Below are 72,089 nucleotides of genomic sequence, written 5' to 3' on the forward strand. Positions count from 1 at the left end.
ATGAAGGATTGAGACGTGGGTTATTGAATCGCGTAGACAATGTGGACTCGTTATAGGAGGGGAAGGAGGTAGAATTTGTTGCACCTATGGTTCCCTGACCGGTGCAGTCCCTAGTTCCTCTCACAAGAGGGGTGTGGGGCCCACCCATCTTCAATTATCAATTTAGGCAGTTGACCATTAATTGATTCCATTTGTTTGGGTTTGAAGTTGGAACATTCCTGTGCCAACTTGGATATATTTTCCCGCCAAATTAACATATTTTCCCCACATTACTTTAGTGTCTCTCTTTCTTACAAGCTCTCATACACAGTGACATGGTAGTTTCTCTCTCTCATTCCTATTTCTTTTGTTGATTTGAATCGAGCCTTCTGCAACTGCCTCCCATTCGAGATTTCTTTCAAAGTTAACCTACTGCAACCACCGTCAATCCTAATTTTTTGGGTAGTGCCTACTATCCTATTGTCGTACTGGATGTTGTTGCCTGCTAAGATCTTCTTATTACACCACTCCATCTCCCTCTACCTCTCTTATTCTGTCTCTATTTATCTGTGAAGTTAAATTTGTCTATTCGAGCCTTTTCCTTCCAACAGAGCGCTGCAACGAGGAGCTTCACAGTCGCTGGTTCACCTTCTTCCTCTCCAGCAACGGCATTAGCGAGAAAAATGGAAAACCCTTTTTTGAATCGTTCAATAATGGTATAGTAAACCAGGCTGAAGGTAGGGGTATGGTTTGGTTAATCAGGGTCGGATATAGGTTTAGATAAGCAAGGTTAGTCAATAATTAAAAACTTATTTTACAATGAGACCGTTTGACCACCTGCTACGTGTCGATTGTAAGGGGGCACATATAGGAACCTACACATTCGGGAACCTGGGAGGGGTAAAATCCCCATTGAACCTACCAACCTAGGATGCTGGTATGGGGTGCTTACTTTTTTTGTTTTTTTTTTTTTTTTTTTTTTTGATGAGAAAAAAGGAAGTTTATTATGAAAAAAGAAGAAAAGTATGTATGTTTGAGTTAAAATAAAATCGCAAGCGTACGGGTCAATCGTAGCTACGGGTCGAACACGAGGAGATATACGCCACTCTATTTAACTAACTTAAAAGTAATGCAAAATGAACCAAATTAAAGTGTTAAATTAAACTAATTAAACTAACGAAAATCAATGCATCCTAACTCATAAGCATCTAACAAAATTAAGGGATTAAATCGCGTCTAACACATGAGCATCTAACCTATCGAACTAAAGCGAATTGAAAGGAATAAAAATGCAGCCACACATACTAACCACGTAAAAGAAATAAGGGAATAAAAATGCATCCATAAACCACAACCATATAAAATTAAAATAAAAGAAATAGAGGGGGAAGAAGAAGAAGATAGAGAGAGATAGAGGAGATGGAGAATGAGATTGAGAGTTTAGATAGTAAAACCTGGATGTGCTTGCATGAATGTAAATGAAAAGCTTGAATACTTGCATAAACTTACCATGGCCTCCTCTTCTAAATCTTCAAGTCTTGTCATCAACTTAAGAACTTAGACTAGAAGGCTTAAAACCTAAACTAGAATTAAGAAATTACAACCCAATTGAAGACTTAAATTGAAATTAAAGCATAAACTAAACCTATTATAAGCATTAACTAAAAATTATAAAAGCAAACTAGAACTTAGAAAAGCCAAAAATCACAAATTAGAAGGAGAAGAAGAGAAGAAATTTCACTAAGTGAATGAGCAAATTTTACAAGAGAGGTAGGGTATTTATAGGTGAAAGAGAGAGAGAGAGAAGATGGAAGTGTAGGAGAAATATTCCTAAGAAAGAGAATATTCTCTTCTCTTTCCTCTTTACAATGCCTTGAATCCTAAGAAAAAGAAAAAAATAGAAAGAAGAAGAAGAGAAGATTGTTTACATGTAGAGCTTATTTCTGAAAAATAAACTTTCAATTTTAACAAGTCTTCCTTTTCTTTGTAGATATCTTCTCCAAGCAATAAAATCAAAGCATCTTTGATTTTTCAATCTTCCATAGATGAGAAAATATAAATCTATCCCAAGTAGAATTTGAAGTGCCCTTGAGAAGTTGGAGGAGAGAGAGAGTAAGGGTGATGACTAGATTCCTTCAAGAATAAATAAAATATCCATTCTGTCCTTCAAAAAACGTGGAGCATGGGGTGCTTATCTAGGTCTCACCATTGTGTTCCTTACGAAAAATCACACAAAATAGACCCAAATTTCATCCAATTCGGAGTTGGGGAGCCCAAGATATCTCAAGTTGAAGTTGGACTGTCAGAGCCTTCCAAATGGAATCTTTCTGGTACAGTAAAGTAACTTCTGATAATTTCATTAAGGCCCCTAAAATCCGAACTTCCGTTTCACTTTGTTCCCATCCGACTATCAATAATTATAAATAAACCCTGCAGACCATTTTCACGCATAGTTACTAAACGGCCATAACTTCTTCGTTTCAACTAGGAATTAAGCGCCGTTTGAACCATTACGAGGCTGACTCGTTGGGCTATGCATCCATTTACACTTCTAAAAAGCTTAAAAACATCTCCTTAGCATCATCTCCTTCATTTTCACAAGAATTCACCTAAACCCTGAAAAGCACAAGAAAGCACCGAGTAACTCTGTCCAATGTGGTAAAATGTATAATTTATGCCCTAAAAGTTCACACATAAATGTGCTCATCAATGTACATCATAGATAAAATAGTTGGAGGCATCCTTAGTTGGGAGGGTATGGACATCATAGACAAAACACTTGGAGGCGTCCTTAGTTCGAAGGATAGCCAAAATATGGGATCGGAGAGGAGCCGTCCATTGATTATGTTTTAGAGATATGGGGATAGTAGTAAAGTTATAGGTGAGGTCTGCTACTTCTTAAAATGAAAAAAAGAGCATATGTGAGAGTCAGGTCGCAAAAATGAACTAAGACCATGGTTAGATATCCATATCTCCTTTGGATTGAATCCGTTCCAGAGCGCATGTTTCCACCCCTGCAAGAATCCTGTTAGCTCAGCCTCCCTTGGGTTAGTTGAACGCGAAATTCCTGAAGACACAAAAACACTTTCGCCATCTAATAAAAAGCAATACCCCCGGCCAGTTAGGCCCATGGACGATTCAGAGAGGCTTGTGCAGCACAGAATAGGGAATGGGATATCGTTATTAGGCAGGGTACTACAATTAGTGGTGCATGTTATATTCTGGGGGTAGGGGATGTGAGTGCATTAATAGGAGGGGTTAAAAATTCAAATAGCACATCCAACGATTGACATTAGATAAAACCAAGTACGGGTCGGCCCGAGACAACCCTCTAGAGACATTGTTTCTTACAAAGCACAGAAAATAACAAAAAATAAAAATGGAAAAAAATGTGGAAGGAGAAGTCAAATCCAGAGCTTTGAGAAGGGAGGCACAAAGATGTGCAATATTGGGACTACTAAGGTGCTCTGTTCTCAGGCCGAGGGGCCCAGACATGCTTAGTCCATTCACAAGATATAAAAAGATGCCATTGGGTTTCATCACGAGCACCACAACGAAAACATGTAGGCTCGACCGGTAGCCGATGAGAGATAATATCCTTGACAGGTAAACCTACATGTAAGACACGCCAAAAAAACATTTTAAATTTCAGATGAAGTTCAAGTTTTCAGAAAAAACGCCACCAAGTGGACAGATGCTTGTTATGGTGATTAGTGGTTTGTAGATAAGAGGCAGCCTGTCGAGTGGAGAAAGTCCCAATTTTTGTCAAGGAGCATTTCCACTGATCCTCAGAGTCTGAAATAGGGAGTCTTGAAATTTCAGAAAAAAAACGAGGGAATAAATTGTTAAGTAAAGAAGAATTCCAACCAGAGTTAGAACTGAGATCACTTACCAATTGCACCAACGTGTGTAAGAAGGTTGGTGGAAAACAATGGGTTGGTATTGTAGGCACCCAGGGATGATGCGAATAGTAGGATGTTTTGGCATTCCCAATATCCTTGCAGACAATTTGATCCCTTGTATGTAGGGGTGTCAATGAATAGCCGAAATCTATTTTCGTATCTATGTCCGTATCCGTTTAGCAGTATTCGAATCCGTTTGAAAGCTAAATGGATGGGGATATGGCTGGGCTATAGCTATCCGAAAAGCTATATTTACATGTAAACGGATAAAACATCCGATCCGTATCTGTGTCCGTATCGGTCTAGCACTATCCAAATCCGTCCGATAAGGATTTCGGATGCGGATGCGGATATAGCACTATCCGAGGCAAATCCAATCCGTTTACAGCCCTACATGTATGTAGTGTGGTACCGAAAAGGTATCGGCACAGTGGTGGTATCTTTGACTAGCAAAATAGGTACACATTGCCCGATACGATACCGATACTTAGAACCATGATCTTTTCGAAGAAGAACAATGATAATGAAATGTTGAATAAAAAATGAATAAAATAGAAAATTGAAGAAAAAATAAAAAACACCGAATGTAGTAAAAAGTAGGAGAGAAAAGAAGTGGGTGAGTGGTTTCATTTTGTACTATTTTAATGACACAAAAAAAGGTAAAAAATAGAAGATGAATGGTAGATTAAATAGATTAGCAGGTTACTAGGTGAAAAGGAAGGGCAATCTGGGTATTTAAGTACATAAGGGTAGAAGGAGATGTCAAATTAAGTTTAAAAGTAGGGTAGTATTAGAAAAAAAGTTTAAGGTAGGGTTGTTTTAATAAATATAGGCTAAGTGTAGGGTAGTGATAGTAATTGTCCCTTATAAGAAACATTGTAGAGATAGTTTTTCTAACTTAGTGAAAAAAACTCTGATTCTCTTGGTTGGATATAGACATTCTTGCTGAACTACGTTAAATTCCTCGAGTTGTATGTGATTTGTTTAAAAAAAATTTGTGGTTGCGTATTCGTCCCCAATAATAAATCACTATACATTTTGCTATATATATATATATATATATATATATATATATATATATATATATTTTTTTTTTTTTTTTTTTTTTTTTTTTTTTTTTTTTTTTTTTTTTGGGGGGGTTGGGGGGAGAGGGTAATTTGCTATATTTCTTCTAAAGCATGAAATTTTGATATCATGATATGTCAGAAAAAACAATTCTCACCTCATTATAATTGAAAATAGTGGGGGTGGGGAGTAGGGGGAGAGGAGTGTTTGTTTGCATACGTAGGAGTTTATCTGCCCACCAACTTTTGTTTTGAACAATAGGCCAAAAAAACTTTTGTTTAGGACCACGTGAATCCTCTCATATAGAATAAGGCCAACAAATTTCCTTAAAAGACCAAAAGTTTGGGACCATATAGGTCACATCTTATGCAATAAAAGGATAGTGTCACTTTCCCGAGGCCATAGGGTTGTATGTGTTTCTCTTTTACAAACACCATCTAATGCAGTATTGGTCTCCTCATGTCCACATGCATTTGGAAAAAACACTGGTTGGCAAGTAGTGTACACAAGGACCATTTGTTTGCCTAGCTCACCTCCATATCGACAAAATTTATAGAATAATTATCACCTTTAATTTGCGAGCATGTTCAATTCCTTCTATTCCTTTAATAGGGGGAGTGGACCCTACTTTGGGCAGTGTTTTCAGGCAGGGGGTAGGGTGGTTATTTTCGCCCCAATATAAGGAATTGGAGGGACTGGAGGGGGCAGCAAATTGGAGGGATAACAATTCAAACTTATATAATCCATGAAGGACATTAAGAATTTTTTTTTGGTAAACAATGACTTTGGTATACATCATTTTGCTTTGTTCTTGGATTTCTTAATGGGATTGCTTATGATGAATTAACTAGGTTTAATCCTAGTTTTACTCCAATAATTTGGATGTAAAACTTTCTAACTACCAAACAAAGATGTCTTAACCAACACAGATAGAGAGTAGGAATCTTTTTCTTTTTTTTTTTCGCAGAAAGAGAGTGAGAATCTTCATTGCAAGTAAAAATGCAAATGGAAGAGCCACATTCATAGGAGATATTATTACTTGATTAAGAACACACCCACACAATCACTATATATATATATTCACAAACACATACACAAGAGAAAGAGAGAGAGACGTTTTGGATTGAGTGGTTAACCTTTCAACAAAGTGGGACTCAATGCAATAGTAGCCTCTTTGAACTTGTGAAACTCTGATTGATTTCATTCATATATGATAGAGTATATATACAAGGGTGTTCAGTATATGTACAAAAGTAATAATCAATAATAGATAGTCAAATTTGGATTGCATGTTGGTACCAACTGTATATACTAACACTCCACCTTAAACTCAAGATGGTAAATGAGATCTTATTAAAAAAAAATGGTAGTTAAATGAGAAACCATTTGAAGTTTGGATGTAAGAAATCGAAGACGCACAGAAGTGTGAGTTTTGGTAAGAACATCAGCCAGTTGATATGTAGAGGAGACGTGTGGCAAATGGAGTATGCGTTGACGAATATGATGACGCACAAAATGATAATCAATTTCTATATACTTTGTTCTTTTATGAAAGACTTCATTGTAACTTATCTGGATAGCACACCTATTGTCAAAAAAATTTGGGGTTGGAGCAGTGGAGGGAATACCCATGTCACAAAAAAGTTTTCGTAGTTAGATAAACAGCAAGTGCACGATACTCAGCTTCACTACTAGAGCGTGACACAATCGATTGTTTTTTACTACGCCATAATACAGTGCAAATAGTAAAATTTGGACTGCATGTCGGTACCAACTATATACACTAACACCCTCCACACAATGTTCAGCTTCCCTAATTGACAAAGAGTAGGAGACAGAGGACTATAACGGTTTCGATCATCAGCCACAACCACACTCACTAAAGATGATTCAATGGAGAAGGTACAAACCCAATTGTGAAAAAAGCCCTTATTGAAGTAGCCAAGAAAATAAGGTTGATAGCAAATAACTTATTTTGTTGTAACTATACGTAAACCAATTATAATGTATGGACAACTAGCTAGATCTGCTATGGTTGTTTCCATTCTCAACTTGTCATTGTTACTGTTATCGTCCTCAAAAACCCATTTCAATCAATTAGGATCGACAAGAAAAAAATCTTGATTTTGGCCATTTTCATTCTCTCTGACATTTGTTCTTTAACATGAAAATGATGTGTACAATGATTCACAACTTTTTCTAATTCTTCTGTCTTTAATTTCTTTGCCTAGGCAGATCTTTTAATTTCTACAAGGTTTACGGATACAGTTTACAACTAAAGACTTGCAAGTTGGTGATTGAGCTCCCACACTCTATACATTGTCCTTAATTTGCAAATTATACGATGATATGATCTTACATATATGGATCAAGTTTGGAAAAATCATGTTCTAACCAAAGCTGGTAAAAAAAAAAATTGTAACCATTAACCGAACCTGGGCTTGATCCGGTTCGAGTTTGGCCCCCACCCATGAGGCAGCCTATTAGACCAGTTGAGTTGGCCACTTAAGGATGTGGCCTTTACCCTTTAGGGCTCTTTCCTCTCTGTGATTCCTATTTAGAGTGGGACATTATGAGGAAGTGGGGACTGATTATATATAAATATAATCAAGTCACCCCAAAACCTAATTGCATTCTTGCACCATTAAGATCTCTCTCACTCTCAATCTTGTTTACCAAGTTATTACTGTGTACTCTGTGGGATTCCATCTTTTTCCGTGGAACTGTGATGTGGAGTTCTTCTTCGTGAAAAAACCTGACAAGATATTCGAAAATCTTGAAGGAGATTGTTCGAGTTCGTGAAGCTTGTAACTAAACCCGTACGAAATCCTCTTCCATTGCGTTCCCATCTTCGTTCAAGTAATAACCTAACGGGTGATGATTTATTTACAATAACGTTACTTTTTTGCTTTTTTAGTATAATACTTCTTCTTTTAATGATGATTAAGTTGCGCCATTTCATATGTATACTCGAAAAACAATGACAGCGCTTGAGAATGATATAATTTTTAATCACTTTCAAATTATTTTGAAAATATTGTTATCCTTAACCTAATGAACTTTTAAAACTAAAAAGTAGATAATTACCAAAAAAAATTACCACTTCTCATTTGTCACAATTAAGGTTTTGTTTTTATTTTCTTGTTTTTCATTAGAAATAAGAATTTTGATGGAGATTTCGGTTGCGTAATGATAATGATTAAACCTTATGGGGGGAAAAAAAGTGGTGGTATGGTCTATTGGGTGTTAAAAGAGGAAAATAATAGCACCAAGAAACAAAGTGAATCAGAATCTTCACTTCTCTTTGTTTTGGAATCAGAAAAAATGCCAAACAAGTAAGATCAAATTGATAACACCATTTTTCCTCCATCTTCCTTTCTTTCTTTTTATTTTTTTTTTTTTCTTTTTTTCTTTTTTTCTTTTTTTCTTTTTTTGGGTAGAAACTCCATCTTTCATGTGGGTTATGTTTCAGCCCTAATAGCCCAATAGGAACTTGTTGATCAAATGATAACAATTACAAGGACATGACAACCAACTTGAAATAATGGAAGAATCAACAATTCTATATCCCTTATCTGTATGTACCAATCCATTTCCTCCAATGGCTAGTTAGGTGATGGAATTGAAGACTGATAATTTTGGTTTAGAGAATCCAATTTCTCTTCGTCGATGATGAAGATAGAATCTCTTCAACCATGGAATCTAACCTTCTAATTGAACTGAGAAAGAGTATTTTCGGCCTCATAAATAGGGTGTAGGAGTTAACGATAATAGTCACCATTCATAGAATCCAATCATTGGATCAAATTACCCAATGTTGAACTTAATCCTTTGGTTTAATGTTCTATTGTATCACAGTAAATAGGACCCAATTTTTCTTCGTCGATGGTGAGGAATTGTTTTGGTTACAATAGTCTAGACATATGTATATTAAGGATGGTGATAGAAACACGAAGTATTTATATGCTTTGACTCAACAAAATCTTAGAAGGAATATGATTGAGTTTAGATTAGAATCTTCTCTAGAAAGTTCTTAGGAATTTTCTAACCATCTAATATCTGTTTTTACTTCTTCAAACCCTTTAAGTATGTGCTGATCTACTTCCGTTTCAAAACAGTAAAAACATTTTTTTTTTAAATCTGCATTTCTTGCTCTAAGATAAATATTTGGATCAGTTTGATCTGGGAGAGCATAAGATTAAACCGGAGTTGCCAAATACAATTCTACTCCCAAACTGATCCCAAAGAGCAAAAATCAACAGAATCACTTAAGCAGAATGTTTTTTTTTTTTGCTAAATGGTCAGCAAGTATATATTAATTGAAAGAAAGAATGTACAAGGAGCTAAACGTCTGAAATAGTCCCATGGCTCAACCAAACAAAGAAACAAAACACAAAAAATACATCAGCCTCACAACACATTAGCAGAAGTGATAGTATGGTCTGCCCGATGCTTCCCAACTAATCGAATGAGCTATGAAATTTGGGGAAGCATTCCACTTCTCCGTGGCTTTAGAGTTTGCTGCCCGATTGGCAAGAGCATCCACTGGAACATTCCCTTCTCTGTAACAGTGAGTGATGCGCCACTGTATGGAATTAAGGTAAACTTCAGTAGTCCACCAGTGTTGGAGGAACTCCCAAGGAATATTAGACGCGCGTGAATACCATTGACCACCGTGGCTGAGTCGCATTCCACCCAAACTCGCTCCATCTCTAGCTCTTTCGCTTCTTTTATGCCTAAGAAGAAGGCTGCCATCTCAGCTTGGTAGTTCGTTCCAATGCCTTGAAAAATGGAGAAACACCTTCTAGTTATCCCCAAATGGTTCCTAAAAATCCCCCCTGCACCTGCATAACCGGGGTTCCCAATTGAGGAGCCGTCGATGTTCAGGTTCCACCACCCCATTGGTGGAGGTTTCCAACGAACCTCAATCACCCTCTTCAGTTTTGGCGCAGCCGTTGTTACCTTAAAAATTTTTGCAAGCATGAGATCATTTACTGATTTAATTGGAACCCCTTTGATGGTAGAGCAGCTTGAAATCTCATTGATGCATCTTTGCACAACTTGCCTTGTAGAGCTACGCTAGTTATCATACCTCCTTTTATTTCTTTCTAACCAGATCTGTTGACAGACAATAATAAGTAGAGCCTTCCAGATGTCAGCCACCAAGATTACCTTTGCTTTCCTTCGCCACCACGAGAACAAGAGCTCAATAGATGGGAAGCCATTCCAAACTTTGTTGAATAGGCTTAGCACCTCGACCCAAACTTGGTTCGCAAAATTGCAGTTGAGGATAATATGATTTCTGGAGTCTTCTTCAGCCCAACAAAGCTCACATCTAGACACCTTAGGGACCCCTCTTCGATGAACATTCTCATTTGTGGGCAGGGCCTTATGGACTAATCTCCATCCAAACAAGGAGTTGCGGGGGTGAAGATTTTTTAGCCAAACTGCCCAAATCCATTCCGGCCTAGCTGCTTTCAGTCTCAACTCTTCCCATGCAGAGCGAACCGAAAAAGATCCTGATTTTGTGTGTGCCCAAATCCGTGAATCCTCCCTTCCTGATGGGATCATTTTCAGGCTTTGTATCTTATTGAAGACGCCTTGAAGCACTTGATCTTCCACTTGCGGGAACACCCAGGCACCCTCCTCAATGAAATCTGACACCGTGGCTGTTAGGTTGCTAGGAATCTGGGCTGGAAGAAGCTGGTCTTCGATGCTTTGGCTACCCATCCACCTATCATACCAAAATCTAATGGACTCACCATTACCAACCACCTAGCGTTCTTCAGATTGAACAAACCTCCATACTTTCTTTAAACCTATTAGCAAAGTAGAAGAGCTCACATGATTCTTCAAAGAACCATCTAGATTTACCAATCTACCTCGCAAGAAGGCTGTTAAGCTTGATTTTCCACTTCTAATGGACCAGGCGAATTTGGCTAGAAGGGCCAAGTTGACCTCCCTGAGGCGCCTTATACCTAACCCCCCTTCATGCTTCAGTTTACAAAGGGCATCCCATCTCACAGTGATAGCTTTGGCTTTATCAGATTCCCCTGACCAAATGAAATTACGAATCCATCTCTCCATGCTAGCAATTGCAGTCGAAGGCCACTAGTAAACAGAGAGATTGTGGATAGGGATGCTTCCCATCACTGATTACCAATTCAACTCGCCCTGCCAAAGAGAGGAGGCGACCCTTCCAAGAGGAGAGCTTTTTCTTGAAGTGATCAAGAAGGGGTAAAACATTTGCTTTAGTGACATGCCCCTTGACCAGCTCCACTCCCAAGTATCTAGTAGGAAAATTGCAGGTTGGGAACTTCAGCAGAATGTAACCAAATGTAGCCATAATCAAAGTTAAGCTTAGTTTGGGGTAGGAGGGGGAATAGCAGTGTCTAAATTTTACTTGGGGAAGTGGAAATTCGAATAAAACCGAATCAATTCAGTTCGGTTTTAGTTTGAGGTGTAAAAATATTTTGTTTCGGTTTTGTTTTGAACATATTGTATTTTAAACATTGAAAAGGAACTCTAACCGGTGTTGTGTGTGAGTGTGTGTACTTATGCCCAGAGAGAGTCCGGCGTAAAAGACCATCGCACTTCTAGACTTTTGCACCTTTCCAAGGGATGTGGCGGTCTTTTCGAACCAAGATGTGTCCAGGCGCAAGTACACGCCCACACAGTTAACCTTGTTTTTCTCTCTTTAAACATAAGTGAAATTGAACAAAAAATCTGGAACCAAACCGAATGACACCCTTTCGGTTCACAATCTCAGATCAGATTGGTATCGGCCGAGGCCAATCCCAACATTAGAGTGATCTTGACCAAGTTTGGTGAATTGGTAACTGGATCGGATAACCTATTCGAATCAGGCGATCCAATCCGATACGCATGATTTGCAGAGAAGGGGGATCTTACCCTTTTTAATGGGGAATTGAGTAAGGGAATATTTCATTCTATATAAACATAGATCCGCTTAAGATGGTTAGGGTTTTAAAACCTAAATTTTTTAATTCTTGGTCTTAGCCCTTTTTTTGTTAAGAATTAAACCTGAAGTATTTTTAGATAATGACAATAGTGGGTGAGGTAGAGGAGGTGGAAAGATAAGCTCAACATAAAATTAGGAATTAGGAAAGGCATAAAACAGTGATTTCCGTTTTTATTTTAAATTGTTTTTTATTTTTTAATTTAAAAAATATATATATTTTTACCAAATCAACAACCGATTCCATAAAACCTAGATTTTGGTATATTTTGCCGATCTAGATCGGTATCGGTCTTGAGCAAATTATTACTGCGATTTTATTATAATATATCTGCATTTTTCTTCTTTTTTGTTTTTCACTACAAAATTCTCTCTATTAGCCGAAATTTTCAAATCCCACTCGAACTCTTTTGAGTCGAACCGAATTTTTAAACGTTATCCAAACTTTCCAAAATGCATCTGAAATCTTAGAAACGTATCGAACTTTTGAACCTACACGAGCTTTTAAAAAGTAGCCGAACTTTTGAATTCCCATCTTTTTAAAATCTTAGACGAATTTTTTGTCAGACTCCGAAGTTTTCTATCTTTAGGCGAACGTTTCTAAACTCTAAAACTTTGAACTACCGATCTCTCTCCCTCTCTCCCTCTCTCAGATTCTCTCTTTCATTTATCTTGCATTCCATCGCTTTCCTTTGTTTTGGGCAAAAATCGTTTTCTTCTATCCTGCATTCCAACAGAACCGATCCTATTCTTTGGGCACATCGTTTTCCTCTAGAACTTGCATTCCATTCTTTGGTTTGGCTTGAGATTTTGGGCACAGGTTACCCTTCTTTGGGCGACCCAAAACCTCCGTCCTTAACCACTGGAGGGTCGGTCTTCTTCTGTTACTACTAGAACTATTTATCTAATCCCAAATTTCAGATTGATTGGATCAGGTTATCAAAAGAGATTTCTTTCTTGCAATAGTAATTCTGGTTTTCCGCCATGGGGTTATTGACTCACGAAAGAAGACACAGACTCTTCCTTCCTTCCCCATGGTTCCTTCTTTGTCTCTAAATTTTACAGAGACTCTGCCTTGGAAAGTTCGGAGTAGGGTGAAAAGTACGGTTATGGCGGCCATAAAGTTCGGACAAAGTACGCCCAGGTTTATAAATTTTGGTAAAAGTACGGTTAGGTTTATAAATCCCGATGAACAGTACGGATTGATAAATAATTCGGATGAAAAGTACGGGTAAACTAAAATAAAATACGGGTAGGGTTTATACGATTCTGACGAAAAATTCGGTTACATGATACGGTTTGAAAAGTTTGGAAATACAGTTCGTCTAGGATTTTGAAAGTATTTCAAATTTTAACGCCCGTTGAGACCTCTACAAACCTTTTTTTCCGAAAGTTTACAACCAGAAGAATTTCTCTCAGGTGGTGGTCATGAATTTATTATAGGGTCTCTCAGTTCATTTAATAGCTAATGGGCTTATGGGCCCTATCTGGTTAAATACAAAGGTGCTTTTCAGGTCGAGAGGCCCAGCCCAAGGACCGGTCCAAAAAAAGAAGGGGGTGTAAATTTTTATTCGGCTTTTATAAAAGCAGTTTATGGGCTTATTTAAAATAGTTTTCTTATAAAAGCAGTTTTGGCCATGTATTTTACGTCCAACAGTTTCTGACCCAATGGTTGAGTCCAGGGATGTCAATTGGTTCGGTTCTGGGCTATCAGTTCGGATCCTTGGCGGTCTAAGGTGTCAAAACCATAACTGGATCAATAAGCTTACCAAATTCAAATCTGAGAACCAAGACCGTTAACTAATGGGTGGTTCGTTTTCGATTCCTAATCGGTTCCAAACATTATTGAGCCTAAAACAAAGACAATGAGAGTTTCTCTAGAAAAACAGAAGCTTCATCAGACATAGATACAGTCTTGTAGAGCCCAAAATAAAGACATCGATGCATATATAAATAAGAAGACAGCTTTAAGATCGAGTTCATGACTTCCATTTCAAACTCAACTCATATATTGATGACTTAAAGTGCAACAAAAGAGCGACACTTAATAGGTTAGGGTTTCAGGTTTCTAATTTCCCATTCAATTTGTTTACATATCATCTGGTTCCAATGGTTCCAGTGCTATCGAGTCCTTAATGGGTTATCGGTTCTGGAACTGTTGGGAGAACCGGACCAAAATCGGTCCAGACCAATAGTATATCACTAGGACCAAATCCATCCCAATAAGCTATTAGGTGGTCCAGTTCCGGTTCCTATCGGTCTGGATCAGTTCTGGTTTCCGATTATGATCCTAAATTGACACCCCTAGTTGAGTCACCAACATCTAATACTACTATTTTTCATAGACTTTAAACCTCTAATAATTATTAATATACGTAATTTGAGCCAAAACTTGGCTGCTACCCGGGTTGCAGCTATGTTCCTGCTGCCCCAATCATAGGATGGGGGTTCCGTGTTCCTCAAAGACTCAAAAGTTAAAGTCATTCCCTATGGAGATGCCAAACCCATAATAGTTCCTTCATGTCCTTAAGAAAGCTCATATCATATGCCAAGAAATGATGCCTTATCTTTTTTTTTTTTTGTGTTTTTCGTTATGTGATAAACATAGTTAAAAAATCCGGCAAATTTCACCAAAACTTAAAAATTTTGGTAATTTCAACATGATCGAGACAAAATGCCACACAAATCAAGAAATCAACAGTGTTTCGATAGAAATTTTGATTATTTCGGTCGGAACGAAACGAGAAATCCGAGTTTTCGAACTATGGTTCAAGTGAATGGCACATACTAGTTTGATAAAGGAACAAAACATGAAATTATTTCACCCCAAAAAAATGAGGAAATAGGAACCCGAATCGTTATTCCCTCTAATACGCTGTCCGCTCTAATTTTCTCCAATTTCTTACATAGGAGCTGCAATGACCTCCCTACCCCACCTTGGGCAGTGTATTCGGGTAGGGGGTAGGATGGTCATTTTCACTCCTATGTGAGGAATTGGAGGAATTGAAACAAACAGCGCATTGGAGGTGATAATTATTCATAGGAACCCACTCAATGGAACTCTTCTACTATAAATAAATGGCAACACCTTTGTATAATTAATTTCTCATCTCAATGCCTTACACTTTCAGTGGCACTTGGAATTCCAACGCACTTTTGAAGGAATAGGCACTCTAGGATTCTCCTAAAGATTTGAGGGTAAGCTTACCTTTGCTATTTAGAACTCATAATCTTTTGGTCTATGTGATCCGGAGATTTCTACAATGCCCATGGATGAAGTGATACGTTTCAAATCAATTCTTCACTGCAATCACTTCGATCCACCCCCTCAGTGAAAAACCGTAATACGCCCTGAGGAATTAGCATTGAAAATATATTACAATACGAAAAGTATCCTAAAATTCCAAGACAGCTCACAATAATCTTGGACGGTTGAATGCAGCAACTATCAGGTGTCGACATCTCCACCTAGCACTGTCGCACTGCCACACTTTAAGAATTAGAGAGGATAATAATCCCAATAAAGCCTCTCAAAATCACATTATTTCCCATTCCCAACATCATGGCTTACCAACTGAGGAATCTTATCATTTTCTACATCTCAATTCCAAGATCATTGGGTAACCAGTTTTGCAGAAGTTAAAAAAAAAAAAAAAAAAACCCTAATAAAGCCAAGTAGATAAACAGTTGAAAGACAAATTAATGGGGGCATTTCAACAAAAAGAACAACATTCCACACAATTTGATATCCAACTATTTGTTCCTCTTTGGTTGTGAATATACAAATAACAACCTAGCACCCATTTCAACAATCCTAAAAAATCAATGATAAAAAAAAAAAAACAAAAAAAAACAGATAAATGGAAAAAATAAGGGGGAGGGGGGGGGGGAGAGCATGCTAAAACAGAGTCATCCATTCTCCAACAAATTTTAGAGTTTGCTTGGAAGATATAAATGAAATCTTAGGCTATGTTTGGTATGCATTCTAAGTCAATTTCGCACTCTCGGATGATTTTCGTCATTACAAATCTGGGGAGGATTATTTACCCCTGTTTTCTCAAAGAGGTTGTTTCCAGACTCAAACCCGTGAAAACTTAGTCATAATGGAGCAATCTTACCATTGCACCAAGGCCCGCCCTCTCTTTGTTGATATAAATGTGAAATGATAATATTTTATCTCTATTCAAGAAAAAAAATATGGGAAAGAGCTCATTGCTTCTTCGTGTAGCTCCTGCATCAGCACCCGGGCCTATAAGAGCACACATAGAGGTATCAACATGGATAGAATTTTTTTATTTCAATATGAGGTGGGTGATAAATTGATAATTTTAAACACTGTTGTGTCTGAGTGCAAGGGTTACACAACCAAGGAGCGATCTCTTACCCAAAAAAATATATACAAAAAAGGAATGTTCTCAGTGTAAAGGCAATAAAATAAGGTTCAAAATTATTTGACACCTTAAAAGGTGTCAATAAGAAAATCCCATCGTATGATAGAATATTGCTATTAGGGTAGAGTACCGGTACAATATTATTCTGGTTCATCAATATGAAAATTGTTTCGTTCACATTCCTACCAAAAAGCATTTTAGTTGTGGAAATTTTTTTTTTTAATAGATAAATGGTTGACAATATGACAATACACAATAAATTTTTAAATGCTTGCGACAAATAGATTGACTTGAGCTATGAAATTCGATACATGGCTAATCCAAAGGATCCTTTCCTGTTTCTACATTTCATATCAAGGAACCAAACAATCAAAAAAAAAAAATTATCCTGTTTAAGATGTTGTTTTAATGATATCTCTACAAATGTATTTATAATATGGGAAAAAGAAACATGTGCTGCCCTTATGCACACTAATACTCTCTTATTCTGACCATGTGGACTCCATGTAGACCTCATATGAATGATACCATTTTTCAAACCTTGTAGCATGCACTTTACAAAAAAAAAAAATTGATGTAGCATGAAGATTTCTTCTTACGTTAGCGTTGTGCAAAACCCTTTCCCTTAACATATACAACCTTCTTTTGATTGTTCCTTGTTTTATTCCCAAAACTTCTTTAAATAAGATTAAAAATAATTTGAAATCAATTTTTTTTGGTAAAAAAAATAGTGAAATGCATATTATTTGACGCATTAAGGAGTGTCAATAAGAAATTCCCAAAATTAAAAAGTTGTACAATGTTATAATAGTTAATGATTTAGAAAAGAATCTAAAAGGCTTTACGATGTTATAATATTGAATGACTTAGAAAGGAATAAGATATTGTATTAGTGAAGTAGGGAACAAATATGATTGCTTTGAGGATGCTTTAATCAATTATTTAAATATAGTAAAGATGTTTATAGGCAGTACTAATATCCGCATCTCATGTCATAATGTTCTCATTCCAATCGATTACTTTTTTAAAATTAAAGGAAAAAAGAATGTTGTCTGATTGCGCAAAATTCTCAACATTGCCTCTGAAATGACTACAAGGATGTTTGATAACGCTCCAAGAAATGCGTTTTTCCGTTTTTCTGTTCTAAGAAACGGAAAAACACCCCAAACATTAAACTTGTTTCGTTTTTACTGTTTTTTGAAACATAGAATAAAATGTATGGGCCAAAAAACAGGTTTGAAGAAACAAGTATGACTTGTTTTTCTGTTGCTTGAAACAAATTGAATAAAACTTTGCCAATTAAAATAAGGAAAGGGGGGTGAGGGGGTGGAAGTCGTTTGTGATAGGAAGAAACTCAGCGCCATCGTCATGAATGATACTGTTTTTTAAAAAAATTTTGAAGGATTCACATCTTAGTCTCTATAGGCCGCAAGTGGAGAAGAAGAGGAAGAAGACCATGACGGAAACGGGAAAGGTTGATTTTCTGCAATTTTTTTTGCTTTTTTAAACACAAAAAAAGGGGGGAGGGAAGGAATGTCTCCTTCCTGACCCGATTCTTCTTCCTCTTCTTCTATTTTGCCGTCATCGCCATCGTGGAAGCAAGTTCTTACTCCCATCATTTTTCGTTTTTGAAACAGATTTACCCAACACCCCAAAAATAGTTTCTTAGCACAAAAATGGAAAAAACTGTTTCTGTTTCGATGCCTTTGCGCTTCATTGACGAGATCCCTTGTCCAAAATTTAAGGTTTTTTTATTTTTATTTTTTTATGCCATATCTCTAATGTTAACTGTTACCTTCAAATAATAATCCATTTTTGAATTTATGTCCTATATATCGGCCAAGCATGGTTTGAGGAATCGGAGTCGGATCGCCCAATTTCTAATCAAAATGATACCGATCTAGGGGTACTGACCAATGGTAAAATTGTTTTTTTATTGAAAATTAGGGGTAAACCCATCCAATCTGAACCGATACAGGCCGATCCGGATCGATATCGTATCCAATTATTAAAACCCCGCCAAAAAGATCGACACATAGACGGATACATATAATCTTGGTGTGGACGGTGGACTTGGCTATTAAAAATGCGCATAGACATACGTGGAAAGATACACCCTATCAAAACCATTACAGAGTCAAAATAGGCCCCACCACATAATGGGGAATCAGGCACAACTTTGCACATAATGGGACTTTTTATCCAAATCATATATATTAAGAATGAATAGTGTAAAGCATGTCTTCATCTCATTCCATTTCTCAACCATCATGTGGAGCACATTCACCATAACAATGGCATCGCCACTTTATTGACCTACCTAAATCATTAAACTTGGACGGTCCGATCAGTGAAATTGAGAGTCGGAGCCGGAAAGCCGCGCGTCCATCCAGTTTAATAGAAATTAGGTGTATGTTAGCTTCTATGTATCAGATTTCTATAGTCGCGTAGGGTGGCTTTAGGTTCGTCAGTCTCGTGATCATTAGACACATTTTAAAGCACATGACCATTTTAAGTTCCTAATGTTCGTAACTTTTGTTATTATCCTTAAACTACTAGTTATTATCAACTAGAGAGAGAATAAACTCAATTAAGCCTTAATTATCTAAAGGGGAATAAAATGCTACCCGATCATGTGTCTTAGGTGGCGAGTGGCGACCATACCCAAACACCGAACCGCCTTGGGTTATCATGAAAAATCCACCTTCAAATGGGGCAAGGAGATCGTTTCCAAGCACCCCAAGGTGGTTCTGTATCTGGATATGGTCACCACTCTAAGCCCAGGACCGGGTAACGTTTTTTCTCCCTTATCTAAATTAAAATAGAATTTGGTACATTAATTGTATTTCATGATTCAAGTATTTAATCCTAAGGTGTAGTTCTTCCCCTCCCCACACCCCCCCCCCTCCCAACCCCCCAAAAAATGATGAGATTGCTTGAATTTCCATGGAAACTAGTCATCACTCGAAACCCTAAATCATTAAACCTTAAACACGAACCTAAAAAACTAAACCTCCTAGTTGAAGGTCGATCCATATTGATACTATCAGGGTATCAGCTAACATTGATATCGCTACCTAGCTTTCAAGTATGAACAGAGGGTAAAATGGTAAAAATATGATACAATTTTGATATTTTTTAGGGCAAAATCATCTAATACAGTTATCGATGCTCGTTCTGAGACTATTCACTAAAACTACACTCCTCAAATAAATAAACCATGTGAATAGAGAGAATCCTAATGTATAAAATTTTAAACCATTAAACCTTAAATGTGAACCTTAAATATATCCCACTCCAATGTATGATATCATTTTTTTAGGGTAAATTACACGTCACCCCCTAGTTTTTAAATGAAACTCAGATCACCCCTTGGTTTTTGAAAAAATTCAAATCACCCCCTAGTTTAGACTCCAATATGATAAATTAGTCCCTACCGTTAGTTTTATGTTGTTAAGTGATGATGTCAGCTAGTTAAATAAATTTAAATCCCTCAACTACCCTTGACCAATGTTGAAGATGAAGGAAGGGTAGTATTGTAAATTTAATTTTAATGTTTTAGTACAAGGGTAAAATAGTTCTTTCACACCAATAACTAACAGCAGACTAACACCGTTACTGTAAAAGGTGATTTGAGTTTTTTCAAAAACCAGGGGATGATCTGAGTTTCATTTGAAAACCAAGGAGTGACATGTACTTTACCCTTTTTTTAATGGAAAGTAGGTCTTTTTTCCTCATGTATCTATCTCTATCCTCCTCAAAACAAGGGTAAACCTATCAGATCTAGATCGATGTGGGCTGCTCTGGATCAGTACCGGATCGGGATATCGGCTGAGACAGATACCAAACCCGATTACTAAATCCCTAATTAGTTATGCTCATCAAAATCAACTCCAACCTTTGCTCAACGGATTTGGATCCTGTGCATCTGGGCAGCCAGGCTGCATGTGTAGCGCCAGACTCAAGGCGGCGCACTTTGATAGCCTTACCCCTACCCAAGCGCCTTGCCCCAACAGGGGTAAGGCGGTCAAAACGCGCCTTGAGCCTGACACTGCACATGCAACCCGACTACCCAGATGCACAGGATCTTTTTTGACTGTTATTCGTGTTATTTGATTATCAAAAGAATTGACTTATTATTGAGCCCGAGTAAGAGGGATTCTCCAATTCCCTAAAAGTGTAGTATGATGTGGTGTGATTCTGGGTTGAGATGTTGCCACTTAGCAGGCATGACATCCAACAGTCCAAGCTTAAGAAAAAAGAAAAAACCAAAAACTGGCTGAATTGAACTCGGACTATTGGATGTCGCATTTACATGGCGACATCCCAACCCCGAATTGCACCACACTGCACATTTAGGGAATTGGAGAGGATTTTTTTTCCAAGGAGCTCATCTCTCCCTCTATAAAAGACCGATGTGTAGTCTTCGTTAAGACATCCTCTTCTTCCGCCCATTGCTCTCTGTCTCTCGCTCGTACCGACTCAATCCATATTCATCAGAAAAGCTCTCTGAGCAAACAGCCATGGCTCCCAAGGTTCACGGAAGCGTATTCTCCACTGCAACAATGCGAGCCTTCGCTACCCTCCACGAGAAAGGTGTCGAATTCGAGGTTGTCCCCATTGACATGAGAGCCGGAGAGCACAAGAAGGAACCTTTCATCTCCCTCAACGTAAGCATCAAATAGCTAAAACCCATTTCAAATTTACAGATTCACATTCAAAGCCTTTAAAAATGAAATTTCTAAACCCCCTTTTTCGTTGCAGCCATTCGGTCAAGTCCCAGCCTATGAAGACGGAGATCTGAAGCTCTTCGGTAACTAATTAACTAACTCCCCCCCCCCCCCCCCCAATTCAATCTAACCGATTTGGATTTGATTCTGAAGAGGGGTTTTGTTCGATTTTGCAGAATCGAGAGCGATTACGAGACACATAGCATTGGAGCACCATGGGAAAGGAACAGAGCTGATCTACAACGACGTAAAGAAGATGACGAGCGTGTCGGTGTGGATGGAGGTTGAAGCTCATCACTTCGATCCAGTTACTTCGAAATTGGTTTGGGAACAAGTAGTGAAGCCTATGATGATGAGTATGGAATCTGATTCAGCGATTGTGGAGGAAAACCAGAAGAAGCTAGGTCAGGTTCTTGATGTGTACGAAGCTAGGTTATTGAAATCGAAGTATTTAGGTGGAGATGGGTTCACTTTAGCCGATCTTCATCACTTGCCTACGATGCATTACTTGATGGGAACATCGACGAAGGAAGTGTTCGAGTCTCGCCCGCATGTGAGCGCTTGGGCTAAGGATATCATGGCTCGACCTGCTTGGAAGAAGACCGTTGAGATGCAGAAGCAAGCTTAAACAGGGTAATCCATACTCCATTGAAGAAGATAAAAGCCTGAGTGTCTGGCTTTTCTTTCTTGCAATAAAAGGAGAAGGAAAAATTGAGTGTTTTTTTTTTAGTGTTGTTGTTGCGACTCACTGAGTTATGATGAGTTGAGCACTTCCATTTTTTTTTTGTTTTTTGTGGGTAATGAGGCATTCTACTCTTGCTAATAAAAGAATTAGCTGTGATCGATCCTGAATCCTGATTTCCATCTATCGCCGACACACCGCAGATTCACACCCAAAAACTCGTTCTAAGGTTCTTTAATGGCATTCAACTCAAAAGCCGGAGATTATGGGTGGAGAAGTCTTTCTAATGTCATAAGCTAAACTACCGCACACTACCTGACCAATATAGAACTAAACTCCCTACATTCTTGGTCATAGAACACATTCACTTTTTTTAACATTGATTCAAACGATTCAATCCGGATCGGAATCGCCAATGTCCGATTCCATCCGATTTCATGTTTTAAAACCCCTAATGAAGCCCTGCATGACCATTTTAATGGTGGGGACCTCAAAAGCCTCAGCTATTTGCTTGAAAGCAGTACTAGCGATTTGCATAAAAAAGGGGGAGAGAGAATCTCTTATGGTTTCTATTTTTGATATAGGCATTGAGTTGGGGAATGGGGATCATGGTTCAAAGTATCGGTATCGTATCGTCTGTATTGGTTGATACGTATTGGTTTTATTAGTCGTCGATACCGTATCGGTAGCACGGTATGCACAAGGGGTAAAATTATCAAAAAACTCATTTTTTAAAGAAATTCAGGGGTATTTTTGTCCACTACAATTGATCCAGGCCAATACCATATCGATGTCGTATCGATTTTGCAGATCACCGATACCTGTTTCGATACCGTGCACTAAAACCATGTTGGGGATGGGTCCTTGGACTTCTTTTTGGCAATGATCGACTGATTAATAAGAAACTTTAAATAGTCTTTGGACTTGGTGGGTTCCAGGTACAAGAAAACCTAGGGGTGTCAATAAAGCCCAACTGGCCCGAACCTACCCTGAGCCCGGCCCGAACCCGACCCTGATTTTTCAACCCTGAGGGCGGGTTTGGGTTTAGTTATAGTCTGGCCCTGGCAGGGTCGGGTCGGGTCAGGGTTTAGATCCCGGGCTTAGCCCGTCTGGCCCAACCCGACCCTATATTAATTATAAGTATAAAATATTATAAATATATATATATATATATATATATATATATTTGGTCTAATATTTATTTATATATATAGCCTAATAAAAAAAATTAAAAAGCAAAAGACAAAAAAAGCCCTAAAGACACATGGGGTTACAGACAAAACCAGGGTCAGGGTCAAGACATGGTCAATCAAGGCCGGTCAGGAAAAACCCTGGCAGGCTCGGGACTGGGTTGAGGGTTTCTTGGCCCTGGCAGGGTCGGGTCGGGTTAGGGTTTAGGTTAAGGCCTCTAGGGTTGGGTTAGGGTTTAGGGCAGGCCCGGTCCAACCCGACCCATTGACACCCCTAAGAAAACCTGTAATATGGACTTTTTTGTTTTGGTAAAAACCTGCAATATGGACTTCTGGGTTGTAAAGGTTGAAACCGAGCAAAAACTAGGGATGTAAATGAATAGCCGAAATCCGTTTCCATATCTGTTTAGCACTATCCGAATCCATCCGAAAGCTAAACGGATACGGATACGGATAGGCTATAGCTATCCGAAAAGCTATATTTACATGTAAACGGATAAAATATCCGATCCGTATCCGTTTAGCACTGTCCGAAAGCTAATCGGATGCGAATGCGGATATAGCACTATCCAAGCCAAATCTGGTCTTTTTACATCCCTAGCAAAAAGCTGCTTTCATCCTCATTATCTCTTTGCTTTTATGGCCCTTGGCCCTTGGCCCTTGGCTATGTTTCAGACCTGCCATTGGTAGGAAAATTGGGTCCCACAAAATGAGAGATCTGAGTGAGAGTGTCAATTTGGGTCTTGAACTCGAAGCTGGTTTTGTGATCAATATTAAATGGGACGGGATGGTTTTGAGACGAGTTTTCCAATGGGTTCAACATCGAAAATTAAATAAGGAACCGACTAGAACTGAACCATTACCTATTTAACATGCTTAAATTACTTATTTAGGATTATTAATACTTAATACTTTTAACATATTTGAATTTGATTTGGTGTTGGAGATTTGGAAGCGTAAATTTTGGATTTGGTTGTGTGTTTGTATGCTTAAGAATTGATGTTTGATTATTTTATGTTTAGAATATATATTCAATTATTTGTATGTTTGGAAAATTTATATGTACACCTAGGAATTTTGTACATATTTATCTGATTGAGACTTTGAGTGTTTAGAACTGGTAAAGAATTGGAACTGGATCATCCCATTATTATACAAGACCGGATCCTAGTTTTGTGACCGTTTAGTAATGGGACGGTTCTGGAATTGGCCTTTTTGGGACCGGAACTAGTAAAAAATTGTCCCAATTACCTAGAACCGTCTCGTTTGACACCCTTAGATGTGAGTGTTAATTTTTTTTTCTTTTTCCAGATCAATTATAACTAATCTAAACTAAAAGTAGTAAATGACTGAGTTTTTCTGAGCCACTGTGGAGGAAGTTGGCCATTATTGTGCTTTTAAAGGTGTCAAGATCCGAGTGTTGGAGACAAATGTGCAAACACATCGAAGAAATCAAGCAAATAATGTCGTTCGGCACAATTTCCTACATCTACCCGAGAGAACAAGAGAATTATTGACTAACCAAAAACAACATTCTACATCACTCTCCATTATTACACAATATGAGATTCCTCTTATGTCTTGGGGTTTACCTCACGGAGTGAATAAATAGGAAACCCTAAAAACCTTTATCCCCACATAGTTACAATTTTACCTCTCTACATGTAATGAAATCAAAATCCGATTCAAAATCTGCCAAGCCGAATAATAATTATATGAAACACTACAGAATACAAGACATAAACCCAACACAATGCTTTACCCAAAATAAAAAAAAAACACCCAACACAAAGCATTTTTTACCTTCAACATATAGGGGGAGTAATGATGACTTTAGATTTGAACTCATTAACCACAGGAGGAAGGAAAATTTTCGAAAGCTTAAATATGAGAGCTGGTCTTGGTATGCCCTCATATAGAATTAAAATTAAAATAGCATGCTCTCTAATACTTGACACATGGAAATTTAGGCATTGTTTAAATCTTGTTTATATATATGGACCCCAAGATCTTTGGTCATCTATCAAATTTCCGTGTAATTTGAGTCTATCAAGTGGCAAAACAAAGTATTAAAAAAATCACAATTACCAAGTAAATATAGTAGAGTGCATGGACATGTATGGGAGAATGCTTACATATGAGATGTGAATCTCAGCTTAGAATTCGATATTTGGCAAATCTACATTATTTCTTAAACATCTAAAGGTCAAAATTTCAATATTTCCTTTCCACGTGAGTAAAAAATTATATTTATGGCTTCCCAGTGATGGCATATATTAAAAAAAATTTCCCTTGATTTATAAATCGGATAGATTACCATATAAAAACTAAAAACAAAGTAAAAACTTTCCACCCTTCTTTTGCTTCTCTTGATGATACTCTTAAAAAAAACAAAGTATTGCTGCTAGTTACATTTAAGGATAGTAATCACTAGAGCTGAGATCCACACCTTTTAATTTTAAATAAATCTTGGATCCAATTCATGAATAAATAAATGGCAAATTAATATGATCACAAAGGTTTATATTTTTTCAAATGTTCAAGAGGTTGATTCACCGAGGCGGGTCAGATGTCTGCGTGAGATATCGGAGGGTATTTTGAGAAAAATACTAAAACCTAGGAGGGGTTTGCCAACCCTATGATGTTGAGAATCCATTCACCGGGTGGTGGAGGGAAACTTAAAGTCCATTATCCTATATGATATACTTTTAGATTATAATTGAAAAGGTTGTTTCAATTAGGCCTTGAGCAGTTGAGCTAGGAGTTTTTCAAGCACGCCGGTAATCAGCCTCTTGGATTGATGATTTAGCAAACTCACTCTTGGATGGGTCGGGGACCTACTGAGTTCATTTTCAAAATTTTCAAATTTCTTATAAACCTCTGTAATTTTCAATTTCATTGACCCTAGTGCTGGTGTAGAGGCTACACACCAGTTATCTCTTACCCATAATGTATATATAATATAGGGCAAGAGATCTCTATTTGGTCGCATGGTCTCTACACATGCGTCTGGGCCAATGGGGAAGCACGTCTGGATATCTACGCAAGGGGCAGATATGTCATTTCACGGTGCCCTGTGAGAGGTTGTAGAAAACACCACTAAGTAAAGATTTTTTTCTCATATAATATACAATAAATAATAGACGATAATGTGGACAACAAGTTCATCAAATTGGGATCACAAATCAATAGTCATGTAGTAGTTATTCAAACCGTTAGGACACAAGTTCCTGATCAGGTGTGATGGAACTCCTCTCCTTAAACATTTAGCCGTTTTACTGCACTTTTAAAGTTTTTGTTGGTTCAAACCGAACCGAGCTAGGTTGAATTTAGGGGCTAGAAGGATGGGCTATATTTTGGGCCCAAGCCCACCCAATTAATGAAAGTGGGCAGGATCAACTCGTTCTAGCCTAATTATTTAAGGGGCTGGGTTTTGATTGGGATCTTGAGCCCAACTAGCGGTTTCACCATCAGTGGGCTAACTTGTGAACCCACCCAATCAGGTCTAATTAAGCCTCAACCAGCCCAAACTCTCACAGAACGCCCTATTTAACCTGGGACCTTAAAGGCGCTTGATTAAAATTTAATCAGTTTTAAAATATCTTTAAAAATACTTTTTTTCAGAAAGTCAGCCTTAAGTCCTTATCCCACCTATCAAAAAAAAAGTCAGCCTTAACCCACTTGATTATTCATGGGACTGTTTCACATTGAGAAATTCCCGGGCCTCTGAGAAGCAGATCTGAAACTGAACTTGCTTAGCCCGGTCTGTTTGTCACCCCTAAATCCGACCTGAAGATTCTAAACTAGATGAAGAATAGGAGGTCTCGAACTCAAAACATCTTGGGGGCTAGGTTTTACTGCACATGCCTCAAACCAGTTGCCACCATTTTACTGTAATGGAACATAACAACACTTCTATAATTTTTTTTTGGGGTGGAAAAAAACACGGGAGAGTGCTAATTCCAACGTATGCCTTCTTACATTATAAGATTTGGGGCCCATAATAACACTCTCTCTCTTGTTTTGACTTATGTAGATGATACATTTTTTTGAAGTCTCATTAATGTGGCGTGCAGATTCCCCTCCACCTTGCCATCATAGGGAAGCCTTTCCTTTTTTTTCACTTTTAACTCACTTTTGAGGCACTTCCCAACTTATTTGGAACTTAAATTTGATGATGGAGGTGGGAAAGCCAACCTTTATACATAGACCCCATCCATGTCTCCACATGTTAATGTAGATGTATTGGAATAGAGGGTAAAAAATATGAGTCCAAATAAGAAAATTGGTTGTGACTCTTGTAGTAAAATATGTGCCAAAGTGCCTCTTTGTAGAGTTTTGTCTATCTATTGTAAGAGACACCTTGTCAATTTAAGAAATATTTTGCTAAGCCCTTTTTCAATTGAAAACTATGTGCCTTGATGTCTTTGTATACCAGTTGGGTCGCTCTATTTAATAACTTCAAGTTTTTGGGTTGGATAATTCAATATGGAGAAAAGACTTGACACGCAATCAGGGTATCTAGCATGTGTCAGCCTCTTTCCTCTCCTTTGAAAAAGACTCCCATGCTCTTTTGCGTCAAACCCTGTGATTGGTGCATGTCGCTAACCTACCGAAAGTTGACAAAAAAAACTTACCGCTAAAGTACCCTTGCTCTCTTGTCCAACCCTCTTGGTCAAAGAATTCTCCCTTGAGTGTGACTAAAGGAAAACTTGATCCAATAAATAATCATAAATCATCTAGCCCTTGATTGATTTGGTTGAGTTCTACACCATGAGTGTAGCTAAGAGACTCCACTTCTTATTCAAATAAGTCTATGTTTTCTATCATTTCGTTGCTCCTTCTCAGCAAGCTATGTCCCTTCATAATAATAATTGAAAAATGGAGGAGATAGATTTCACTATCCAATCCAGTCAGCTGCAATCTTACCATTATATATATAAGGATTGACCTTAATTGTTAAGTTCCTTTCTACCTTTCTTTCGTTTTTTTAATGTTTAAGAACTAGTCATGGTAGAGAAACCAAAAAATTAAAGGGAGAAACCTTGGCTTGAAGAACAAGGCAAGCTCTTTCCAGCTCTTATAAAAACCCAACAAGCAATTGTGTTTCAGTCATTACTGTCTTCCATATATAGTTCCATTTTATTCTCTGCAACATCTAAATCTAAAACTTATCTATCGGTTGCCATGGTTCCTAAGGTCCACGGATACGTATTCTCCTACCCAGTACTACGAGTCTTTGTTTGCCTCCATGAGAAAGACGTTGAATTCGAGTTCGTCCACATAGACAGAAAAGCTGGTGCACACAAGAAGGAACTCTTTATCTCTCTCAATGTAGTCTTAAAATCCATCTCTCATTCAGATTCAACCTTCTTTGTAATTTTAGACAAAACATCTAAATCTAAAAGCATTTTGTTTCATTGCAGCCTTTGGAAAACTTCCTGCCTTTGAAGATGCAGATTTGAAGCTATTTGGTAAGCATGTGGAAAAATTTCTGCCTTCTATTTTTTTTTAATCTGCATTTCTTGCTCTAAGATCAATATTTGGACCAGTTTGATCTGCTGGAACATGATATTGAACTCCCAAACTAATCCTGGAGAGTAAAAATCAACAGAATCATTCTAGCAGAGCACTTCCTTATACCATGTTTGTTAATGGATCACAAGTTCACAAATCACAACACAACATGATCCATTACCAAGATTAGGGAATCAAAGTATTCCCTAATAAATAGAATCATTCTGGCAGAATGCAACCAAAAGTAGCCTAATCATGCCGTGGTTGATTTAGAATCACAACAAAACGTGATCCATTACCAAGATTAGAGAATAGAACTATTCAGGTTGATTTTGATGTGGGTTCTTATTTGCTTCTACAGAATCAAGAGCAATAACCAAATATATTGCCTTTGAGTACCATGGGAAGGGCACCGAGTTGGTCTACCATGACACAAAGAAGAAGGAAAGAGGGAAGGAGGAAGAAGAAGGAGAAAGAAGAAAGAAGAAGGAAGAAGATCACTCATTAGCAGTGTTAGCATCATCATGGTTGGGGATCATACAAATCGGGATATTCAAACAATCTTGAGGAAGCGACCCTGTGGAAAAAAGTGAATGCACAAGCCGAATCACATGAGGGTCAATAAGGTCCCAAAAAGTTTGATACAAACTGTGCCTGAAACCCATCCATTCTAGTGGCTTTGAAGGCCACCATAGAAAAAAACTACTTGGCGGATTTCACTTCCTAAAGGGGGCGAGAGGAGAGATCGATCATCCTCCTGACGGATCACTGGGTCAAACAAACCTCCAATGATATCAGAGTCCAGAGGATTAGAGGAAGTGTATATGTTAGAAAGGTGGTTAGAAAAAATGTCAGCTATTAAAATTGGATCCTCAGGAGTATCACCCTCCTCCGAACGGGGTTGGTAGGTGTGCCTTTTCCTAATGTTAAGCTTTGCATAAGAATGGTAAAATGGAGTGTTCCTATCACCACTAAAAATGTAATCATGTCTGGATTCCTGGAGGTAAATGGCTTCCTCAGCAGCAAAGATCCACTCCAAACGCATGGAGAGATCGCTGATATTCAAGTGTTGTGAATCAGAAAAAGACATGTCTTCCAAGATTCCAAGGCGGTCAAGGTGTTTAGTTCGCAGATGTGCAATGTTTCCAAAAACCTGCTTGTTCCTACTAAGTAACAGCTTACTCAAAGAAGGTCGGTCCAGACATTGTTAAATTAATTTGGGAGGGCGATGTTTATCAGTCCAAGTAAAGGGGGTTCGAGGGAAAGACAAATGTTCAAGGGAAATGTGCATTCACAAGTGTCAATATAATCGTCCAACACTCCCCAAAATGTAGGGCGGTCAGAAGCGCGAGGGGGAGCATATGGCACAGACAGCAACCAATGGGGTAATATTCAAGCCGTTGAGAAGGATGGAAATAAAATGTGCATGGAGATGAAGCAATTGGTGTCTACGACTAAGTTTAGCAAGAACCCAAAGCCCTCCCTTTAAACCCTTTACCCCAATACTAGGTAAAGAGGCCACCGAACAGTACTTAGAAGTAAGCTCCTTACAACAGTAATCATCATAATTCACCACCTTGGTTTCAGAAAGGAAAATTATATCACGAGAGAATTTAGTTAAATGATGGTGACGACAGCGGGGTGTGAAACGATTATTTAAACCCCTAACGTTCCAAGTGAGAAGAATCATGATGGCCCCAACAAACAGTCCATAGACAAACAAGGAAAACATACAGGTAAAGAACAGAAGCACACTGCACAACAAACCTAAAACAGAAAATAGAGCATGCTAAAGCAACAAGAGTAAATAAACAAGAAAACTGGAAAATAGGCAACAAAGAACTACAGTAGGCAGACAGTTCAATGAAAACGAAAGTAGAACGTAAAAGATAACTAAGAATTAAGAGTAACCTTGGGGGGGTGAAATCCACGTCTCAAATATCAGCCTTCCAGTATAAACCATGAAAGGGAGAGGCAAAGGAGAACAACAAAGAAAATATTCCACAATTCAAAGACACGAGAATAATGATCAGAGAAAGAGTAACTTACCTGGGCTTCGGTGGAAGGATCATCGGGGTCACTGAGACAGTAGGTGGGGATGGAGGAGTACACAGGAGGATGAACAGGCAAGTCATCGTTATCAGAGATCGGAATGGCAGAAACCCAATCTTGAAGCATAGCAATGAGCAGTTGGGGATCAGAGGATAGTTCCAGAACATGGGAAAGAGAGTCCTTGAGTTTGTCAAACTCCGCAAGCACAGTGGAGGGCCATGCAGGAAAAGTTATTCTGCTCTTCTTGGACACAGGCAGCACGCTCTGAGCACCCATAAAAACTGCACCCGAAGTCACAACCTGCTAAGAATACTGCGTGCCCGAAGATCCAACACCAGCGATGACCGTGTTGTGGAAGAAATTCGTAGATTCAGAAACTTGATGGATGGACACTGTAGGAGGGGCGTCAAACAACAGAGTCAGCACTAATTTCGGGCTCGCCGCATGAAGACAGTTCCATTGCAACTCTTCAGCCATTGAAAAGAAATTTGAGTGAGTCTGTGTCCGTATAGCATTCAGTTCGGGCAAATTCTAGTATCAAAAGTGCCAGTTGAATCCCTCTGTGCCAGCATAGGTGGTACAGTAATGGCCGAAATTGAAGAATCCTCTACACAAGCCTGGTTGATAGGGGTTTGGTCCAAGGATTTCCTTTCACCTTCAATTGAGACCTCCAAAGCAGACGAAGACCGTTCAGCCCTAACAGTGCTTCGCTCATTAGGCACCAAGTAAATATTGACCTGTATAGGAGGAACTGCAGCACGATGGTAAAATCCTACCGGGGGCAGGTTTGGATGAAGGCCCCCCCTCAGATAAGGACAATGATGGACGTCATGACAGATACATCCGCAACACCCACAAAAAAGCAACAGTTCATAACAAATCTCCATAGGGTATCCAATACCCAACTCGTCCCGGATCTTAGAGGAAATACTGACGGACCAGCGCTTCGTAAAAGCAATTTTGACTCTGGCAGTCCCCTGTGGTAGTCCCAAATCAGCAAAGTTCAGTTGAACCTCAAGTGCCTTACCAGCACAAGAAACCACTTGGCGAACCAAGTTGGCCGAGAAACACCTATCAGGTATCCCACTAACCTGGGCCCAAATCTGGACCGTTTCCCTTTCATACCAAAAATGTGGGTCATCAGGAGGGTGGTGGAACAGTTGTATCAAACACTGATTGAACCACCATGGTGCTAACGTCAGAATTTGATCCCTTTGAGTCGAAGTTTGGAATTTAGCACAAAAACATGCCCTCTGAAAATAGTGAATAGTGACTACTCTGAGAGGCTCCCACAGCCTACCAAGAAAGTTGCCAAAAACCCCCCTTTGAGGTTTGGGAAAACCAATAGTAAACCCTTAAAGAGAGAGAGCTTCCACGTGAGGGGCATCCACTGGGCAAGAGTTCAGTGCCGAAATCCATATATAACCCGATAAGGCCTCATTCATCCGAGAACTACAACGGTGACCAAAACGATCCGAAGACCGGTGATAGGGACGATGGCGAGAACCAGAGTGCCTAGAGGCCATGAGAGTGCTCAACCAGAATTAGGGAAGCAAAGCTCCAGAGGAGCAACGCAAGCTTCAATACACAGGCGTAGGACACCGCAATCAGTGGGGTGAGCAGGGAAGCAAAACCGCTTAGTGCCAAAGTAGAGGAAACGACAGAGGAGAAGGAGTACAGAATGGAGAGAAGAAATGGGGAGCAAAGAGAGTCCTAAGCACTAGAGACCCTTCGAATACCTCAAGTGCCTTATCTATCAAAAAATTAGGGTTTTCAATGAACTACTTTGTGTTACACTTCATGTCATGTAGGGTTATGATGGATGACATGTCCTAAAGTGGAATGAAATTTTGGTGCTACACTAGTAGCAGGATTGTTCCTGCTACAAGGCTGGCACTCAAAGAAATGGGATCTTAAAGGGTATTTCAGAAAATACAAAAACCTAGCAGGGTATTTATGAATCGAAAGGGGAAGTGAATTATTCCATTTCCTTGGCTGCTAGCCTTGTAGCAGGCACATTCCTGCTATGGGCGTAGCAGCAAAATTTTTTCCCCTACACTGCATGATTACCCATGTGTATGAAGAAGTGTTTGTAGTATGAGAGTGCAGGAGATAGTAAAGTCACTAATCTGAGAGAGGGAAGGGATAATTTAATGGGTAAATTACATATCAGCCCCTAGTTTTTAATCGAAACTCATATCAACCCCCAGTTTCCATCATGTATAAGTTCCTATAAGTACCCCCAGAATTGCGACACGTGGCACTACCAGATCTAATGGATAACAGTAATCAACCTTAACCCAACTTAACTTTAACCTAACCTAACATTCTCTCTCCTCCCCATCCATCGTTTCTCTTTCTTTCTTCCTTGTTCTTTCTACTTTTCCGGCAAACAACACGTGACACCTGCAACTTCTATCTCACTCTCAGTCCAACAGCCCCACTCCCCTGGTTTAAATCCAGACCATTTTTGTCTTCCTTCTTCTTATTCCCATGTTTCTCTCCCTCACATTAGGTAATAATAGTACCGGTTTTCTTGGCTTGCGTTATTACCGTTAATGGCTTCTTCAAGTTTTTATTTTGAGGATCTCCACTTAAGACTCCCTCCTTTATAAATGGGAAACACAGGTTCTTTGGCATCCCATGACCCTCTGCCTCTTCTCTCCATTCCATCCCTTGGAAAGGTAAAGAAGGCCTCTTATAGTTCCATCTCGATCTTCTCCTAAGATCTCTCGATCTGTCCTCCACCATAGATAATTAAGGAGGACAGGAAGAGAAATTTAACTCAGTCCAACATTGATTATGTTTTCCTTTAATAATTTGCATTGCAGGCACGTCAGTTTAATTACCTTAAGTCAAGATTGGTGGTTAACCCAATAGATAATTAGAAATATGAGTTGCAGACGATGAAAGGGGGAAGACACAGTTGTGGATTCTTGTCCAGTCCTTCTGAAATAAGCAAGGGAAGGGTGGTTAAAGGGAAAAAAAAATGGGTTAACAACTCAAGACATTAGAAGTTTGTTCGACTGCAAACATTCCCACCATAGAGCCACCATTAACACATTGAGTCCAATAAACTGTTTTCCTTTAATTTGCTTTTAAGGAACCTCGAAAACAATGGGGCATGAATCTATTTTCTCTCACGAATTCAAGAGGAAGAAATAAACAAACAGTTCAATTGAGAGAAGAAGAGGACATATTCAGTTGTTCTCATTAGGGTACACCTTGAAATTATGAAGAAATTGGAATCCAAACACAAATACACGAATTTAAAAAATGAACAAACTTTAACCAATTTGATTTGATTGAGAACAAAGTTAAATTTCTAATCCCTTGGTAAGCTAAAGAAGGCTTCTTATAGCTCCATCTCGATCTTCTAGTAAGATCTCTCTTTCTCTCCTCCACCAGAGATAATTAAGGAAGAAAAGAAGAGATATTTAACCTAGTACTTGGAGGTTCCCTGCAATTTGAATGGCAAGGCATCAGGAATTTTCATTCATGGATGGAGGTTGCTCCAGCCCTTTTGATCTATCCTTAGAAATCTTCAAACTCTTCCACATGAAACCATAGCTGAAGAAGCAGCAAAAGTCGTTCAGATGACTCTTAATGAACGTTTCTCTTCACTTCCATCATTCCATGACATCAGGTTGAGCCATAAAGTTATTTTCCACATTATTCCATTCCTGGTCCCCATGTCGTGGAGAGACTGGGCATGTGGCTTTGGTCAGTCTAAGACGTAGAGAATTTTACCAAAAAAAAAAATTAGAGATACAGAATTACGAAATTTATCTATTAACCCAACAAAAATTACAAAATTGAATGTTAGTAAGTTAGTCCATCCGCTACAGTGGGAAGTGCACTAAAACCACCTGTGTAGCTATGATGAGGCCCCGAGGTCATAGACTCATAGGATATAGAACTTGAGTAAAAATACCCTAATTTTAAGATAAAGATTGAAAAAGTACTTCATCACATATTTGTAAACGGGTACAGGAGGAGGTGAATGTTGACGTACGTGGGCGTACATAATCAACTCACATTCGTTCAGATGGAACATTTTTTCAATTTAGATTCTATCAGAACGACTATGAGTTGAGGACGTAGCCTTCAGTAGGTGAACATTACCCCAACATAACCTAAAAACTGCATAGACTCCTTCTTGCTACACAAACTTACAAAAGGTAACGTAAGAAACACACAGAAGTATGCAGAACTTTCCCAAAAGAAGTGAAAGATACTGTTAGATAACTACAGTGAATTTCATTGCTTGATTATCTCCTCTCAATAGGAGGGTATATATACTGATACCCAAATTCATCATGATCTCCACTGTAGTTATACAAGGTAATGAATCACATAAAATATGGAAACTACAGTAGGAGATATTCACTAAGATTACATTCTATATCACATGTGATACCGATTCTAGCTTGCCATTCATAGAGACATTTTATATCACAAGTGAGATATTCCAAATAGACAAAGCGACGCAGAACATCCCCTAAAAAAGTGTAAGACACAAAAGCTTCGCAGAGCAAACAAAAGTACTGCAGATTTGGTCAGCCCACAAAAGTTGTAAAGGGGAGCACATAAAAGGGGAGTGGGGAACTATTTGCTGGATTTTCCCGCCGTGGTCGAGTTGCTACGAGATAATGCTGATTGTGAATGACGGCTCAGCAACATCGACCTAAAATATGAAGGTGGGAGTGTGGGAGTGTGAGTACACGATCAGGACGTACAGAGTACGTTGGACGTACCAAGTTTCCCCTTGCTAGTGTACTCGGTCCAGCCCCATCTTGTATAGCAGTGGCGCAAACAACTTTGCCTTTCAGTTTCTCTTCATCCCTAACTGCAGTCGCTTCTACCTCCTCTCTTTTTGGGAAAAAAGGCAGATTATGGGTTCCCGCTTCTCTTTTTAGAGTAGGAACTTCATCCACCTCATCAGAACTGGAGGAGATGTCAATGTATTCGACCATAGCTGGATCATCCGGTATGATTATTGGGTCCAAAGCACTTGAATCCGGCCTTTGATGTTGGGGAGGAATCACAATAGCAAGCTAATTGCGCCACCTATTTTGGGCGCTTCTCAATTGAAGAGGGGGTATTATCCTCCTCCTGCTACGGTTGAGAGTTGAGAGTGGTGTTCCATTCTTTTGGTGACTAGGAACAATAGTAGGAATCTTCATGGGTGGTCTAAAGGAAGAGTTATTGGATGGAGTAGAGTGAAGTGATACTGATACGTTGATACCATTTGCTTTTATAGGAAAAATTTTGGCGGGTAAAGTTCTTTGTTTCCTTGTCAGATTTTTCAAAGTTTTCAAGTAATTGGATGCCTTTCTCTAAGATTACCTTAGCTATCTTGCTTCTTTTTCCCACCAACTACACTTACTTTCCGGAAAAATTGTGTCTCTCTTTCTTTTAAGGTCTCACACAAAGTCATAGTGAATCATTAATCTTGTCCTTTTTAATTTTGTTTCTTAATTTTTTTTAAAGATCTCTTTCTTCAGAGTCAAGTTTCTTTAAATTTGAACCTTGCTGATACTACCGTCAATCCTGATTGTGTGGACAACCTACTTCAATCCTATTTTGGTTTTGTACTATTTGGCATGATTACAAATTTTTGAGAGTTTATGTCGACATCTTCTACCTCTCAAATTCTCTCTCTACATCTATCTCTATTTGTCTGCATCAGCGTTTGAGTTTGAGAAGAGAGTTAAACATGGCCTCTAAACATGCCCATACATCTCTTTTGCAATAATATCATGGCCATTTTCACCCTTCCTATTTTTAAGTTATTAGGGAGTCCTTATCCCAAAAGCCACTTACCTTGCAACATCCGATATTTTCATTTAGGGTTTTCCTCTCCAAAGTGCAATGATTATGTATGTAGGCATTTAATGTGTAGCCCGAAGAAGATAGACAAGGCCATCAACTCATAAGTGTCAATCAAATCAATGAGAGTAGGTTGTAGTGTCTTCAGTACTCTTGATGGTGCTATGTTGTGATACAACTGCACAGCTGTGTATCACAAAGCTCAACTTTTGGCTTTTTTGTCACTTACTATGTGGGCTACTAATTAAATATCCCTTGGAAAATTCACAACTGTTAACCATCCCAAGTAAGGGTGTCAAAACCTAGCTCGAACAGTTAAGATCAACTGAAATCGACAGAGAAAAACCTGGACCAAACCGATCCGATCCTGATTGGATTGGTTTTGAACTGGGGTATGATGGGACCGGCTGAAAACCGGACTGCACCAAAGTGACCAATAGCAAACCGAAACCCGAACCCAATGAAATCAATTAAAAAATATTGAGTATAAGGTTATGAATAGATGAATTGATAAAGAAAAATCATTGAGTTAGTGAACAAATTTCTGGTTGTAAGGGGAATTGTTACAAATCAATGAGTATGAGGTTATGAAAAAAAGAAATTTCATTTTAACAATGCTTCTTCCATTAATCTCCTTGTTTACTATACACAATTAGTTGGTTGTCAAATAAATGATTTGAAAGTAGGGTCCATTATGTGATTTCAATATTAATTATCTTCTCAGTGACTATTCTTTGATTTCAATTCTATTTATCTTCCCTTACAATTAATGATAAACAATAATTATCCATTGGTTTGAATATATCTTCCATTTTTCCCCATATAATTTATTCTTTTTTGTTTGAATTACAACATGAACATATTAAATCAATTATGTTGTTTCTGGTTGTATACTTGTTTTGACTTGGGGAAGGTGAATGAAGGTATTTTTATCGCATCTTTCCTCACTATAAATTATGAATTTAAGATTTCATTGTGCCTCCAACCCGAAAACAAACCGATCTAAACCGGTAATAACCCGATATTGAAAAACCGAAATAAACCGAAACCTCACCGGACCGAAATCGAAACTGACGAAAACCGAAGTTTCTTAACAGCTTGGTTTTGGTCTCATCATTCCAAGACCGAAACCGATTCAGCTCGACCAAAACCTAGCCGAACCGACCATTTGACACCCCGGATCCCAAGTATGGGCTGCAAGGTTTCCTCCTCACTTTAAAGGAACTGTGTAAAGGCAAAAAGCAATACGAAAAATGGAAATTTGTATTTCGGGTCATATTTGGGTATTACCGTTTATCATTAATTAGTACTTATGTATGAGTATGGTTGGTGCTACGATTATTAGTTGTGTATGTAGGGGTGTAAATGAATAGCCAAAATCCATTTTCGTATCCGTGTATCACTATCCAAAGACGTCCAAAAGCTACACGGATGTGCATATAGATATCCATAGCTATCCGAGAAGCTATATTTATATGGAAAACGGATAAAATATCCGATCCGTATCCGTGTCCGTATCCGTTTAGAACTATTGTAAATTTTTTTGGGGTAAACGCCATTTAGCACTATTGACCAATATACGCGCTATATTGGGTGTCCTCGGTTTCCTTAATAGTCTCAACCTCTTATCTTTAACTAGTGGTCTAAATGAACAGTCGAAATCCGTTTCCGTATTCGTGTCTATATGCGTTTATCACTATCTGAATCCGTCTGAAAGCTAAACGGATGCGGATACGGATAGGCTATAGCTATCCGAAAATCTATATTTACATGTACACGGATAAAATATCCGATCCGATCCGTGTCCGTTTAGCACTATCCAAATCCGTCCGATAGCTAATCGGATGCGGATGAGGATATAGCACTATCCGAGCCGAATCCGATCCGTTTACAGCCCTACCTTTAACCAGCACATGTGATTATAGAATCCTTCTATTATTATCGCATGTGAGATATAGTAACTACCATCCTCATCACATGTAAATCCTTCATAGAATCCTAACCCAATGGGTCTCATTGTAACTATAAATATCATCTCTTGTAACTATTCAATTTAGGAATACAAATTACAACATAGGTTCACAATAAGCACTATTCGAAATTTTGAATCCGTGCGAAAGCGAATTAGCTGCAGATGTGTAAACCGTGTATGTGAGAGTGTCTCTCAAAAAGAATTCAAAAAGTCATAAATCCCCATCCATTAATTAATGCCTTGAAATTCCCACCCTCTCACATACACGATCGTGTACTTTCCCCAAAAAAAAAGTTGAAAGGTTTCATACACGGTTGTGTAAACCGTGTATGTGAGAATACGGCGGTTATAAATATCCCACCCAACCTGAAGCAGAGTATGAACAAGCACGAGGAAGCCTTCCAAACCCTCCTTGCTGCTGCTGGTACTCTCTGTCTTATAATTTGTTGTTTAAAGATGATGAAAAGAGGTAAGAAACAACTGCTTCCATCCATTGGAACTCTACCAAAGGAGCTGCTAACAGAGGTGTTTGCTCGAGTTGGATCTTCTATAGTCACTGACCTCTTGAACCTGAAACAGACTTGTAAACAATTCTACAGGGCTGGGGTTGACACAGAAGTGCTTCAAAGGGTCTCACTAGAAAACCTACCGGAAATTCCATGGTGGGTTTCATCTGGGTATCATTCCTTTATAAGACAGTGCGAGGAGAAAGGTAACCCAGAAGCGCTGTTTAAGCATGGAATAGTGGAATATTTTAGTAGAATGGAACAAGAGTCAGGGATTGAGTTACTGAAGAAAGCAACTTATCTTGGACATGAAGTAGCTGCATACATGCTCGGATTAATCCTCTTGTGCACTAATCACCCACTAAAAGATCAAGCATTAGAAATTCTGAAAAAAGTAGGGTAAGGATGTTCACCATCATCATCAATAAAGATTAAAAAATGTCATAAGCGAGCGAAGGAGATAATCAGGGACATGTGGACTAGTACTGTTTCTCTCCCACAACCAGCTGAACCCATCTGTACCAGTTTAGTCTGCAATAACAGAAATGGATTGATTACCTCTTCTGGGTGGTTATCAATTGAAGATGAAGAACCTCCAAATTGTGATGCTTGTAAATGGGATAGGAAAATTATTTTGCTTAGGAATGTGCTACATGCAACAGAATAGACTGTTCTTGCTTAAATTAATTAATGAAACTATGAGGCTGTTCTTGTTTCAAAATATGTTAACTTTTATTACATATTTAATGGATTCCTTATTCCCTTCAAAAAAAAAATAAATTTCAGAACCAATGTTAGGAGGCACCCAATAGTAGGAGTTCAGTTTTAAAGAAGGTACATGATGAGATGACCGATTATCATGATAAAGAGACTGATACTTTCAATGTTAAGTGTTAATCAGTTAACCGGTTTATATTATAAGGCGTCTTATTAACATCATCCGTCTACGTGTATATGTGGCGAAGTTGGAATAAGACAGTCGATCGAATTATTTCGTTACCTTAACCTTAGTCCTCCTGGTAACAATGGGCCTTTACGCACCATTATCTACCATTACCATATGCGCTATTATTTAATTGTTAACCCCCAAAAAAAAAAAACAAAAAAAAAATTAACAACTCCTCCTACTTGCCTTCATAAAGACACCCAAGACCAAAACCACCAAGGAGATACGCAAAGTTGTTAATTTTCATTCAAAAGAAACTGGTGAAAAGAAATTCCATCGTAATTCCCTAGTAATGGGACCAAAACATAAAACGAGACAACAAAAAGAACATCTTGACCAAAAATCAAAGAAACTAAGAAAGATATCAATGTATCACCGAAAGAACAAATGTCAGCACTATGGGGAAGTTCGCCTACGCTTGGGTATATGGAAGGCTCAGGAAAGGGCATCATCGAGTGTGGTAGATGCATTCTTCCAACGCCTCTTCATCTCCTCCATCTCCTTCTCACAATGATCAGCACGTTTCCTCTTCTGATGTGCATCCTCTAATGCTAATCGCAAACCCCCCCCTTGAGGTCATCTAACAGCTTCTGGAACTCCCCCATCTTGGACTGCAACACCCCAGTCTTTCTGATAATAGACCCCTGCTCATGTTCCAATTAGACAAGCATCATTTTCATCTCCTCAAGATGATTATCCACCGCGGACATGTTGCCTATAAGGTCATTGTCAGGGGTGACAGTGTTCGGCCGGCGACTGAACCCGGGAGATGAAGACGGCCATGACGACATACCAGCCAAGTCAGGAGAATCGGGCGAGCGCATTTGAGAGGTAAATATTGATTGTGTATCGGAGCTCATCCCCACCGAACCCATTACGGGGGATGAGATTCCCACTCGGACAGGACACCGTTTACCGGATTCATTCTTGGAGTGGGACTCCATCTTCACTCCTCTCTGATTCAACCAAGTCACCACCGTCCTTGTGTGTAAATGACTTTAAAGGAAAACGGGTCCATTCAGATGATGGTTCTAACAGTTGTGTCCCCACTCCCCTCTCACAAAGAATTCAAAATGTCATAAACCCCCACCCATTAATAATGCCTTGAAACTCACACCCTCTCCCTTACACTTCATGCACAGCCGTGTATGAAACGTTTTCCCTTATTTTAAATTGGGATGGTTGTGAGAAGTGATGTTGGTGGTATTTTCGAAAGATCAGTGTTAGAGCTTCTTCGAACCTCTTGATGGTAAACCAAAAATGAAAGTCCCTAAAGTTTGTGTTCTTGATAAATTTAGAGTCCCTAAAGTTCTTCAGTATGCTTTTATGACTTAGAAACAAGACGGCTATGATGGATGGATATGGTCTTAGTAGCCCATCATGTAATGTATGCGTTTGATGGATCTATGAGCAACAGTGCATGATTACCCTTCTGTATGGAGGATAATAGGAATTAGGGTTTTGATGTATGCGACGGTAGGATATAGAAAGAACTGTACTTGTTCTTGTAGGTAGTGTCTATTCCATGCAACCAACCTGTGAATCATTGGATTAGAATCCAGTGATATTGACCTTTGATGTAATTTTGTCAATACAAATTACATTTTAGATCAATAAGATTTTTCCTATCTTGTTAATATAGCTTGAATAATGGTTGTGCAGGGTATTATACGTTGTATTAACAAAAGGTTTACCATACATAAATAAAGTATAAGGTTTACCTCCTGGTACACATCCTACCTCCCATCATAGGCCCTATCAATTAAAAATAGCAAGTTGTGACAACTGATCTTGGTGGAATTTGTTGAAGTTGACCGTCGTTTTATTGAGATTTGGGACTCATAAGCAATAATGAACTTTAGTGTTCAACTTTATCTCCCTATTGCTACTAAATTTTTAGTTTAGGGTAACAATTACCGGTCGACTTGTAATGATATATGTAAATATCATTACCTAAGTACAGGCTTTAACTCTATCGGTCAAATGTTCCAAATGTGCAGTCGACTTTATTACATTAATCGGTTGACTTATCATCGTTAATGGGTTCATTTTTATAAGATTATTGTCTCAAATATGAATAAATTTCTTTTAATTTAGGACACTGATATTATAGGTAGTTTTAACTTATTTATATTAAGAGAATGAGGTTATAACAAAAAAAGATTTCATTCAAAAACTTAAGGGGGGAAAAAAAATTACAAGTCGATTTCTTAGAAAATAACTTTTTGGCAAATCCCGTTGACACATAGACAATTACATATATAGAAATCATATAAAAACAGTCATGTGCACCCCCTAAGGTTTACATACAAAAACAAAAATAAATCCCCGTTCTACTGGTTATAGGGACAAACGATTATGAATAATATACATATAGTTTTTCATATAGGGAAACCCAAACTAGCTTTTGGGACCTTTCATACCCAAACTACAACTACTAATTCCATATATCCTATTGACATAACAAATATCATTAGACCCCTTGTACTAACTAATATCATATGTTCACACTAATGAGTTTACGAACATAACCGATAAATTATATTCGAGTGACAACTATGACATGTTGTATACACATAACTCAAAGTAACCGTTACACCACTGACACATATATACACTTTTTTTTTGTTTTGGTAATTACACATATATACACTTACTAATTACATATATACAATACATACACAAAATTGACCCTAACTTCCCTGACAATCATGCACATTCAATAAATACATATATAGTCATCATATTAAAAATAAATCGTACCTTATTGACCCATACACCAACTACTAATGCTAATGTATATATATAATATTTAATAGTGTAAGATACTGTTACGTAGTGGTGTAAATGAATAGCCCAAATCCGGTTCGATTTCCATTTAGCACTATTTGAATCCATCAGACAGGAAATTTGATGCGGCTACGGATAGGGTATACCAATCTGACAAGCTATATTTACATGTAAACGGAATAAATCTCTGATCCGTATGCGTGTTTGTATCCGTTTAGCTATATCCGAATTCGTCAGAAAGGTAATCGGATGCGGATATAGCACTATCCGAGCCGAAAACCGATCCGTTTACATCCCTAGTTGTGAGTGTATTTGAAAATAGACCCATACAGTGTTATATGTACTTTCCCTCATGTAAGAGTGTAAGATTCACCTTAGATGTTCCGAAATGAATACACCCACCTTCATACCAACCTATACACGTGGGTTTGTCAGACTAGGTATTAGTGATGGGTCGACTGGTACAAATAATAGATCGACTTATGACTTTTGATCATCACCCAAGTAGCCTGATCGGTTGACTGGTAGGGTTAATTGTTCAGCAAATAGTATTTGGGTTAATGCTACATATCACATCATACAAGTTCAGTTAATTTTTTACATTATAACGCTGAGTGTTAATTTCATAAACCTTGCAAATTTTGTTAAAATCCAAACAAATGTAGACATCCAACAAAGGTTTATCTTTGAGCACATCATTAGCCACGATCCATCAAATCTTTATACTTGTGATTAAATTAATTTGACTCCACTGTCGAGTTGATCAAAACATCACTCTTGACCCAAAATATAAAATGGAAAATTGGAACCTTGTTTCTTGCGTGATTAGAAGAGTCGAAAAGACATAAATTCATTGCATATCGGTCATTTTCAATACTTGTTAGCCCAATAATATTTGGGTAAAAAGAATGGAGGCCAATGTCAGTTCCATATTTTTTATTCATTACCAAATTAAAAAGAAAAAAAAACTAAACCCTTATTTTATTGGCCAAATCAGACTAAACGACTACTCTCCTTTGTTTGGTGGACAAGAAACCCTAAACTTAAGCCATTGCTTAGAGGATCGGTCGTCTATGTCTCCTCTGCTTGTTTGAGCTTCTTCTACACTTACACTATGCATCATTAAGGCCCATTCCAAGGTATGTTACTTTTTTTCATTTTCATTTCTCTATTTCTGGTTATCCCAGTCCTGGCATCTTTTGGGTTCTGCTTCCCCAAATTTCGTTCTTTAGCCATAGAGGATAATGTCCTTTGTTCTCTGTATATTCAATAAAAAAATGAAAAATAAATATCATCAGTAATATGTACATAAAATGTAATTGGGAAACTGAACAGTACATTACAAAACGAAACCCTATCTTTTGAAGTTTGGAAAAATCGATTATTTGGAATAAGATTTGGGGTTGTATGTAGTCCAATTGTTATGCGTTACAGTTCTGTGTTCTCCAGTCTATTTTTCAGTTTGTTAAGGAACATCCTCTCCTCTTGTACTTGTGAACCATACACATATGTCGGCTTCCAACATACAGAGGTCACAACATGGGTGCACCATGTGTAAATATAAGTGTGTTTACCTCCTATTTTTTTTGAATTCTTTTTATTAATTGTCATTTTAAGGGTTTTGGTAATGATGAATGATAAAAGTAAAAGCCAAAGATCAAAAGGGAGAACATCCAGTAGTTCTAATATTAAGGTCAGATGGTCAGGGCGTATTCAGTCTCCATCATATAGTAGAAAGGCGGGTGAAGGTAGAGATGCTGTCATTGCAAGCATTGACTTAAATGAAGACGAACCCGACCATCAGCAGATTGAAGAACAACAGGGTCCTGTATTAGACAAAAGAGAGTGTTCCAGTTTGACGGGAAAAGAGATGTATGAAAATCATGTAAGAAAATACTATTCAAATGATTATCAAGGTAGATGTTTTTCATCTCAATTAATATGTGATGTTTTAGGTTTACGAATATTATATGTTTTGTGAGTGCAGGGGAAAAATAATCGATACCGGGAACTATACATTGATTTCTATCAGAAGGTAATTGTAACATAATGACACTTGATTTTGAATATGATAAGGGTTTATTCACTATTAATCCAAAATTCCCTTCTTTCAGTCTCAGGCATTACTCAAGGAAAATCAAGAATTAGCATTACAGTTGAAAACAGCATGGGGCATTGTGAATAAGGTATGTATCATATTGTATTAAGCAATCCATTCATTGTTGTAGTCTTGTACATGTACCCCCAATGACAATATGTTATTAAGCTGATACTCAGAGGATTTATGAATGATATAGTATTGTTGGAATACAGGTATAAGCAAAAAATATTGAACTAGAGGCCAAAGTTGTAGCTGCTCATTCAGAAGTTGACATTGTATTTTTATCCATAACTTCCATATACGTCTGTGATCAGTGTTTTGTGTTCATAATATAATTCTGGGGTGAAATTAATTTTCTTAGACGACTATTGATTTTACAGTTTCTAGATGCCCATGACAAGCTCAACCGAAAAGTATCAAATCTTAGGAGTCCCCACTCTCAACCCAACCCTATAATAGGTGATGGTGGTACTCATTCAGAAAAAATTAAAACGGTACTTGGACTTGCAGCAGCGGGCCAACCAAAGTGTCGTGGGCTGAGGTAGGCCTTCCAAAGCCCCCAATCTTGGTCAGCCTTCGTCTAATGCCCATGCAGATACTGAAGCCAAGACAGCAAAGACCTCTTGACAAATCAACTACTCATTCTGAATGCTATTATCGGATGTTTAAGTTTGGGAACATGTTTTTCATAAGGTTTTTGTAAACTATTTTGCAATTTACAATGTTTAATCTCTCTCCTGCTGTACAAAAACTAATGTTGTTTTGGAATTTACTATCATCTTCATCAAACTTCTGATACAAATTTGATTTAGTGGTACGATACTGTTACGTAGATCTTATTTACTATTTAATTAATATTAAGTAGTTAATTAGTAGTAATAAGTTTATTTAATATTAAGTAGTTAATTAGTAGTAAGTGTGTAATGAGTTATTAGCAACAGATGAGTTGGAGAGAAAATGTAGGAGAAATTGTAGGTGTGGGAAGTGGGTAGTTGTGATAACCAATTATTTTACGTGTATTTAATTGTGAAAAGGTGAAATAGAAACGACATTTGCAAAAATAAAATTAATCTTCAGTTTGTACCCAACAAAAAAAAATTAATTTGGTTCGTATGTAAAGCAAAATTCTATTCCAAATTTATCTCTCTCTTCCTCTCTTTCTATCCCTATTGTTTCTCTTTTATTTGATTTTATTCTGTTTATTATCTTACACTTAATAGATACAATTGAGTACATATAAGGTTGGGCACTTTGTTCGATCCACAAGATAAAATATTGATTGTAAAATTGATTTTACATACACTATTATAGATGTTACCCTTTATTGAATCCCTAAATTAGTTAGTGTTCGCCCTTTCCTACAAGGAACTAGAATTACACTTCTTATAATACTCTTTCACATCAACTTTTTCCATCGTTTAAGTCAAAATATAAGGATTAGGCTTCCCTCCTCTTCTTTCTGAGTTGAGGATGTAGGCTTCAGTAGGTGAACACTTGCTTTTTGCTTATTGGAAGAGTCAAATAGACAGAAATTCATTACATATCGATCATGTTCAAAACTTCACATTAATAGTTTCGATATGTCATATCACCGTACATGTTTCATAGCTGTCATTGCTTTCATACTTATTTTATTGGGACTAGTTGAATAAACGACTACTATGCGTTGTTATTTGCTACCGAGAATAAATGGTGCAAAGTCCAAGAACTATTTGTTGGGCTCAATGAAGAGGAGATTGGGATTTGATCATTTATTTGGACACAGAAGTCGATTGGGATTTGGGAATACGTGAAGAAAATTGTGGATTCTGTAGAAGATCTTTTGATGTTAAGATTTCAGTTCCCAACATATAGAAAACCCAACAAAGTAAGGTGAACAACTCAACCCCAACAACCCTCATTAACTTCGTCACAATAGCTTGTTGGCTACTCAAACTCAGGTTGAATCCGATCTTCTTAATAATCAATTCTGGTACTGTTTGATGAGGAACTGTTTATGTTTGCACTAGCGGCTAAGGCAGGATCAACCTCTCTATAATTTATTTTTTTAAACAAATACTTTACTGAACATTTTTATTTCGATGATTTAATTATGAAAAAAAAAAAAAACCTTTGCCAGTGTAAAATGAAAAATTATTTTTAAGAAATTAAATAAAACATAGATACAAGTAATGTTTATTTCGATGATTTATATATGAAAATAAAAGCAAACACCTGCATTTATACATACAACTTTAGTAATGGAAAGGACGTATTGCATTGGGCTCAATGAAGACGAGATTGAGATTTGGTCAATTATTTGGACACAAAACTCGATTGGGATTTGGGCATACGTAAAGAAAGTTGTGGATTATTTAGAAAATCTTTTGATGTTAACATTTTAGTTCCCAACATATAGAAAACCCAACAATTGAGTACAGTGAACAACTCAACCCCAACAACCCTCATTAACTTCGTCACAATAGCTTGGTGGCTTTGATTGTAATCCATGTATCTATCTATCTATCATACTTCATACTATATACCCTTCAACAATATTAATAAACCCAAATAAATACCCTTAATTCATCATTCTCCTGCATAGTAGATAAGGTATTACCTTATCCACTCCCTCATTCTCTCCCAACAAATACCCTTCATTAATCGTGAGTAGTTTATTCTCTCTTAACAAATAGCCTTCATTAATGGTGAGTAGTTTACAGTGAAGTATTCTTTTTTTTAGGTAAGTGAGTTTAAATTATTTAAGAAGGTAAAAATGAGTAGTAATAGTGATACGACTATCAAAAAAAAAATTTTTGACTCTTCCATTGTTCCAAAAAAAATAAAAAATAGTGATACGAACCCTTTCCATTCCTCCCTAAACCGTTTAGGATCCTACTACATATTTGGCCAGTGTATGTAGACAATAATATGATATTACATACACACCTCATCTTCTCCATTTCTTATTTGTCTCTGACTTGGACAAAGTGAAGGGTCGAAGTAGTTTGATTCTCTTCGTTTCATTCAGTGTATAAGAGGCAAACGTTTATAAGGTACATGTCCTACTTCTAGTGTATAAGAAGAAAATGTGGAGCTACATCTCCTCCTTCTTCTTTTTAACTTTTCTAATCAATAACGTCTCAATTTGGTTAATGTATTTCTGCTCTTCTCCGTTTGATCGAAGAAGAATATTTATGTTGAGCACTACATTCATTTTGTATGTTCATTATCGTACATGTATGGATGTAGGGACCGGTAGTTTTAATGAGTTTAAGAATAGTTTTGAGTTTGGATGAAATGTTGTTACGGTCCTTTTCCGTGTTGGACTGTTTTGTCTGTTGTCCATTCTTTGATTGGAGTCACACCCAAACATTTTTTTATTCTTTGTATATCTGTTTTTGTTCTCTACTTCCTTCAATTTGGAGGATATTTGGTATTTTTAGTCGTCCTTTTCTAACTTGTAGACTATGATGTTTACAGTTGTTTGTCTGTAATATGTTGACAAAGTGGATTTTCCTCCTCTGCTGTCGTTGCTAACTCCACTCCCAAATGTAAGATAACACCACCACCACCGCATTTTCTATTAAGTGGGTAGTAGGTTCATAAATTGTTGATCGAAAAGCCTGTACATACAAATTTTTTCCCTAAATGGTTGATCTAATTAACACACTCAAAAGGATACACTATTGTGTTACTTTGAAAACTTCAGTAGTATTCAACCAAAATTTTCTGGCCTTTAACTAACAAGATCTACTATTTACTTAAATTAGGTTTTCCCATTAAATTATTCTATTCTCCAGTTAAGAGAACCTTAATCTGACTAGTACATGAATGAATCTTTTTAAACCTCTTTCCATTTTTATCCAATATATTGTTCAACCCATCCTGCTGTCCCAATATCACCACAATTAGAGGGTTGTTAACTCTTGTACGCTCAATTGGTCTCTAGCATTTAATTTTTTTTATTTGTGTAGGATTATAGATTTGTGGACGTATTTGAATGTAGATAACATCTGCATTAGTCGAACCCAACCATTTACACAAAGAAATTTGAAATTAAAGTAGTTGTTTGGTACATCTTTAACTATATGTCGACTGTACAGAAAATTATGTGCTTAAACAGAAAAAACTAAGCTTCAGAACCCCTCTCGGTCCATCGCACATGCGTAGGGTTGTGGGCCTAACATGAGAATTCAGCCACAGTTGGGACTCGTTAGGATCTCCACTCATCTGGAATTTCAGCTCCATTTACATTCTGGTTCTAAAGTTGTAAAGTTCTACATATTGATCCTATACTGTCCTATTTTTTATTTTAAATTTTTTGTTCTTGTTTCAATGTGTACTACATACTTGTATTTGTGACTTTGTGTTTCATGATTTTAGTTTTATTCTGCTACCTTCGCTCAGTTTGATTATGTTTGACTAATTCAAGACCTTATTTCACAAATAAATCCTCATAAGATTTACAAGCAATGGTGAAGGAGACCACAGACACCATTTTCCCATAATTTTTTTATGATATGCATAAATATTTATTGAATAATTGTTTAGGACTTCATACTATTTTGCACATTGTGAAAGTCTCATTACCTTATAAGACCAAAATAATTTTCTCTCCATCACTTAACAAATGCTTACTATGTATATACAAGCAGATTCTGTCATGTCTTATACCGATTGCCTACTATGGGTCCTATTTTCTAACAACCTTAAGGTGTTGAAATAGGTGTAAGACATGCCTGGCATTCCCACCTATGGTATGAAATATCCACCTGAGCCCTCCATTAATGATTTCACTCCTCTTCCTCTATCGCTGGAGGAAAGAAGGATTAAATCTTTGTTTGAAAAAATTAAGTCCTTCAACGGTCAAAATTTTGAATGTTGGAAACGTATGATGCTGTTCACTTTGTGTCAAGCTGGGGTACTATTTCCTTTCATAGTACCTAAACCAAACGAAAGTGATGATGTTGGACTTGAGGCGGAGAGGATTGCATGGGAGGATGCAGAAGAAGAGTGCAGATTTTGTATATTGACACATCTCTCTATTCAAGTGTATCATGATTATTATCGAATTGACTCTGGTTCTATGATTTGGGAAGCGCTGAACAAGAAGTATGGTCGTGGTAAATGATCTAACAGTTTTACAGCCCTTTTTTTAAAATTTTTTTGGTCCAATCATCTATACAGTTGGAATTTTCAAGTGTTCTGCCTATCATGTTGAATACTATATTATTTTTGGGAAAAGAAATTGGGAATCATTATATGCTACTGCACAAACTCACCCAAAAGCAAAGGATGGCTCCTCAACTTTTAAAACATACCCTACATCCAAATGGAATCCTCCTCCCCCAAATTTCATTACAATCAACTGCGATGTTGGTTGTAATAATAAAACAAAACGGGGTGGCATAGGCTTTATCCTTAGAAATGAGTGTGGCTCTCCAATATCAGACTATTCTTCTTGCATCCGTTGTGAATCAGCTCGAATCTGGACTATTACATGCGGTAACAATTGGAGCTACCCATATCACACTGGAATCGGATTGTAAAACATTGATCCACCAACTAACTGCAGATTCATAGCCAGAGAAGGAAATTCATAGTATTTGCCATGATATTTTACTATCTACAAAAAATTTAAATCATGTACTTTTTGTTTTGTTCCAAGATCCTCCAATTTTGTGGCGGATTCCTTGGGCAGGCCGGCCTTATCGGTTGAGTCTCCCATTGTGTGGTCATGTACCTCTTAGTGGCTTTTGCAACTGTGTGCTGGAGATGCTACTGTTTGTAAAGACTCTTCTTATCAATAAAATTCCTTTTGACAAAAAAAAAAAAAAAAAATTCTGTTTGGGAGTGTCATACTCTCCTCTTGATACTGTCACATGTTTTAAATATGATAAGTATGTGTTTCAATGAATCTTACATAATTTAATTTTTACCAAATAATCATTGTGTTATACAAGGACAATGCATATAAGGTTTTAAACTAAGGTGTAAAAAGGGATGTGACCGTGTATGACCATATAATCAATTAAGGGAATATTGCAATGTATTGTTTTATGCTAAATGAATGAAAGGGAATATTTCATTAATGTATACAATGATGTTTAAGTGAGCTCATAGAGGGGCATTTGTGTCAACGTTTTGGAATTAAGTCGGTATAGTTCTTTTAGTTATTGCTGGTGTTGAATATTATATGGGTTGTTTACCCGTCCACAACACCAGGTAGGATATTGTTGTTTATTTTTTGTGTTTTAAATCCTTTTATTTGTTTAACAAAAATAAAAAAAATAATTCCCTTTATTTTTTTATTTTTAATTTCACCATGCTGAAGCAATTTAGGTCTCATTCATATCTCCATCTCTCTCCACTGATTGCAAATACATCATTCGACCGTCTCCTTTGTTTCTGACGACTGAGTATGGCAAAAAGGAAGGGTAGAGCGTAAAATCACACCATATCCAAAGATTCATATCCCCATCACAAGGGCAGAATTTCAGAGTCATTGAGCAACTCTTCAGACTCGACAACAGCCCCCGAACAACAGGATTCAGTTCAAGTAGGAAGCAATAATGACAAGGGTCAGTCTGCTGAGGTAGATACTTCTGAGTATGAACCATCTGCAACCAGAGAAGCATCTGCAGATTCAGATGATGCGTCGGCAGATTCAGACAAAGATAGGGGGAAAAAGAGAAAAAAGAATGGTGAGAGGCAAAAGTCATCATCAAGTACCACCAATCAAGGCCGACTCAGATGTGAAAACAGAACGAAATACAAGATGGATGAGGTGTATGCTAATCGGAAAGCTGGAAAAAATTGGAAGAACTATGCTGACAGACACGTACTCACAGGTAGGTATGTTCAACTTAAGGATTTTGAGGCATTTGACATTGGGAAGTTGTTTAATGACTTAGGTTGGATAGGAATTATAACGTGCAAAGAAAAATGTTACCAACACCTTGTCAAAGAGTTCTACTGCAATCTAAAGATTGAAACAAAAGGGGATACTCATAAGATTGTGTCTCTTGTAAGAGGTAAACGTATATGTTTTGATGCATGAAAATTAGCATCAATTTTAAAGATATCATATAAAGGAGAAGAGATTTTCTTCTATGGTGGTGATAAAATTGAAAAGCATGTAACCAAATCTGTTCTATTTCAGGCCATTGGCAAAGAAGGTTTGCACAATAAAATCAGTAAGACCACAGAACTAGGATTGAGAGATCAGCAAAGGATAATCAGCTTGACCATCCAATATCCTCCCTAGGAAAGGCAACAAGGATAGTGTTATCCCTTACCTAGATTTTCTTATTTACTGTGTCACAGTAGGGAGAAAATTGAACCTTGGATACGTAATTTGGAAGTACATGTCTGTTTTTGAATTTAAAAATAAGTCACGTGCTTTGCCATTCAGAAAGATGTTAAGTCTAGTTTGGAAACACTTTGGGATAAGGTTGAGTGAAGAACCGAAAAAGAAGAAATTAAAATTAGATATCAATTTAGGTGTGTTCAGGAGAATGGGGATATCTATGATTCCCCCTCGGTCTCACAATGATGAACATCACCAACCGACAGTCTCCAATTTGTGTGATGAAGACTACATTCATTGTAGTCCAGATGCAGCTCGCGTTGATGAAACATCAATTTTGCCTGAACAACTTGGAAGGATAATAGATGGTATTGAGAGATCAATTTCAGCTGATCAGCACATAAGAACAGGAGTACAGGACAGGACAGCAGAAGCTTGTAATACTAACACCAGGAGCATAGATCCCAATGTAATGAGTAGGATTGTTAGTATTGACAATGGTATGGCGGAACTGAAAGAGTTGTTCAAATCCTCATTTGGAGATATGAAGAATTGGATGAAAGACATCGAATCTGAAATTACAGGTCTGAAGGAGGTAGTGGAGGAGGTTAAAATTGATGTAGGCAACTTACATCTACTGACCATTGCAACAAGAGAGGGTCAGAAAAAATGGAATGAGGACAGTAAAAAAGCTTTAGGTTTCTGTAGAGAATTATCAAATGAAGTAGGTGAGATAAAAAAGGCAATACTCACAATTCCACCAGAGCCTGATTGGAATAGTTTCTTTTCAACTAGTAATTTTGATCAGGCTGAACATCAGTCTCAACTGCAGCATAAGTATAAGTCCCATCCTCAGTATCAGCCCCACCAACCTCCTAAGGCTCAACAGCAGCATCATCACCAATCGGCTAAACTCGATCATAATCCCCCTTGAAAATGAAGTGTATTTTTGTAATGAGGTTGCCAACTATGTTTTATATAATTTTGGTATGCAGGTAATATAAAAAATTATGTTGCGTAAAGAGTGATGCCATGGTCAGTCTACTGTTTGAAATGTAGTCAGATGACCTACTGGATTTTATTAGGGTCCATTCTATATTATATTTTGAACTTTGAAATCTCCACACTTAGAGAAGAGAACCGTAAAGGTGTACTCTGTCTCTCTCTCTCTCTCTCTCTCTCAGTCGACTTGTCATCATACATAGGTCCATTATTATCCAACGACCATTATATAAACCATGGGGGGTGTATTGGTTGTATTGTGACAATATCATATTTACAATCAAGAATACATACAAACTCAGTCTAAATTCATTCATACCAACAAAATTTTAGATTTTATTTAATAGTTAATTAACATTATAATTGCGACGATCCAGTCTCAATCGTTCAAATATTAGGCGGATCTTACCATTAACTACAACAGAGATACCACTATATATTATATTTTCAATGGTATGAAATCTCCACACTTAGACAAGGGAACCATAATTGTGTACTCTGTCTCTCTCTGTCTCTCTCTCTCTCTCTCTCTCTCTCTCTCTCTCTCTGTATTTCTCTATTGTTGCCTGATGCAATTACTTTAGTCTCGTTACAAAGTGGATTGGTTACTATGGTCTATGGAGCAGTAGCATGTGAATCATTATTCGATCGACCTATCATCATTAATCGATCGACTGTATATTACCTCTGTTTGTCCAATCATGTCTATTTCCATATCCATACTATTAATTAAGGTTATTACCGATATTTGGAAACCAAAGCATTATTTTGTAGTCCATCAATCTATGTATAGTGTTAAGTAAGGGTATTACTCTTACCCAAAATGGTATAACTTAATTGTCATTAAACGGTTGACTTCTTAGTCATGAGCAGTCTACTGTGATGCAAAAATCAGTGGACTTGTCATCATAAATAGGCCGACTATTCTCCAACGACCGTGGTATAAACCATCCTTGCATTGGTTTACAATCAAGAATGCATGCAAACTCAACCTAAATTCATTCATGCCACAAATTTTTTTTTTTGTATTTAATAGTTAATTAACATTATAATTACGACGATCCAGTCTCAATTGTTCAGATATTATGCAGATCTTACCATTAACTACGACAGAGATACCATTATATATTTTATATAGAATGGTATGAAATATCCACAATTAGACAAAGGAACCATAATTGTGTACTCTCTCTCTCTCTCTCTCCCTTTGTATTTCTCTATTGTTGCCTTATGCAATTACTTTAGTCTCGTTACAAACTTGATTGGTTACTATGGTCTATGGAGCAGTAGCATGTGAATTATTATTCGGTCGACTTGTCATCATTAACCGATCGACTATATATTACATTTGTCTATCCAATCATGTCTATTTCCATATCCATACTGTTAATTAAGGTTATTACCGACATTCAAAAAACTGAGCAATATTTTATAGTCTACCAATCTATGTATAGTGTTAAGTAAGGGTATTACTCTTACCAAAAATGGTATAACTTAATTGTCATTAAACGGTCGACTTCTTAATCGTGAGCGGTCTACTATGTTGCAAAAATCAGTCGACTTTTCATCATAGATAGGTCGATTGTTCTCCAACAACCATGGTATAAACCATCCTTGCATTGGTTGTATTGTGACAATATCATGTTTGTTTGGACCCTGATCTTCTATGGTGTGTTGTCCGGAGCGGCCTGTCCGGCACAGACTGTGTCGCGCGGGCAATGACCGCCTTACCCCCACTCGGGCAAGGCGCTGGGCAGGGGGTAATGCAGTCATTTTGTGCACGACACAGTCTACGCCGGACAGGCCGCTCTGGGCAGCGCACCGTAGATGATCTCGATTGTGTTTACAATCAAGAATGCATACAAAGTCAGCCTAAATTCATTCATACCACCAATTTTGTTTTTTATATTTAATAGTTCATTTACATTATAATTGTGACCATCCACTCTCAGTCGTTCAGATATTCTACGGATCTTACCATTAACTACGACAGAGATACAGAGAGATACAGATAGACAGAGAGAGAGAGAGAGAGAGAGAGATTGGGTTATCACATGTAGCATGAGATTGAATATCTAGATCCGTATTGTGTCATGACTCATGACAGGTTTGATCAGGACACTAAACTTTTTCAGATTATATAAATCGGATTTATATCTGCTCCATTACAGACATGAGCCATTTTGAGTCCATTTACCCCTTAGGATGTTGACACCTGACTTAACTGGGTCTCCTCTCAATCGTCAGATTAATGCAAGACAGGTGCGAACATCCTAAGAGGTAACTGGAGCAAAATGGAGCATGTCAGTAATGGAGGAGATAAATGTTTTGGAGTATGTAAGTAATGGAGCATGTCGTCAACATTCACGTCTTCTACTGTGATGTACTGACAGTACTGACCTCTAGTGTCAATCGTTCAGAATTTTGGCGGATCTTACCATTCAAAACATACTGCTTTATATGAAGCACTTGGACTTGGAACAAAACCCATACTCTTACATAAATTCATATGGGTACATCCTCTACAGAACCCTTATTTAATTTGATTTAATATAGTCCTTAAAAAATTTATTAAACTGCAATAAGTCAATCCCAATGTAAAGCCTACATATATTTTATAATCTAATAAAAGAAGCTACAAAGAACAAAAATAGCTTCACAAAAAAAATGGATTCAGTGAATGACTACATGTCATTAATATGGCTTCATTTGCTAATAATGGTAGGTGGTTTGAGATGAGCCAAAATACATTATACGACTTGCAATGAGTCAAAAGCAATTAGATGGCTTGGAACAATGTAACGTATGGATACAAGAAAAACTTTCCATCCTCCAACACATTCGGGTATCAAGTATCAAGTATCAAGTCCCAATTTAAGTGTGTATATATGAAATAGACTTTTAAAATTCTAAAAAGAATAGCTAAATTTCAATGACACCTTTGTCAAAGGTCATTATTGTTCCTCACCTGCCACTATATCTGGTACATTTATTGCGCATCCAAAGAAATTATTATTATTTTTTTGTAGAAACGCATCTTACCATTAACTACAACATAAAAAGGTACTGGCGATGTGACGTATGAGAAATCCGATATATGATGGAGTAGATGGATTGTTTCTTCTACCCAAAAAAAAAACAGATGGATCGTTTCTCATGTTCCTTGGATTTAAAATCTACAAATACAGCTAAACAAATCTCTGGTGTAGGTCATCCAGTGACATCCTCAGTCCTCACCCTTATAAATAGTATGGGTTTCACTACTGTTCTTTGTAAATGTTACTCACACAAGATCAACAAACATGAGTAGCTAAGAAGGCTAGGACTACTGCATATCTGTTTTTGTTTCTGATTGTCTGCTCTCGTTTTATCCCCATATGGATTTACTCATTTTCCTTTTCTGCATCACTTTTCCTTGGACAGGCCGACTACCCTTCTTATGTACGAATATTGTTTCATATTCAGGTGTGATCTTCAATCGACGTTACTGCTTCAGGTGTGATCTTCTATCGACGTATCTTGTCATTTCATGAAGATCATACCAAATAATGTTCTTCGTTGGAAGATGACAATGTTTTTGTGTCTCCCGCATTTTCGGTTCTTTGCTGAAGATAAATTAGTATGCAGATGCATCATCTTTCATAGTCGGTGATGTATCAGTATGCAACTTTATCATCTTTAGTTAGGTGATGTCGGAGAAAAGATCGACAAGGAAGAAAGAACACCATGAAGAGAATAGAGGTGATTTTACGAGTAGGTGTTATGATTTTCAGGGATGATCTTTCACATACACTGCTTTTACAACTTCGATCATCATTTGTTTATCGTCATGACTGTGTTCAACTACTAGAAATCAATGTACGGTGTTCTCATGAGCGTTTAAAGTAAAACCCAATTCAAAAGTTTGTCCTTTGATAATGAAAATTTCATATTTCCTTAGTTTAAGCAATGATCTAGACCATTAGTTTTGGAAAAGCAGATCTTTCGGGATCGAAAAATTGTTCTGTGTTTTTCAAGACTTATGGTACGAATTTGTTATAAATCATACCTTACATTAGGGAAATATATTGTTTTCCTTATATAAAGTACATTTTTATCTTCGAGTTTATCTGTAATATGTAATGGATTAGTAACAATTACTCTAATAAAATTTTGTCATTGAAGCAGACAAATTTCTAGATACAACTCCATAAAATAACGGTTCCTTATAATTCTTTTTTTTTTTTTTTTTTTTTTTTGTCAAAACTAAGATTATAATTCAAAATCTTGACTGTAGAGAATTTACATAGATCGATTATATAGAGTAGAATAACAAACTCAAGTATTACAAGACAAAATAGATAATATGTCCATAACTAATATCCATTTCCATCAACTTCCTCTGATGGACTGATTCAAGCATCACAGTAGACTGATTTTAAGTAGTGTTGTCCAAAACTATGACTCGACTATCCTGTGTTTCATCCTCACCAAGAGTTCTAGCCTGCATTAATGAATACAAAGAATGGTTAAATCTTACCTACAAGGAAAAAACAAAAAAAACACAATAGACTGGCTTTAAGTAGTGTTGTCCAATACTATGACTCGGCTTTCCTGTGTTTCATCCTCACCAACAGTTCCAACCTGCATTAATCAATGCAAAGAATAGTTAATTCTTACATACAGGGGGGAAAAATACATTCATAAACACTAAATGAAGGTAAGGAATATTCACCTGTCCCACATGTTGCTGTGATATTGTTACCACATTCTCTTTTGGAGGTGCATATGCATGTCTAGATATGGTTAGCGGTTGGATGACATGGTCAAAAAAAAAAAAAAAGATAAGTATCTATGTCTTGCTCTATCTTTGCCCAATATTCATCCACCCAAAGGAAGTCTCCTTCATGCCCACCAACTCGAGGACATTTATAAAATGGACGGCGAGGATTCTTTGTTGTTTGGGATATAAGATAAACCATCTTTTCACCACCACATTCACATAACAGTGGTGTTGTGTCAAGATACACCGGTACATTTTTAAGCAATTCCTTGTTTAGTGTTGTGTAAGTCATATCTCTGCAATTAGCCATTGGATTGAAATAAAGGAAAAAAAAATATAAACAAAAATTAAACAAAAGATAGGGATATTTTCAGCCTTGCAGGTGCTGCTTTTGTCGCACCATGTATAACACAGTTGCAAAATCGGTGTGGCCTTGTAGCAGAGCAGCCGACAAAGAGGATGAAGACGATGGCCCAAAACGATTGAAACCCTAGCATATCAGTGTAATTTAGAGTACTAGGTTGGGTATGAGTGAGTTTGATCCGGTCGGTTCATATTTCTTTTGTGGTTTACCTTGGGTCAAAAGGTCTGACAGGATGTTCAAAAAGTTATGACTTTTTTTCAACTCCCACTCGTTGGATGACTGTAATGATGAGATGTTGCGGTTTCAGAGGACTTCTTTATATTCTTGTTCTTTAAGTCCAGTGTACCACTGATCTGAAGTGAATCAAATCAATCACAGTAGGTTGTGTTTAATAAATAAAAAACTAAAAAGAATGAATCCTGGTTGGACGATGACCTTCCCAACACACTGTCACTCCCTCCCTTTACTAGGCTTGGGTTCACCTGGAACTTACCCACTAGGAGAAACTATTAAATCTTCTCATGGACTGTGATGTACACATATCCTTGTTTATATTATTGTTTTTTAAATCCAGTGTACCAGTACTCTGTAACTCTGAAATGAATCAAATCAATCACTCCAGCTTGTGTTTATAAAAAACAAAAAGCAAAGAAACATATAAGTCTTTCTTGTAAGCTTACCTTCCCAATACAGTCTCATTATCACTCCCTCCCTCTACTAATAGGCTTTGAAGCATTGAATTATCACTTGAAGTGATCATTGAAATGCTTTTGCCAAGATGGGTCATAATAAAGCTGACCGCCTGTCAGCTCCCTCACTATATTATGGGACCCACTTAGATCATGAGTAGTTATTGCATCACACCTGTTTTCATGTCGCCTTATATGCGGGGCGCACAAAAGTACAGCCCGCTTTGAAAATAGAGAAGTCTCTTCCGTTTTGAGTATTTGGGAGGAAGTTATGAACAAAAGATTGCAGATAGATTTATAATATCCACATCGTATCCACATCCTCTACTTCTAAAATTCGTACTTCCATCCTACTTCCGCAATGTCACATTGCACCACCTAGTCTTACATGCATCCAACGGTTCAAGTTAAACAAAATCAAAATATTTTAACATCATGGAAGATGAATTGTGGAAGGGGAATTACAAAACTTCTATTTTGAATGGGGTTCTTTCAAAAGTGGAAAAAACAAAAAACAGGACTTATCACTGTACAGTTAGAGGTGATGCAGTTCTAGTTTTGAAAATTTGTAAAGTCTAAAGAATTATGTTAGTTTTGCTGGGACATAAACCCCTTCAACTAAATAATTTATGGTTCGACAATGTAAGGGTCAGTACAGGACATTTTTTGATAGTAAACTACCCTTTTCTGGTACTCAGGAATTATGTGTGAGAGAGAGCAATCCATTAATTTAGCTAATCCTGGTTGGTTATACCCAGAAAAAAATTTTATTTTTTAATAAAGCGAGTATGCATATTCCGAATTACCATTATGACTTTTGAGTTATGAGTTATGACACATTGACAATGTCCCTATTTATAGAAATTAAATATAACCCACCCACCAATTGGCAATGGCAATGACTACTAAAGCGTTGTATAGGAGTATGACTACCACCCATTGCAGCAACACCAGACCAGGCGAGTTGGGTTTTTTTAGACCAGGGTTGGATACCAAGTAATGTACTCCAAAAGCAGGAATTAGTGAAGAAGGTAGGGTTTTTCAACACTGTAAACTGAAAAAGGGGTGTGGTGAACAAAATCCTTTGTCAAAGGGTTTGTTCCAAAAACTAAGCAGAGTAGACGTTGAGCATCATGGGCGTAAACAACCAGTGGGTGGTTCCTCCTTTATCAACGTTCATTAAATTCATACTTGACCCTTCTGTTGAAAAGCTAGTAAGTGCAGAAATGTTATATCTTGTTCTTTAAATGCTTTAACGAAGTCTACATATAACTCTTCACTTTTGCGTCTTTTGCACACATCTAACTTAATCGATTACATTTTTACTAATAACTACAGAATCAAGTATGAAATTTATAATTTTCTTTCGACTATTTTAGGGATTGTTAATTATTTGTATTCTTCAAGCATATATGTTGTCAGACTTTAAATATTCTTCATTTGCAACAATACATTAAGTTATAATATTTTGATTCCTTAACAAAATAATCTGTTACACATAGTTGTAATTTATAACTATAAACACAGGAAGAAAACCCTAATACAAGAACAAAGAATGCCATGTCTATGCGCAATAACACCCTTTATTTCATACCAGGATATCCCCAATGAGTTTGTACGAAGATATGGAGATCAAGTTCCAAATGAGGTCATTCTAAAGGTTCATACCGGTTACATGTGGAAAGTAGACATAAAGAAAAGTGATGGTCAAATTTCATTTACAAATGGCTGAAAGTTATTCTCCAAACATTTGAAACTCGATTGTGGTTGTTTATTACTCTTTGAATACGATGTGCGTTCAACTTTCAAAGTAATTGTATTTGAGCCTAGTGGTTGTGAATCACAATATTGCATGTTGGAGTCTAATGTCACAAAACCAGAAGAAGGTCAAAAAGGGAATAAATATGATGTTAGGTTCAATACGAACATCAACCCATCTCATATCAATTGCATCTAGTTCCAATCAATCTGTTAGAGGCAATTTTGATTTGGACTTATTGAGAAAGAAAATGCATGTTAATTAGGTAGCTCATAACACTATAGTATCTGCAACACGTTACATTAAATCGAAGGCTCCTTCTTTCCATGTCGTCATGAAATCGTCGTATCTACACAAGGGCTTGGTAATACAAATATATTACTTTATCATTATGACCTTTCGAAATGCCTTTAAATTCCTAATTCCATTTAAATCGGGATTCATGTTTTACATTCCTTGTGTAGAATGTTCATCTTCCATTTGCCCACAAACATTTTCAGAAGGGATGTCATCTGATTAACCTTCAGTTTAATGGTGAATGTTGGTCTATCTGTTTATATAACTATGACACCAAAGCTACGTTTAGTGGTGGTTGAAAAAAATTTGTGACTGATAATGGTATTTGAATGGGAGACTGTTGTGTCGTCAACGTTACTAAGAAGAATTGCCCAATTCATATCACAGTGGACATTTTACGTGCCACACTCAACCATGTCCTGCCTCTTCGAAATGGTAATTCCACATTCATGAATAACACTCAAATTCACTTCAATTGTTCTCACTTCCTTTTAATTACGTTTGCTTAAATGATTTCTGCTTTACAGTAAAAAGACGGAAGCAGAGGACACATGAAATAGAAGACAGTATGGCGTCTCAAGCTGCAAGTAATTTTAAGTCTAACTACCCGTTCTACTCTGTGTATATGCGTAAAAGCTATGCACGTAGAGAAGGCATGGTCAAGATCTAACCAATAATTGTATGCACATATATTTCTCAAATCAATTATGTTGTTGTTAACCATTATTGTATTCAATGGTGTATTGCAGAATGTCAAAGCAGCTTTCGTCCGTAAGCACCTGACGGATGCAGGTGATACAATCACACTCCTAGATTCACATGGTAAAAGATTTGCAGTCGGGTTCGCCCAATGCAAAGGTCAGGGTAGATTGGGTGCTGGTTGGGCTAAATTTACAAAGATAAACAATATACGTTTGGGGGATGTTTATGTATTTGAATTAATTGACAAAACAGATACTGAAACTGTATTCAGGACAACTATTATCAGGGGAGTTTGATCATGAAAGGTTTGTTAAAGGTATACTTGTTAGTGATGTTGAACAATGATTATAGTATTGGGGGGGACAATAATTCCACTGGGACACATCCCGGATTATGATAATTTATATGTGGTGTGTTCTATAATTTTAAGTAAGGGTTACTTTAAATTTATCAGTTAATATTTGTGACAAAGATATGGGTGTTGTTCTGTTACACTTTGATTAGCCGAATACATTTAAATGTAACATGAGTACATCACAATTTGACTTCCTCTCTGCCTTTATAACAGTATTCTGCTCACTGTTTCATAGTATATTCACTTCATATTTGCTGTGACCTCATTTACATGTACTTAGATGTTCATAAACTGTTGATGAACTGATGATATTTTGATATATTTATTCGTGAATTTTAAACCACACATGATTATACCTAATCTCAACCCATCAATTGTTCAGACTGATATTTGGGTTCTTCTAAGGGTAAATAGGTATTGGACTCAAGATTCGAATATAATCAAAGAATTGGGTTGACATTATCCTTGCTTGAAATTTTTTTCGAGAATTTAAACTTTTGAAACTTAAGGGCTTACAAGTCCAATCCTTTTTGTTATTCCATTTGTTTTTCATAGGTTATTTGTATTGTACTACTATTCTACAATAATCAAGAAAGAGGGCTTCTCTACAAATTCATAACTTACCTGCACTTGATGAAGTGAGGGACTAAGTTTATAGTCTTATAAACTTTCTCCCAAGTGGGAAGAGAGCAGTTGTGGGCCTTTCACTGGGATTTGGATCTTCCATCTACCCGATCCATAATCACACAACAATCATCAATGTACAACTGTACACATAGTGGAAATCCAAACCCTTCTTTCTTAAGCCAACTCCATAATCACACAAATCAATACCTATTCCAACTTGTTTATTTATCTGCTCCATTTACCTCGTCGCTCCATTTCCCCATGTTTGGACACCACTCAGTCACTGTGTTCGAAAAGGGGTAGGGTGTCCATTTATACTCCCCCTCTATTACAGGTGCTTGGGGGAAATGACAATGGACTCCAACATATTGCATGTTAGTTTTTTTACAGACTAAAAACATTCCCACCAAATATATATTCGCAATCTACTCGTCAAGTTCTGTGCACAGTGAAATATGGCATGTGTTGTAAGTGCCTTGCCCATGCAAATTTGGTTTCTTTACTTTCATGTTCCTTGTACACTTTCATATATGGGGTTTATGAGCTGGGGTATTGATTCAGGTCATGTGGGGACTTCTCTAACATCCTAAATTTTTATACATTCATACTAGGGTTTCCAAACCTCCAAGGAAACCTTTTTCTTTTTCTTTTTTTTTTTTGGAAAAGATCTCTAAGGAAACCTTGACACACATAATATTTTGAACACCAGGATAGCAACTAATCCGCGAACAACTATGATTAATATATCATATCTGATAACTATGAATGAATATCCTCCATTCTTTTGACCAATGTCATCATCTAATAACTAATTTAATGTCACAATTGTTGACTGCATCACACAACATCTTCGAAAATGCTCTTGTCACGAATCCATGATCAGAATTATCTACCCATTGCAAAATGTAATTGGTTTCAAATATGTACCCTACGAATCGTTATGCAGATTTCGTTGATTGTGAGGTTGACTGTTCACATCACCTGTATATCCACTAACCTACATAAAAGTAACCAATTAGTTTATTAAAAAAGAATACTACGAAAGCATCACAATCTTGTAAGGGTATAAAACACTTACGAGATAAATGACATTTCGCCGCGTTATGTCCTATACTTCCACAACGCGAGCAATTGTAAGGACGTCTATTCCTCAATTTTTCCAGGGCCGACATCAACCAACTACTATTAGGTCTCCCTTTATTTAAAGAGGACTCCCTTGGACAATAGATGAGGGTGATGTTCAGATCTGTTGGAAGTACAGTGGAACGTTGTGATCCCAAATTGGTAGTGGCAACCCCACTGGTTGATTGCCAATTCAACAACTCATTAAGACATTGGCTCATACGCTGATGCGCTAAACCGTACCTCTCTATGGAAAGGGACCCTTCACTGGATATCCGATTAGCAATGTCTTGAAGTAACCACATAGGCTGCAGGGTCTGCTGTTGAGATGTGCCCCCACCATGTTCTCCAACACTAGTATTAGCACCTTTGGTCCATCTATGCAAAACGTAGGTTTGGGGAATCTCGGATCTATCTATTATTACATACACCTTCAATATGTGCCTACATTGTAAGCCTAACTGCTCGAACTTCTTACAGCTACAACTGCTCGTTTCACCATCTTCATTGTCAACCACATAGTTCAAGTCAATTTCTCGACTATCATCCATTGAAAAAATCCTATACCTTCTCTCGTGGGTATCAAATTCTATAACCTTAGCCACAAGTCCAAATCATGCACACCATTCTTTTAAGAAAACCCCAAACACCTTCGCTGTATAAACAAGCCTGGCTTGCTTCTCAATTTTGTGCTCTGTATGCAAATATGGTAAAGAGGTCATGCATTTGATGTTTGCGTTTGCTTCCTTTTCTCTTCTTTTCTTAACAGCCTCATCATATTGTGTAATAAATTCACAAATTGGAGTAGATGGACTGAAGAAGCCTTTGAAGTACTTGTTCATTGAATCACCTCTCTGGGTTGTGCTCATACCAGCAAAAAATATGTCAGGAAAGTAACATGGAACCCAATGCTTCCTTCGTTTGAACTGTCTCATCAACCATTTATGGTCTTGCAAATTGAATCTCTCAATCATTCCATCCCATTTTTGCTCGAACTCTGTAATTGTTTTCGAATCATGTATGCAACTATAATATGCGTTCTTCAGTTCGGGGTATTTCTTGTATAAGGGCCCCATGTGACTGGTCCTATGCTTCTCCAAATGCCAACCACAGAGACGATGTACAGAAGATGGGAAAACATGTCTAATTGCTCTCATTATAGCCGGGTCCTCGTCGGTCAATATAGACTTTGGTTGGACATTGTCCATTGCTTTAAGCCACGACTGAAACAGCCATATGAATGATTCCTTGGTTTCATTGGCTATTAACCCACAACCGAAGAGTGTGCATTGCATGTGATGATTAACACCCGTAAATGGAGTGAATGGAAACTTGTATTTATTTTTCTTGTAGGTTGTGTCAAACACAATCACGCCTCCAAAATTTTTATACTGTTCCCTTGAACGACCATCCACCCAAAAAAGCCCTGTCAATCGCTGCTCCGTGTCCATACTAAATGCATAAAAAAACTGTGCATCCGAAATTCCTTTGCTCTTCAAATAGTTCACCGCTAACTGACAATCTACACCTAAGGTTCTCCTATGCTTCGTTCTGAAAATATTCTGGTAACGCTCCTCGTTGACACTACCATTCTCCTCGCCACCGGTAAACTCCGATACGTTTGAAATGATGCCGCTCTGTTTAATCCCACATTTATGCAGTTTGCTAATTAGTTGCATTGTAGCATCTGTCATTTTCTGGTGTGACCAAAGTCTAAAAGATTGGCTAGGATCCACCAGTGGGTGGTTGTGTTCTTTTTCCAAAAGATCAACCACCCACTTCCCATTCCTGGACTTGATCCTCATTACTGGACCACAATTGCATTTTTTTGTTGCACGAGGTTTGTAATCCATTCCCTTTCTCCTCTTATCATTACACCATTTCTCACCTTGTTGTGAACACACATATGATCTAGCAAGTACACGATTACCCACTCTTGAGCACTCCACCCTGAATTTCCAAACTGAAAATCCCATCTCTTTTTCATAACCATTATAAAAGTTATATGCATCATCCTTGGATTCAAATTCCATGCCAAGACATGGTTCCAATACCGGGATTGAACTTGTAACATTGCTATTGTCATCTTCATTCAACTTTGTTTCTTGGGGATCCCTACTTCTCAATAGCTCAACACCACCAACATCAACATTACACCTAGAAGATGCACTACTATCATTGCTCCCATCAGTATCCATAAAATCAGACCCTTGCTCTCCAGAACTGATAGACCAATCATCCATATCCTTTTCATCTTCTTCGGGTGAACTGTCAATCTCCATCCTTTTCTTGCCGCGTACAACTGTCTCTCCAGTTGCATTTTGATCTCTTGAACTGTTTCCCCTTTCCATTATTGCCTCATGAGGGTCCAAAACATTATGTTCTGAGACCGGAAGCACTATGGATAATTTGACTTCAGATAAACCACTGCCTTCCATTTCAAACCCCCTATAAACAATGATTACTATGCACTTCTATGTATTAGTATTTTGACCTTGAATAAACTCAAATGAATCAATACAGTATACAAAACAGATTGAAGCTGTAACTTATATAAGCTAAATTGAGTTTTAAGCCATTTCAACGACTTTTTTGAACAAAAAAAAAGGATGAGTTCTGCTATCAACGTCTAAAATTGGGAAGAAGAAAATCAACTGCCGGAATAAAGCTCAAAATGAACTGAGTTTTAAGCCATTTCAACGATGAGGTCTGGTGAGTCATGTACACACCTCTTCATTGAATAATTGAACGAGGCAGGTCTGGACTGAACTGCTATCATACTTTAATGAAATTTGCCCTACCTTTCCATCCATGGAGCTGCTCTTCTCTTGGTGGAGGAGGAAAAGCAAGTTGGTTTGCTTAACAACTATATGGGGGTGCTTCTAATTGTGGTTTGTCAGCAGCTCTGGTATGAACGCAATAGAAGAAGGTACGACAATCTCAGAGGCACACCGATGCAATGTGGTGAAGCACTGTCTAAGAGAGATTTCGGATTGCTCTCGCATCAAAGGGGTACAAGTCAAATCAGTACAAGACCTGGTATTGGCAAGAAGATTCCATATTGTGATCTCTAGACCACAGGCAAATTCAATCATGGAGGTATGGTGGCGGCATCCTCCACCGGGTTGGATCAAACTAAATATAGATGGATCATCCCTACAAAATCCAGGGTCTTCAGGAGCAGGGGGAACCTTTCAGGATCATCTCGGCACTGTAATTAGAAGTTTCGCGACCTACCAAGGAGTGGGGACAAACTTTAATGCAGAATTAGTAGCATTCTTTGAGGGCATTAAGGTAGCGAATGATCTTCAGATTGGCTATCTATGGGTGGAATGTGATTCGACATCAGTGGTCTCGTCTAATTCTTTCAGCCAAGTTGCCTTGGAACTATATGCAACAGTGGTGGGCGATTGCAGCTTATCTTGATTCCATTCAATGGCGTATAACACATTGCTACCAAGAAATCAATACAATAGCTAATGCGCTAGCCAAGAAGGCAGCAATCCATAAAGAGTCACGAATTTGGGTCTTGGTCCCGAATTTTATAGCCCATTCGACTGTATGGGAAGCTCTAAAATGCCCATATTACAGATTCTAACCAATGTTGGGGTCTAGTCCTCAATCTCAATATAGGGTGTTCTTATTTTGTGATTTGGGTAACTTTATTTTATCATTAATATACATTGCTGATCTTTAGCAAAAAAAACTATGAGTTCTGGTATGAACGTCTAAAAATGGGAAGAAGAAAATCAACTATAGGAATAAAGCTCAAAATGAACTGACGGAATGAAGTTCATTAATATGCCAAACTAGCAAGGAGCAAGGGTACAACATACTAACCTCTGAAATGTGTTGATTGAGAACCTTGTCGGTGGTAAAGAATGTCAAAATGGATGGCAAAGGAAATGCCAATGCTCAAGAATCTAAGATGCAGGAGTATAACGACGAAAATATGGACAGCGAATTAGATGCCCGATGGTCTGCGCCTACAAACAAGATGGCAGAGTAGAACAATCGATAAAAATGGAGAAGAAAGGAGATGCCGGGTATGTGCGTCAAGGTGAATAATGAAAAAACTAAGGGGAGTGAAGGTGAATAATGAAAAACTAAGGGAAGATGATGTAAAACCCTCTTTTACTCTTTCCCGCCATTATGTTAGATGACGTCACTAAACAACTTAAACAGTGTAATTGACCAATTTGACCTCGTATACAAAAGACTGGAACTACAAATCAACTGTCAGGCTGTTAGACTAACACATAAATGCTCAAGGCATAATCGACGCCTCAAAAGTAACTGTTTGAAATGGAAGGTCAGATTTCACCAACGCCTTTCCAGTCTATTTTCGCGCACGTCCCGCTACCGGTCACCCTATATATATATATGTATCCTATAAAAGTATGTACTTTGCATTTTTTTGTCAAATTTTTTAGATACCTAAAATACCCCTGAGTCCCGTTTCCATCTCTCTTGGACCCTTTTACGTGCTTCACATTTTTGGTCCAAATTTTAAAATGACAAAAATACTTTTTTTTTTTTTTTGTGGGTATAAAAGGAGCTTATATTATATCAGAATTTATAAAGATTATAGCCTGATGTACCTCTCGCCTCCAGCATCATTCTGAACTAAGACAGAAAGAGCTAGAGGAAGAGAATCTATACACAATGAAATCTCCATAGGGGAGTCCACCAATGCCGCCAAGAAATCCGCACAACCATTGACTTCACGAACTTGATGCGTAAAAGAACAACTCATGAAGGAATCACGAAGACGCCAAATATCCTCAATCGACCATCTAACATCCCATGAAATGCAGTAGGTTCCCACAATCATTTGGATAGCCACCAAAGAATCTGATCGGACCTGAACCTGTGGCAAGTTGCGTGCTTTGGCCTGCAGAAGCGCAGCCTTGATAGCCTACAACTCCATATGAATAACAGACACATCCCTAGCACCACCAGCGATAGCAAAAAGACCCAAATACTTTGACCTATTTCAAAACTCTCTCAACCAACCGTGACCTTTTATTTTTCCCTCCTTGATACATCCAAGATTCACCAGACCAATCAGCGGCTGCCACGCGTCACAGAGCAACCCACTCCAGAACCAAGGAGAACCAACCGGGGGTCCCACCCGGGCACGGCCAGCACCCAGGCGCGGCCTGCACCAGGCGCTGCCTCACCCAGGGGTGGCCTGCACCCAGGCGCGGCCTGCACCCAGGAGTGGCCTCACCCAGGCGCGGCCTACACCCAGGCACGGCCTCTCACCCAAGCGTGGCCTCACTCAGGCGGCCACACCCAGGCGCAGCCTCACCCAGGCGCGGCCTGCACCCAGGCGCGGCCTCTCACCCAGGCCCGGCCTGCAACCAGGTGCGGCCTCTCACTCAAGCGCGGCCTGCACCCAGGAGCAGCCTCTCACTCAGGCACGGCCTACACCCAGGCGTGGCATCGTGGACGCAGACTTGATGTACACAAACACCGGGGTCCACTCATCTATGACCCAATCGTGTCATTACAGACTCATGTCACCACCAGGACTCTAGGCCACCGCTTAGAAGTCACGTCACCCAGATGGATTCAAGCACCAATGACGTTATCACCACACGCGGGTATCTATCCGCCAAGGAACTTGATACCACCAGGACACTCCCTCCTGCGGGGAGATGGCCAATCAGGATACAGCCCCGTTACCCAGGGCCTTTATCCACTCAGCGGCACACTCGCCATCAAATTGGGACTCTCCACACCACCATACACTACTATAAAAGGCAAGGTACACAACCCCATTAGGGGACATCTAAACTCATGTTGAATAATCACTATTCATCTATTTGCTTAAGAGATCTAACTTTGGCATCGGAGAGCCCTAGGCCAGAACCACACCGGTTCTCTCTATTGACCCCTTGGTCCACTTGCAGGCAACGGCACTCGTAGGACCGCCCGACGATTTCTTGTCGCATTAGATTGGCGCCGTTTGTGGGAACGATGCTAGCCATTACAGCTACTAGCTCGCTTCCATATACATTCAATGGCACGAAGAAAGACAACCACCACCAACAACGGAGCGAGGAATGGATCACCACCCCCAGAGTGCTCTCGCCGTAGAGCCAATGACCAGGACCATGTCCCTCTGGAGGGAGAGATCCCCCTTAATGACCAGTTTGTGGTCGACGAGCCCAACAATGACGAGGCAGACGATGTGGTGGTGGAGGTGATACCTGACCCCAATGCACCAGCCACTGTGGGTCAGATCAATGACCTGCAGCAACAAATCCTCGATGAACAATGATTCTTTCTAGAATACTTGACACAGCGTGCGATGTCTCACCGTCGAAGGACGTCGCCATCAGCAAGGGTGGAGTCCGTACCTCGACAAGAGCCGAACCCTAGGAGATCATCTCCCAGGGGCGTGGGATCAGAGAGACTTGCACAATGGGCAACCCCCACTCCGCAGCGGGGGGAGCCTTCCCAGTGTCCCACAAGAACAAGAGACCTCTCACCACGGTCAGAACGTGGGAGGACACCAACACCCAGGGCGAGGTTGCCTAGCCTGCAGAGATCGGTCCGGAGGTCTGTGTTCGACGGACGACTTGAAGAAGGTCACATACCACGACAAAGCCGGACCTACAGAGAGGAAAGCCCCTCACCTTCGCGACAGGGTTCATCACAGTGTGACCATTCACCATCCCGCCAACACTCAAGGCGGGAGGGGACATCCAGGAGAGAGCGTGAACGAGGTCGCAGCGAACGTCCTGCTAGGCGTGAGGGATAGACATAGGACGAGGAGCTCGATCGAAGACTCTGCGACTTGGATGAGAAGCTGGAAGGGCTGAAGAAGCAGACCAAAGGCGAGACACATTCCATACCTGGACAACACCCATTCTCGACAGAGATCATGTCAGCCACGCTACCTTCTAGGTTCCGACTACCCACCTTTGAACTTTACAGTGGTACCACTGACCCTAATGACCACATCAACTACTTTAATGGCATGATGACGCTGTATGGTGGGTCGAACGTGGTCTCCTATCAGGCATTCCCTGCATCCCTCAAGGGAGCAGCCACATCATGGTTCTCCAGGCTACGACCGAGATCTATATGCTCGTTCGCAGAGCTATGCAAATAGTTCTTCACCCGCTTCCAAAGCAGTGTCAAGCAGAAGAAGACCACCGTCAATCTACTGAACGTGGTACAGAACCCTGGGGAATCTCTCAGGGAGTACGTTAGCAGGTTCACCAAGGAGTCCCTGGAGGATCGAGACTTGGACGACCAGACACAGCATGCAGCCCTAGCAGGAGGTATCAGGGACCTAGACCTGATCAAGGACCTGGCACATCATGAGACCAGGACTATGAAAGAGCTCCTGGAGCGGTGCAATGAGTTTGCACATATGGCCGAGGTACTACAAATTAAAATGAAGATAATCGAGGCCAAGGCACAGGACAATAAGAGGACAGCACCTGATGACCGCAAAGAAGGTAAGAGGTCGAGGACAGAGCATCGACTAGAGAAGGGCGACCACCCATCTGGGAGGACAGACCGTCGCCCAGAGAGAAGTGAGAGGGAAAGCACCCCTGAGTTCACGCCACTGAACACCACCAAGTCCCAGATGCTCATGCAAATCCAAGACTGTGACCTACTCCATTGGCCACGACCCATGCTAGCAGGACCAGAGAAGCGAAACCCTAACAAGTACTATCTCTTCCACAAAGAGAATGGGCACAACATAGAGGAGTGCTATCAATTGAAGAGAGAGATAGAACAACTTTTAAGAGCAGGAAGCTTGAACAAATATGTGAAGGGGAGACCTGACAACCGCTCAGGCCAAGGAGATAGAGGTCGCGACGAAGACAGAGTAGAACCAAGACGAGCAGAAAGAAGAATAGATCGAGAGAGAGACCGCCCAGAAGAGTGGAGAGATGCCACAGAAACTAGTGGCACCAAGGGACCTCCTATCCTCACCATACTTGGAGGACCGGGGTAAGATTCCACCAGAAAAGCTAAAGCCCATGCCAGGTTCGTGGGAGTGGCAGAGAAGCCAAGCAAGATAGCCAAGATGGAGGTGGTGATCTCCTTCTCGGATGAAGACCTGGAAGGACTAAACTTCCCACATGAGGATGCCCTGGTAGTACAGGTGGAGGTAGCCCAACCGACCTGTACACAGGATACTGATAGACACAAGGGCGTCCATAGACATTCTCTCCTTGGATGCCTATCGACAGTTCGGGTTCGGGGACGACCAGCTCAAACCAGAGCCCATGTACCTCCATGGATTCTCAGGTGCCACCGCCTCCATCAGAGGTACCATAGAACTACCCGTCACCTTCGGGGTAGACCCTCGATAAGTGACTATCATAGTGAATTTCATAGTTGTCAAGTTTGCGGTGTCATTCAACGGTCTCCTAGGGCGACCATCTCTGACAGCCCTTAGAGGAATCATATTGCCACGCCACTTGAAGATGAAGGTCCCCACCGAGAATGGGGT

General features: G+C 38.4%; 2 protein-coding genes across 3 annotated transcripts; one reads left to right on the forward strand and one right to left on the reverse strand.

Moving 5' to 3' along the window:
* The first annotated feature begins 20,806 nt into the window (after positions 1–20,806).
* On the forward strand, positions 20,807–52,663 carry LOC122641121 (glutathione S-transferase-like). 2 transcript variants are annotated; one of them, XM_043834445.1, is made up of 4 exons: positions 20,807–20,986; positions 21,081–21,129; positions 21,223–21,679; positions 52,624–52,663. In XM_043834445.1, exons 1-3 carry the CDS (start codon positions 20,840–20,842, stop codon positions 21,672–21,674), a joined length of 648 nt encoding a protein of 215 aa, XP_043690380.1. In that variant the 5' UTR covers positions 20,807–20,839; the 3' UTR covers positions 21,675–21,679; positions 52,624–52,663. The 2 variants fall into 2 exon arrangements, with proteins under 2 accessions (XP_043690380.1, XP_043690379.1); XM_043834444.1 differs by lacking the exon at positions 52,624–52,663 and having other exon boundaries at positions 21,223–21,747.
* An 11,555-nt stretch (positions 52,664–64,218) lies between these two features.
* On the reverse strand, positions 64,219–66,042 carry LOC122638881 (protein FAR1-RELATED SEQUENCE 5-like). The gene has a single exon (XM_043831733.1). It carries the CDS (start codon positions 66,040–66,042, stop codon positions 64,219–64,221), a length of 1,824 nt encoding a protein of 607 aa, XP_043687668.1.
* Positions 66,043–72,089: the final 6,047 nt, after the last annotated feature.

This window comes from Telopea speciosissima, chromosome 9 (genome assembly GCF_018873765.1).
Source record: "Telopea speciosissima isolate NSW1024214 ecotype Mountain lineage chromosome 9, Tspe_v1, whole genome shotgun sequence".
NCBI classification, from domain to species: domain Eukaryota; kingdom Viridiplantae; phylum Streptophyta; class Magnoliopsida; order Proteales; family Proteaceae; genus Telopea; species Telopea speciosissima.

Excerpts from the sequence above, each read along its gene's own strand:
- LOC122641121 (XM_043834445.1), top strand. The coding sequence starts at position 20,840 with ATGGCTCCCAAGGTTCACGGAAGCGTATTCTCCACTGCAACAATGCGA. Across the intron at positions 20,987-21,080 it reads AACCTTTCATCTCCCTCAAC|CCATTCGGTCAAGTCCCAGC; the intron begins GTAAGCATCAAA and ends TTTTCGTTGCAG. Across the intron at positions 21,130-21,222 it reads CGGAGATCTGAAGCTCTTCG|AATCGAGAGCGATTACGAGA; the intron begins GTAACTAATTAA and ends TCGATTTTGCAG.
- LOC122638881 (XM_043831733.1), bottom strand. The coding sequence starts at position 66,042 with ATGGAAGGCAGTGGTTTATCTGAAGTCAAATTATCCATAGTGCTTCCG.